Source organism: Trachemys scripta, chromosome 18 (genome assembly GCF_013100865.1).
Source record: "Trachemys scripta elegans isolate TJP31775 chromosome 18, CAS_Tse_1.0, whole genome shotgun sequence".
In the NCBI taxonomy this organism is placed as follows: Eukaryota; Metazoa; Chordata; order Testudines; family Emydidae; genus Trachemys; species Trachemys scripta.
The window spans coordinates 8,872,998-8,944,157 of NC_048315.1; the positions used below are offsets into that span (position 1 = coordinate 8,872,998).

Below are 71,160 nucleotides of genomic sequence, written 5' to 3' on the forward strand. Positions count from 1 at the left end.
CCTGTTTTCCAGGCTGTTAGCCTCCTTGACCAACAGGCATTGCTGTTGAAACAACTCACATTTTTTTCTTCTCACAGGAAGCTGAAAGCAGGGAGGCCTTGTCCAACTGGGAAAGTTGCCTTGGTTTCACAAAGGTGTCATTTTCAACTGATTTAATAAAACAAGTGCAAACTCCTGTGTGAACGTTCCTAGTCTGGATCTTCACTGCAGAAATAGGTGTGTTTTTTACATTAAGACAGCAGGCTCTGTAGTTTTTACCTTGATACAGCTAGTCCTTGCAACCCCCAGGTGCCGGGGGGTATGGCGTTACCTCGACTAGAGGCGTCGTGGTAAAAGCGATCTGTGCCTTGTCTCCAGTAGGATTTGGCTGTCTCAGAGTATAAACACACCTCTTCTGCAGAGAAGACAATGCCTTATTTGGTGGGAAAGTGGCTGTTTCTGTTCAGCTCAAACTGATTCCTAATCAACTTGAACTAAACCAAAATAAGCCTGGTTTAAATAGAAATAAGCATGTCCACATGGGGCCTTGCATTAGACCAGTGCAACTTTCTCATGACACACTCCTAACACCTTTCAGCTCAGCTGAGCGCTCAGATGTGGATCTCTGCTATACCAAAGAGGAAGCAAAATCTTTCATCGTGTTCGTAAGCTAGCAGCCCAGGGCCAAAAATCAACTTGTTGTCCCTTTACCACAATGATAACGGGGGGGAAGAAAACAAATGATATTTTATTTGCCCATCAAAAAAAGTAGCTCGCCCCAGGTGAAAAGGATTTTGCAAGGCTGGGGAAGTGCAAACGGCTGCTCAGGCTGGAGCAAACTGACCAACCACTCAGCAGATTTAGGTTTTTCAAATGGTAATTACTTCTTTTCAGCAGCGAGCAATGTGTCCGTTATGACCAAAAAATTTTTTGCTATTTTGACGTCGGGAAATCTACAAGTCAAAGGTGAGGGAATGACTGCACAAAGCAGCCAATATTAAAAAATCACAATCTGGCAAGCAGCAGCAGCCTGTGATTTCTGGAAGAGCTGGATTGCCAATCATTTTTATACCTCTGCGCTTTAAATAGCAATAATGTGTTGAATGTGAAATTGACTGTGCTGATGTGGTTTTGCTCCGCGCTATTAAAATACAAGCGTCGGGACACATATTACATATTTGTGATTCTTTGGAGACATTGTTGGGGGAAAATGTGAACTCAAATGGATATTTGGGGGGGGAGGGGGTAGGATTGAGAAGCCAGGAGAAAGGAAGAACTGGTCTCCGCACTATCAGAGCTATAAAACGCAACCAGGAGAGAATGTTGTTTTGTTGGACTGGATGCTTTCAGAAACACTTCAATAAATTCCAATGATTTTGAAATAATTGCGAGGGAAAATATTCATAACAATATTTTCCCCCATGTGTTTCCATTTTCTTGGCTCACGCTGGACCTGTCCAGACAGACATCATTAACCAAAGAACAGACTGAAGACAACCCAAGCCTCATCGCTAGTTAAATGGAAGAATTCACCCCCTCCCCCCACGACTGCATGCCATAATAAATAATAATAATAATGATAAGTATGCTGTGCTTTTATATCACACCTGTCATCCATGGATCTCAAAGCGCTTCACCAAAAAAACAACAAGGTCAGTATCATTATCCCCATTTTAGAGTTGGGCAACTGAAGCACACAGAGGTAAAATGACTTGTCCAAAGTCACACAGCAGGTCAGTGCCAGAGCGGAGACTAGAACCCAAGATCTCCTGACTCCCTGCCCAGTGCCTAGTCCATTGGACTGTGCTGCAGAGGCTGCCCACGGGTTTTTATGCCTTCTTTAGAAGCCTCCTGCCGTGACCACTATTAGCATCAGGATGGAGAACTAGATGAGTCACTGGCTTGTTTTGCGTGATAGCTCGTCTATTCCTGTCAATCTAGTTAAGAAAGATGTCTATGAACGTTCCAACACACACACACCCATACAGCCGGCTGATAGTCCTCACTGCGGCTGGATAGTCATCCATCCTTTCTCTACAACGGTACCGTCTCCATACCACGAGTCCTCCACTGGGAGAGCCCTGCACGCAACTTAGAAAAGGGAGCTGCATCCTCCCTTGCTCACCCGACGGCCAGTCTGGTTCCAAGTTAATACAGCTGAGCCTGTATTTACTTCTCTACGTCAGAGATTCAGGAGAGCAGCCGCGGGGGAGACAGTCAGTCAGCATGTCTCCGTCTGAGCTGAGCTGACAGGGGCACTGGGGAGACATGCAGGGCCTTTGTGCAGATGACCCTTGCTTCCACCAGAGATTGGGGCAATCCACCTCCACCATGTGTGTTCCACATGGGCAAACCCTCTGCCCACTAGGGAACAATCCAGGAAGGGAACCTTCTGGTGTTTTCTTCCCCCACTGGACCTCTCTGGTATATTTTTCTGCACTGGGGGCAACCCTGTGTTTAAATATTAGTGTCCCCTCCCCAACGCTCATTCTCTCCCTCTGCACAGAACACAGCAAACCCCATTCCCACCTGGCCTTTCCGCACTAATCTCAGTCATCATTCAGGCAAAACTCTCACTGGCTTAGGAACACAGGAGCTGCCAGACTGCTCAGAACCAAGATCCATCTACTCCAGTATCATGCCTGCCCAGGTACTTCTGTGGGGTTTTAATACCTGCCTCTGTAAGCAGACGTGGGGCAATCTCCTTCATCGGTCTCTCAGAGCTTTCAGTGAATCAACGCACATTCCCATAATGCACAACGTGCTGCCTTTGTTATTTTGTTCCCCATGCAGGTGCAAGTCAAAAGAGGAGCTGGTCAGCTCAACAGGGGGTTTCCAGGCCTATGGTAACTTCAGTGGGAGCTTTGCCTGCATGAGGACGTCGGGATGTGAGTGCTAAATCCTTAGCCCCATGTTGCTTTGTGCCTCTGAATCAGGCAGTCATTATGCACTCTGACAGACACAACTCTTTTTTGGATGAATAGATCCCTTAATCTATGATTTTACAGGTGTGTGTGTGTGTGTGTGTGTGTGTGTGTGACACACATGTATCCACATACATCTGTATAAAAATACCTGAGCCATTTCTGCATAAATATTATACTCCTGAGAGGGAAAAATATAATATATGTGGGGGGCCTTTTCTCCCATCTAAAAAATTATTGCATGATTCATTAATCCCCACCTCTATTCCCTACCAACAGCCACCCCTCTGTCTTGTCAACATATAAATAGACGTTTCTCAGTCACATGCTTCAGCTGCCAAACTTCTGCAAAGTCATTCAAGAACAGGACATTAATATCAAAACATAAAAACGGCCATACTGGGTCAGACCAATGGATCATCTAGCCCAGAATCCTCTCTCTGACAGTAGCTGGTGCCAGAGGCTTTAGCGTGAGTGAACAGAACAGAGCGACTATCGAGTGATCTATGCCGTCGTCCAGTTCCAGCTTCTGGCAGTCAGAGATTTAGGGACACCCAGAGCACGGGGCTGCATCCCTGACCATCTTGGCTAATAGCCAGCGGTGGACCCATCCTTCATGAACTTATCCAATTCTTTTTTTGAATCCAGTTATATTTTTGGCCTTAACAATATTCCCTGACTCTGCCGTGTGTGAAGAAGTACTTCCTTATGCTTGTTTTAAACCTGCTGCCTATTAATTTCATTTGGTGACCCCTAGCTCTTGTGTTATGTGAAGGAGTAAATAACACTTCTCTATTCACTTTCTCCACACCAGTCATGATTTTATAGACGTGTATCGTATCCTCCTCCAACCCCCCGTTGTCACTTTTCTGAGCTGAACAGTCCCACTCTTTTTAATCTCTCCTCAGATGGAAGTTGTTCCGTACTCCAATCAATTTTATTGCCCTTCTCTGTACTTCTTCCCCTTTTTTTGAGATGGGGAGACCAGAATGGCATGCAATATTCAAGGTATGGGTACACCACAGACATTTTCAGCTGTACGAAGATCATGGATTTAACGTGAATAAAAGTCTTTTACTTTCTGTTTATTAGTTTTATTTCAGTAGCATCTAAAGGTCTCAACCAGATCACAGCCGCATTGTGCTAGACATTGTATAAACGTAGAGTGAAAGACAACCCCTGTCACGGAGAGCTTACAGTCTAAATAGACAAGACAGACAAAGGGTAGGAGAATGGCAGTATCGTTATCCGTGTTTTGCAGCTGGGGAAGTAAGACACAGGTGTGAGGCCTACTCTACATTTGGAAGTTTAATTGATATAATTATTTTCGTGGGGGAGGGGGGGTGATTTTTTTTTTTTTAAACGAATAAAAGCCCTAGAGGCTGGGTGTAGTTATACCAGTATAAAGGTGCCGTATGGGAATAAGCACTTTTAGTACTAGTATAACTGTTTCCACACTAGGGGGATTACATTGATATAGTTAAAGCAGTAGAGTTAGCGTGCGTAGACGAGCCCTAAGTGACTTACCCAAGACCACAAAGGAAATCTGTGGCACATCCGGGATTTGAACCCCTATTTCTCTGAGCACCTTCCAGCAGTTTCCATCCAGTGCCCGAGCTGTAAGCCCAACTTTCATTTTGGAAACTATACTTTTTTAACTCTACTATAATGGGTTTGTTGATATCAGTCAGAGGCTAAAAATCTTGATGGTTGATTCCAGGAAAACTCTAGAAATGAAGGAGCCAAACAGCAAAGCAAACAGAAGCGATTTCACCTTGAATGCTAACTTTCTACACTTGCCCCAAAACACTGTATTGCCAGCAGAATATAGAAAGAGTCACAGGTTGGAGAGATCTAAATCGAAGGCTAGCAAAGAGTGCAACATAATCAAAATAAAAAGCCTCGGAAAATTAACTTAAAAATGTTAAATTAGAAGAACAAAGACTTCAGTCGTGAGCTGGAAAATGAATTCCGGCGACAAGAGAAAACAAGCTTGGCAGCTAGATGCAAAGCGAGTATGTTTACAGTGATTAGTGACACAGAGGAGGTGGCAGGCAAGATATTGATTTGATAAGCAGATGAGCGGAATTTTGAATGCATTGGAGCTGCTGATGGAAAAAGAAGTGGATGGCGAGAGATGGGAATGCGAGAGAAACAGCTGTGTACACGGAGATGCATGAGATGCTATGGAAAACAGAAGGTCAACATGATCCATGAAACTCTCAAAAGAAATAGGAGCTTTGGGGAGAAGTGGGCATCGCTGGGAGACAGCAGATGTTTTCATGCCAAGACAATGATAGACCAGTAATTACAGACAGACAGGACCTCCTGAACAGTGACAGCAAAACACAAACATACCAACATAACAAACAAAACAAACCCCCTAAGCCCAGACATGTTTGATTGACAGCTGTAAAAGGATATAAATATAGCAATAAGCACTTATCCCTTCTATTACACAGAAGATGGGCAAGCCGAGAGATGAGGGCACCTTTTTATAAGGGAAGAGGAAATACTAACCAAGAGGTCATATTACTAATAAAAACACGCATTTATACGCCACCTTCCCCACAAAATACAAATGGTGCCTCACAGCAGCCCTGCAAAGGCAGTTCCAAGTGGGTGATCTGAGGCGCAGAGAGATTAAAATGGATTTTCAAATTCGCAAAACCCCGCCTTAAAAGACTTGTCCAAGGTCACACAATGAGTTTGTGGCAGAACCAGGAGTAGAACAATCATATAACCCCTCTGTGGCCCTGATCGCATTAGGGAAATTTTCAGCTCAGCTGGTGTTAGCAACATTGGGACGCCTGGTATAAGTTGGCTGCCAGCTACCAGAAGCATGTTTAACACTGTCTCCCTTTACCTATTCAAAGGAAGTCTAATCAGCTTGATGTTTCAAACGCATCTGGCATCCTAGCTACGCTAACACTGGTGATGCTGAAAGTTTCAGAAAGTTTCCCCATTGTTATCATAGCAGCGTTAACCCACTTGAGTTACAGTAACAGTGAAGATCTATGGGCTTGAACTCAACCTGCTAACCCAAGTTAAAAGCGGAGTTGCTGTGTCTTCACTACAATTTTAACCCAAGTTAGCCAACATGGGTTAACTAACCTGAGTTAAGAACACACCTATTTTTGCAGTGTAAACATAAAATTCCTTACTGTTGAATTGTAGGCTTTTTTGTAAGTAATCTAAAATCCGTATTATCTTGAAAACTGCTGTACATCATAAGGGTATGGCTAGTGGTCTGAATTTTGGGTTGTTTGACTGGATAATGTTTTCCACATTTCTATTTATATCAAAACGGAAGAAGAGCCCCCAAAACAAAAACCTCAACATTGTAAAATCAAAGACTAAGGCCTGGTCTACACTGTGTGTGTGGGGGGAAAATCGATCTAAGTCACGCACCTTCAGCTATGTGAATAACGTAGCTGAAGTCGACGTACTTAGATTGACTTACCATGGTGTCTTCACTGCGGTGAGTCGACTGCTGCCGCTCCCCCATCGACTCCGCCTGAGCCTCTCGCGGAGATGGAGTCAACAGGAGAGCGCTCGGGGGTCGATTTATCGCGTCTAGACTAGACACGATAAATCGATCCCCGCTAGATTGATCGCTGCCCGCCGATCCAGCGGGGAGTGTAGACATACCCAAAGTGAGGACTAGAATAGGCCAGAATGGAAGTTGCAATTTTTTTTTTTCTGAATTAAAAAAAAAAAGTTACACTCGTAAGCAAAATACTGTAGTTAAATAGTTACATAACGTGTGTAGACCAGGCCTAAGAGCTCCTGCTGGGTCTCTGCCTAGTTGTCAATATTGACAAGAGGTTTCCCAGGGTGCAATTGCCCCCACCCCGCTGTCCCAATAAAGAGCGGGAAGGCACTTGGCCGCTGCAGGGTTTTTTGCACATTCTTGTCAGCTTTACGATTTACAGCGTATTTTTCAAACCTGAGCCGGCACGAGCCTGCTGCGAGGCAGCTCTGCTCATCCTCATTTCACACATGTGGAAACTGAGGCACAGGGCTGGTCAAGCAAACGTTTCCAAACCTGCGTGTGTGACGTTATGTGCCTAAATCTAGGGACTTAAACAATAGTGCCTGATTGACATCGGGGCGGGTATTCTGGGCATTTCTAGATTCAGGTGCTTCACGTTAGGCACCTGGGTTTGAAAATTATGGCCTACGTGACCCGACCCAGGCTGTAGAGGGAGTAAATGTCAGAGCTGGGGTTAGTCCCTTGTTCTCATGCCTTTGCATAGTTAATTAGATCGAGCTGCCTCTCACACCTGAGTAGCTGCCCTGGTGGGCAGAGGTCACGCTGGCAGCTCAGCAGAGAAGCTGGCTTAGCAGCAAGGTGGCTGGCTGGTCAGGCGCTTGTGCCAACAGCAGTAGGTTAGCAGCACTGTCCTCTACAAATGTGACATGAGCTGGGGACTTTCCAAAACTCCAGCCCCCACAGCTCAGTCCTGAGTGATGAGATGACAGCCCTAGCGATGTGTTTACATGAGGTAAAAGGCAAAAGCTTTCTAGGTGTTAGAAACCTAGAGTCAGAGCCATGTAAAGGAGCATTATCATGGACAGCGGGTGAAGCTCCCCCTGGGGGAGGCTAGCTCCCTGTCCCGCCTCTTCCACCCATGGCCCCGCCCACACTCCACCCCACCACTGCTCACTGTGTCCCTCCTCCCTCCCCCACCTGTCCACTGCAAGACCGAGACCCACCCTCGCTCGCCGCCTCACCTGCCGCTCACCACACCCCTCCTCACCCCCAAGGGTGAGAGGGGCTGAGGAGAAGGGATATGGCGAGAGATGGGGACCTCCGGAGAAGGGCAGGGTGGAGTGAAGGAGAGGAGGAAGACTCACCAGGCAGCAGTGGCAGGCCGTGGGGGCCGCAGAGAAGGGAAGGGAAGAGGGGGGGGCCACCACAGACCAGGTATCTGACTGCAGGTCCGTGGCAGCTGCACCATGGGAAGCTTAGCCTCCCCTGGCCTATTATACCTGCTGGCCCTGGGCATTAAAGCAATTGGGAATCAGGCCCCCCTCCTTTTTTTGGTAACAAAAGCTGAGATTCCCCTTTATATTTCTAGTCCCAACCCCTCCCCACCCCCCTACTAGGAGGATCATTATTTTCATTATTCACAGGATTGCATATACTCACAGGGCACCACTGCAGTAAACTGTTAACATAACATTAAAGGCCTGGTCTTCAGCTGGTGAGCCAGAAAATGAGCGTAGCTGCATTGGCTGCAGTAGAGTGATGCCCCTTTACACCAGAAGATCTGGCCCTGAGAACTAACAGTTTTCAGAGGTTTTATAACATGTTTCTGAACACAGACATGACCGTCTCAAGGGTAACTGAGGATCTGGCCCATAGCCCGGCAAAACCCTATGGACAGTTTCCTAGCTTTACCTCAGGCTAGATTGTCCCTTTGCTGCTCATCTAGAGTACCTTACTCTGAAAGGAGGTCCATGGATTTCAGTGGGGCTACTCGGAGAGCGAGGCATTACATTCCTCGTCATGATTCAGAGTGGCAGAATCTGGCTCTAAGTGACAGGTTTGGTGACATTATAAACTATGTACTCATATTGTTTCCCCCTTTTCTTTACGCAATTGATATTAATATTAAACTTTTAAGTTTTTCTTTCCCCTTCCGACCTGACAAAAACAAGTCAAACGAACCTGTGTCAGATCCTAAAAATACAAAATCAAGGGTACGAGACCTTGCACCTTTAAAGCAGAATCTGAACTTAAGAGTGGTAATGCAATTTTAATCCCCGCAAAGAACTCTGCCAGTCAAGGTATCCGATCCAGTCCCACAGATGGAAATTACTGGGCTCCTATAGTTCATGATTGTATTTCTTCACTCAAGTCCAGGCAACTTGAATCGCTGAGCTGCCGTTATACTCTGCAAGCTAAAGTGATGCCAACTTGCTACCATCTCGCTGAAACGACAGCAGTGGAGCGGCTTGGTAGCTTGTTCTACAGCGCCATCTACTGAAACTATCTGGCCATTTCAAGATAAGAAAGGGTCAGCTGTTGAAAGCAAGCGCGTGAGTCCAGTCCTTCAGGCAAAACACCACAACTTTTAGTTTGTATTATTGAGCTGAGCGCAATTGGTAGGCACAGCCCTTTGCAGGCTGTAAGAAGACAAAAAAGTCCTTACCCCTTCAGTTGAAGACGACAACCCACATAAGGGAGGGATTAGAACAGCAAGCCCATTGCACAGTGATGGGGAATACACCTGGTTAGTTCCAAGAGTTTTGTTTAGGCTTTTAAAACTATACAGGGTCTCTTCTTTCCACCCCATCCTTTGAGACAGGAATGGAATAGGATGTAGCTGTCGTAGGAGAAGGGTGTGTTAAAGAGGAAAAGGATGCTGGGGGTGGAAGACATAGCAGACTTGGTTTATTAACCATGCCTCTTTCTCCAGTCATTGTGGGGCTGTTGCCCTAACATTGCCCCAGTGCTTTTAGGGAAGATGCTGTGTTGACACAGAGGTCAACTGGCTGCTGCAGCATTTTAAACCCCAGAATCACCCGCATCTGAAAGCAGGAAGCACAGGACAGCGGTTCCAAGTACTTGAGGAGATACAGATATGGAAGTAGCCAGGTGTTCAGATGGGTTTGTGAGCAGAAAACCTTCCCGTCCACTGCACCAAACCGATCAACATCCGTTGCATAAGCTGAAAACTCACCCCTACATCCCTGTTATCTGAAATCCTTGTTGCTCACACTGCAGCTATTTCTCATCACCTGTGCATCAGTGTATGACTTACCTAGTTACCTCTCATTTGTGCTGACTGAGTTGCTAGTGTAACAGTCTACACTGAAATGGCTGTAGTTTTTTTAATATCAAGGTACTTACAGTGAGAATTAGAGACAAATCAGCTCCCTGAACAACATCTCTCCCCACCCTCCAAGGAAATAATTCTCCCACTAAGAGACGCAGGCCTTTGGGACAGGGATTGCCTTGGTATTGTGCATCTGGCACGAAGAGGCCAGGAGCCTATAGATGCTACTGTAATACCATGAAAATCAAGCCCTCAGGAAACACCTGAGTAAAGAAATGGAATTTGCAATGTGGCCGAAAGGTCAGCAAAGCAGGTGAAGCAAGTCTCAGAGTTGAAGTTTTTTTTGCTCAGAATGCTGAGCCCCCAGCCCTGGGGATTATTAAGCAAAGGGGGAAGAGAACATTTCCCTTTAAAATAAAAAACAAAAAACCCAATTTCTCCTTCGTAATCCACACCTGCAGGACAGTGGTGTGTGGGTGTGCGAGTCAGCCATAGGGCAACTGTAAGCTCTTTAGGAAAGGTCTAAATAGAGGGGAAAGAGGTACAGAGAAGTGCAGCCATTGGACCAAATTCACCCCACAGCTCCATGGCAGAACTGGGACGAGAACCCACTCACCTGGTGGTACCCTGGCCTATACTGCATCTGCTCTTAGTAGATGCACAGAGATCTGTTTGACACTAACCCACAGGAAGTGGCCAGTGTTTGGGGGGGGGGGGGGGAGGGGAAGAGATCATTTCACTCCTTTCCTCTGACCTGTTTTTTCTAATCTGGTTCCCTGGGTGACTGTTTCCAACAAAGTGTGAGAGGCCTGCACTGAACTCTACCTTCACCTACACCAGTACAAGCCAGAGCACCAGCATAACTACCGCCCACGTTTACACAACCGGCTGTGCCTGCACCTGAGATGAAAGAGGACATTTTGATAGGAGCAGGACAGTAAGTGGTTGTGGGGAAGTATTTAGGTGCCCCCATGGGTGTAGTTTAGGGGGGAGGGGTAGCAGGGGCATTTCCCCCCCAAACCGCAAGCCTCAGGCAGGTGTGGAATTTGCCCCCACCCACACATGCAGCCCCATTGACCTGATAGGAGCTGCCCCTCCCACACCATCCCCCCCAAATATAGAAGTCAAACTATACCTAAGGGTACACTTCAGAAAGCGGTTGGATTTCTAGCAGCCTCCTGCATCCAGACTCAAACAGCACATGGGGAAAAACACTTCAGGATCTACAAATTACGTTGAAAGCATGTTTTTTCCAGAAATGAGAGGACCTCAAAATCGGAACAGCATGAGACAGTAGTTCAAAGTCCTTAAATCAAGGAGACAGTTGAGCTGAGTATCAAAAATGAGCAGTATGACAAATACAGTTTTGTACTTAGGACATAAAAATTGCCATAACTGAACCGACCAACAATCCATTTAGTGCAACCTCCTCTCCCCTGATGGACGATTCAGGGGAAATCTTAAGTCTCCTGCAAAAGCACTAGATGGCTAGAAACATGAGGCGTAACAACCCTTGTCCTTTCACCCAAGTCTGTGTGATTGGAGAGACTATTGCTTTTCAATAAACATCTGATCCTTATTTTTGACACCAAGATATTTGCCTCAACCAACACCTGGACGAGTGAGTTCCACCCACAGATTCTACACTCAACAAAAGGAGGAAGCGTCATTAGGCATTTTAACTTTGTTTCCTTTTAACCTGTGTCAGTCTGAAAAACATCGCTGAGTCCCCCTTGTATTTGAACCACTGGGGCACGTAGCAGGATGTGTCTGAGTTAAAGCATATGGCTCCTTGTTTTCAGTGTTCTGTAAAATAGCGTGTTCATTGGGCCATCAAGCACTCCCATATTACAGCTGCCTTCCCTGTACTGCTCATTCCAAATACCTCTCAGACTTCCTTTTATTCTCCCTCTTCCCAAGCCAAACAATCCCAGCTTTCAAAACCCGTTCCACTTTTGCCCTTTTCTGCTTCTTAGAGAAGAGGCGATGGAAGCAGAACACAGTACTTGGGGAGATAAGGGCAGGACAGGGCTTTACTTATGTTCTTTTCAACATGATCGTTTGAAATGGCCTCACTCCCAACTGGTGCGTAGGTGAACACTCCAAGAGCCTCACCAGGGCTGGCTGTGGGGCAGATGTTTTGGTGACAGTGGCAGGACATGATGTGCTTGTATTGTGCCTCCTGGGGGCGGAATGGATTTTTTTTTTTTTTTTTTTAAAAGGCAAACACTGCCAATAAAGTTTCCATCTTCAACCAACGGTTCAGTTTCTTGCTGCTCTGTGAGACTGCTGTGAATGCAGCCACGGCAAGCCAAGGGGTCACATCCCAGGAAGCCAATACTAGACAGGGGTCTATTGTGTGCCACCCATTACATTAACACTCAAGATTTTACTTGATTTTTTCCTGCTCCAGGAGTCTGACTCTACCGTCCCTGCCCCTTTGGCTGAGAACTGGCTCCATTACACTGAGGATTTGTTGGAAAGAGCCAAATTCCTCCTTTTTGTAACTTCACAGGAGTCATGAGTTACACCTGGGCAGAATGAATGGAAACAGAAAGAGCTCTGGGGCCTAAGTCTGTCACAACAACTTACAGCAAGCGAGTCCGACAGGAGGCCTGGCAGAAAAACTGCCCCCTCTTAAAGAGCACTGTATTCTGGTCTCCTTGCACGCCAGCGGTCGCAGTCTGCAGAGAAAAGCCAGTGCCTGCCCTGTTTCACTTGCTGCGAGTATGAAGCTATCCAGACGGAAGTTATAAAATTAGGGCTCTCCAGAGGCCTCATTTTACCCATAATAAAAACACTGCTTCTCTTTAAAGGGGAAGCCCTTTGAAGGGACAGTCAAAGTAACCCTATTGGGACGGCTCAGCGGCCGAAGCCTCAGCTAAGGCACACATAACACTCAGACCCAGGTGCATAAGCCAAGACCTAGACAGTCGCTTGAATGCCCCCTTTAGTAGCCAAAAGATGGGATCCCTCACAAAGCCATTAGTTGGGCCCCTATTCACTTACCGCTCAAGGCTTAGCAGGATGTCTGCACAGCAGGAAACCCATTACTGCAATATGCAGCCATGCACTCCTGTAAAGAAAACCAACCAACTTACTCAGCTCTAGGTCCCTGAATGGTGCTCCTTTACTGTTCTTTTCCTCCCAGGCTCCTTCCTTCCAGGGCAGATCTTGGCCTGTTCATTCATTCGTTTGCAGTGTCTCTCTCAACCTAAATTGTCCACAATATTTAGTAACTGCTCCCTCTCCATCTCCCCTCCCTGTCCTTTAGTCTTTCCCTCTTCCCTTCTCAAGTCGCCTTTCTGGCTTGGGCTTGAGCTCTCCTGGTCTCAACCTCCTCCTGTTTGCCACATCTCCCACTGATTGCAGACAGCTGCCCCTGCTTACTGACACACTTCACAGCTGCCCCTACTTCCCCCCACAGCAAGGGGAGAGGACATTGCTACTCAATTGTATCAGTGCTGGGCTCAAGCAGCGCTTTCCATCTAGTAACGCTCCTGAATTCCAGGCTCACTTCAGGGGACCCAATGTTTCTCTTAGGCAATATTGAGCAGGCTGCCATTACATGTATTGTATTTGGGGCCTGGTACTGGCACTGGAATGCGGGTTGCTCAGGCAGGTGTCACTGCACAGAAAAAAGGGCTGCGTGCTAATCAGCTGGCACGCAAACAGCTCCGAAAGCAATTTCTAATCGGTATTCGTGCTGCAGAAGCCTTCACTGGGCCCATATGAGGTTAAAAGCAAAATATTGCCCCATCTTCCCCTCTGTGCTCCAATGACATTGAGATGTCTAGTTTTGTCCTCAGTGTCCCGGTTACTACAGATTGAAACGGTGGAAATTCCCCCCGCCCAAGTTCCAATGAAGGCAAAGGAGGATTCCCCTTACAGTTCTCTCTCCCAGAGAATGAGGGGCACAAAACAATATAGGAACTTCCCCCCCCCCCCATTAAGCTGCCAATAGCTGTGGGGGGCTGCAAACTTTTAAGCACATTATTGCAGCAGCCAGGGAAAACCCAGGCATTAAGATGAATGGCTAAGCTTCATAATGAACAATTACAGAGTAGAAAGAGTTCCTCCCCAGAGACGCGTGCTAGGAACTCCGGGATCTACCCTGAGCTTTTGGAACTAAAAATCACTGACTGGCTTGTTTGACGAGGCTCTGACGACTATTAACTAGATTTTGGGAAAGAGGAGAAAAAAAGCCCCCCCCCAGGAGGTAAGTTATTATTTTAAATAATTAAGCATCCAGCTTGTTTAAAGAATCAGCCCATGGGGAGACAGTAGAAAGGTTTCACCGCGCACAGACACAATGGAACATGTGGACAATTAAACTACTTACAGAGAAATACCAAACCAGCCACGGATTGTTTCAGTGCAGCGTAAGGTGCAAATTGCTGTTGGGAGTCAGAGTAGCCATACACAATAACTGCTATGGGAAGAGTAACTTGTAGAGCAGGAGGTTGCATTGTGTGTCTATTCTGAAGGGGTCTTAAGTGTAAGTAAGGAGAACTGGCACCTTCTCTACACTACAGAGTTAGGTCGGCTTAACTACATTGCCAGGGCTGTGAAAAATGTCATGCCCTGTGCAATGTCCTTAAGCGGACCTCAGCCCCAGGGTAGACATGGTGAGGGCAATGGAAGATTTCTTCCCTTGACCTAGCTACTGCCTCTTGCAGAGATGGATTTACTACCGCGATGGAAGAGCCCCTCCCTCGCTGTAGTAAGTGTCTACACTACGGCTGGGCCCCTGCCGCACTTCAAATGTAGACATACCCTCACTCAGTGGGTCTGTACCCGGGAAGATTAAGGCCGTAGGGCAGCTGCTTTCAGCTACTAGGTTTTTAAACCTAGCCTGAGTACGAAGCAAAGGGAAATTTGCAGACCTGAGAAAGCAAGCAGGATTCCTTCTTGTACATCAAAGATATTTATTAAATTAAAACCTGCTATCCTGGGCAGACTCACTGAAAGTTGATGAGAATCCTACGAATGGACAAGCTGCATAAACCCTCACACAGCCTTGTAACTCAAAGTGCTGGCGGCACTTTGAAGAGAAACAGTGTATGTGATCGTGAGGGCAGCAACCATAACTTCAGGTGCTGTAAAAATACCACCAGGCTGCATGCTAACTGGGACGGACGGTCAGTTGCTCAGCAAGGACAACACACCCTTGCCCTGCTGAGATGCAGAAGATCGGAAAGCTCTCCACAGGACAAAGATCTGTCTTGGAGAAGGAAAGGCTGGCCTAGAGGATAGGACACTAGGACTCAAGAGATCAGAGTTCAACTCCCAGCTTAGCCACAGACAAGTCACTTATTTACTCTGTGCTTCACTTGCACATCTGTAACATGGAGCTAACAGCATTGCCATACTCACTGGGGCATTGCAAGGATAAAATCCACTAATGAGTGTACAATGCTCAGACACTATGAGGGCCACGCAAACACCTAGACTGTAACGGGCAGGTGCCAATGCACATTATCGTACTGCTCAGAAACACAAGAGTACACCTGCTAGTTTCAGAAGAAACCACATAGCCTGCAAAACTAGAACCAGTATGCTTGAGACTTGAATCCTCACAAAACGGAAGATAAGGAACTCCTTTGCCGTGACATGAGGTCACCTCTTTCAAATTGTGGCGTAGCTCATATTTCATCTGCACGTAATATACTCTTCCCCCGATGCACCAGTGCTTACTAGACTGCACGGCAAGGTTTTTGTAAAGAATTTATTTTTGAAAAAGGAGAGAATAAATGCTGTGTCCAAGGTCTTTCACCAAACTTGATGTAGTGATCAGAGAATTCAATGAACAGGGGTTTTGAAGGTTCACCTTTTTGTGACCCATTTTAAATCCATCACTATTTGGTCTCACCTGCCACTCTATCAAGTAAAGATCCCTTCCCACCCACACCTATACCACAAGAGGCTGGAAATGAAGGCTCTTACTCATCACATTTTGATTAAGATGGCTTAAAATTTGAGCTTTAATTGAAATGGGAAACACATTCCAAGAGGATTTTTTGTTTTTTTTAGATTTAACCAAGCTATGAATTTCGTTTTCATTGGACATTATTGCTAACATTAAACCGTACGCCCCCGAATAGAGAGAATTCATAAAAAAGAGAATACAATCTGATCAAATCCTGGTGTAGGCAGCTACATTCATGTCTGCATGGTGGACCAGCACATCAGCTCACCGAAAGTAAAAAAAAGGAGTCTCTGGATTGGTCTGAAAGATTCTCATTTTCCAAGGCTTGATTATACCAGTGCTTTCCTGTCAAGTGTCTTCCCGGTCAGCAACAAATCTCAACTCAATACACATGTCTAAATGCAGGTACATTACAATATTTTTTTTAATAGTATTAAGTTATCTTAAATTATTTGAACAAAATTTTAAATTCCACATTTGATATCAATCTAAAAGGGACCAACATAAATCAAGAGAGAAAGAACACCACTGCAATATCAATTCCAAATTGTTACTTTTTTTTTTTTAAACAGATCTGTACAGCAAAGGAGTCAGTGATCACAAATCAGACCATACAGCAATCTAGAGCAACGCTAATCCTGTACACAGCAGAGCAGAAACACTCCCACATTCGGATGCTCCGAGTACGTCAGCTGTACTGATGGACTCCAAACCGTTTCTACTTACAGAGGATATTTTGGTGTGGGAAAAAAAAAAATCTTTTTAAGTTCCCTTTGTGATTTCCAGTGTTTCTCTTATACAAAATATTACAATGATTTTATATATATTTACACAGACTTGCACAGCTAGAAAATGGTTACAAATTACAATCGGGTTTGGCAATCTATTTTTTTTAAATACATGATCTGGAACATAGCAGATTTACAATCTATGGTTGTAGTGGTAATTCATCCTACATTTCAAAGGTCTGCACAGATGAAGTTTGCTTCCCATGCAGCTCCAGCCTAAAACATTTCTACCATGAGATGTGTGCCAGGGTAAGTGCCATGAATGCAATTCATTTGTCTCCCAGCATCAGTCACGGATCAGACTAACAAAACTTGTGCAAGTTGGTGGCACAACATGGAAAAGTCAATAGACAACTGAACTTTAAATCCTTTACGTATTTTGTGTTGACTTTCTAGGCAGCAAACCTATTTCTAAGGAACAGCCAACATCACTTTCAGAAAAAGCAGCCACTGAATCTCTGGGGCATCTGTGCTATAGACCTGCAGCCAGTTAACACATGGTAGGGGTGTTCTGTTAGCTTCAAGCAAACCCCACTTTTTTTTCCTTTTTAAATAACTCTTAGAACTAGGCCAGGGACAGGCTTTGTTTTAAAGCTACAGTATCTTTTTTATGGCTTTTAGTAACTCCCTGCCTTTCACTGAAATGAGGTATGTATTTCAAGTGAAATGGTAACAGTCAAGCAAACAAGTCTCAATGGACCACAGAGTTTTGCGCAGTGGTGTAAACAAACAGGTCTTCCTACAGGATTGCCAAACCCAATTCTAATACAGTGCAAAAAAAGGGATTTTTTAAATTTTATTTTTATTTTTTTTAGAAAAAAGGGTCGCTTGGGGCCTCTCAGAGTTTACTAGTAACTGTCAATCCACTGAGCAAATCCTCTTTCCACCAGAGCTCTGTTTATTGACACCACCTAAGGAAAAAGAGAGACAGATGAAGGAAATACCAGCCTGAAAACAACATTAAAAGAAATCCCCATAACTCAAGTAGAGTTTTTAAACCCACGTCTCTGTCTATACAAACCAGAGCACTACATTTCTGCAAATGTACGCACCTCATCTCCCATCATACTCCACAGCTGGATAAGAGGCAGGCCTGTTGCACTGTCATAGTTTGTGACCTGGAAACAGACAGACACGTTAGCATAGAGCACAGCAGACAAGCTGGTGTGTCAGTGAGCTGAGACACAGCTTTGCTGTTAAGCTTTCACTTCCTGAGGCTGAGCGGGAGAACAGTGGCACACAGTCTCCCCAGCTATAAAATAAAAGATCCTTGTCTCCTTTGACCCTTGCTTTAAGAACTACAGCTCAAAAGCGGCATAAGAGAGCTAGGTATTATTACTCAAGAACACTTGGTCCATTCTTGGGAGATGAGATTTCACTAGCATGAGTCCTATTACCAGGTAAGAGCGGAGTGTTTCACGTCTCCAGAGGGGTTTCATTTAACTTTTGATTCATCAGAGTACTACGGAATACTTTAGGATAAAAAGACTCTTGCCCAAGCATAAGCAGCACTGGCAGTTTTCTAGACATCTCTCATATTCCAGCATTATAATCTATGAAATACATAAAGGGACTATTGTGCTCATCTAGTCAGTCCTCATGTATACCACAGAGCCTAGAACTTCCCTGAATTCATTCAAATTTGAACTAGAGCACATCTTTTAGAAAAACGGCCAACCCTGATCTAACAATTGCCAGTGATGGAGAATCTACCACAACCATTAGTAAACTGGTCCAATGCTTTGCTACCCTCACCATTAAAAATGTAAGCCTTGTTTCTAGGCTGAATTTGTCTAGCTTCAACTTCCAGCCATTGGATCTTGTTATACCTTTGTCTGCTAGATTGAAGAGCCTGCTATCAAATCTCTGTTCCCTCATCTAGGTACTTATAGACCATGATCAAGTCACCCCTTACCCATCTCTTTGATGAGCGAAATAGATTGAGTTCCTTGAGTCTCAGAGTAGCAGCCATGTTAGTCTGTATCCGCAAAAAGAACAGGAGTACTTGTGGCACCTTAGAGACTAACAAATTATTGTTATTTGTTAGTCTCTAAGGTGCCACAAGTACTCCTGTTCTTTTTCCTTGAGTCTGTCACTCTAAGGCATAGTTTCCAATTCTCATGGCTCTTCTCTGAACCCTCTCCAATTTATCAACATCCTTCCTGAATTACTGACACCAGCACTGGACACAATATTCCAGTAGCTGTCGCACTAATGCCAAATGCAGAATAATATACATACCTGTGCAAGCAGAGGTGTACCTCTGGTCATTTCACTAACAGATGAGTCAGCTTCTGATGAAAAGTGATCCTCGTCTTTGGAAAGAAAAGGAGAAAACAAGTCAGACATTCACAGGCTCATAGGTTTTAAGTCCAGAAGAGACTATTACAATAATCTCCTGAATAACACAGACCAAAGAATCTCTCTCATCATTGCTACAGGCATCTACAGTCTACGAAGCCGAACAAGATCACACTGAAATGTGTGTCGCAGAGAGGAGATGAACAGTTCTCTTTAACAGGATCCTAGCTCAGTAGCTACAGGTGCATAAATGGATTCAAAGTAATTATTGAGGACTCTTGGTGTCTTCACATATGGTAGTTTACATTAACGTTTCAGTTTTTAATGAGGCATTCTTGAGCCTAGGAAGCTCAGGACTTCACTTGTCCTGCAGGAAGTTTAATATGTGAACAGGAACTCAGTGCTATTCAATGGAATTGAACTGACAGAATAAACAATCCCTTGAAGGATGGGTGGAATTTTACTTTTCATTGTCCAAGTTGAGGGATGTATCTACACTGAGGTGTTGATCTCTGGTTCCCACGCACCATGTGGCAAATGCACTGAGCTTTGAGGAAATGAAAACAAAATCTACCTTCTGGGCTTAGACTACCTGGGCCCTTTACACTTAAAGATCAAGATGTTTCAAAATAAACTTTGTTCTTGGTCCACCCTCGTGAGACATCTCCAGCATCATCAGCAACGACAGTCCCTATGCTGCTGCAGATGTTGCAAGAGTCCCTTATTGCAGAGCGCATGCAAACAGTGAACTCTGCTGCTGGCAACTTGGGATGGAATGACTTTCAACCTTTGCCATCTACAGCCTCGGCGAGGCAAACCTTGTGCCTACCGCCTATACAGGGTTTCCTCTCCTGATACCCAGAGTCTTGACATCAAAGGGTGCTATAAGTGGGTCGGGTTAACATCCTTAAATATCGAGAATTGAAAAGCCTTTTAGGCACTAGCAAAACATGGCTGGATTTCTATCGGCAACAACATAGGAGACGTTCACGGACATCACGAATTTCCCCTCCTCTTCCAGCACTGGGGCCATTTTTAAGAACACTCAAAACTGTACATACCATCAATTTCAGTATGGGAATGTCAGAGGTTTGTCTAGTAGATTAAGGAATTAATCTGCATGTGTTTATTCAGTTACCTTAAAGGGACAGTACACTTGCTGTCTAGTCCATTGGGAAAGAGGGGTTTAAAGAGTAGTTCTAGGTCCTCCTGCTGCCCTCTGGTAGTTCTGCCAATTTGTGGTTTTAAGTTACATTCTCGTATTTTTTCCCCTAACTGTTTCTCTTTCCATCCACAGCCGCGTGAAAAACCTGCACACTGACTAGACAGGAAAGATAGTGAAACTAATTCCACAGTGCTGGCAAAAGCAAAAACCAAGCAAGAAAAAATAATAATTTTCTAATCCACTTTCTAGTAACTTCAGAGATTGGACTCAAAATGGTATGGAGAAAGTCTTGACAACTCTGGCTTCTAAACGGATGGCATCCTGTTTAACCAAGCACCATGAGCGCCGATCATTAGTTTCTCTCCAGTGATTTATGTTACCTGAAAGCGGCACCACATTGTCTAATAAAACTTCTGCTCCTTGGAAGGGTAGAGTTACAAAATCAGACCTTAAAAGAGAAGAGAATTAACTTGAATAGAAGAACACACCTCTGCCCTAATTCCTTATTACTCTCTAAACAGATGATGGCTGATAGAGCAGGAATTCATTTGCTTCAGATTAGTTACAGCCAAAAGAATAGACACGGTATGCGTAACAAGGGTTTGAGCAAAATTCATATGCGAGGAGCGAGCATCTTGTGGCTAAGGCATGGGAATGAGAGATTGGGGTTCAAGCTCTGGGCTCCTCCACTTAGTCTCAGTTCTCCACGTACAAAATGAAGATGGAGTGCTCCTTTTCTCTCGTTCTTCGTCAGCTCTGACGAAGGGACAGCGCTTACTATGTGCTTGTAACGCTGAGTGCCTAGCACACTGTGGCCCTGACCTCACCCGGGTCCTCTAGGCACAACTATAATAATGAGATTGCTTCCTCATCTCGCCCACCGCTCCAGCCGGGTGTACAACGCCAGAGATCCCTCGTGCTTCTACCACCCATTCAAGCTCCTCCGCTGGGAGCAGGAGCACAGACCAGGCCAGTGGCAGGCACCCATGGTTTAAGCACTGTAAGTGTTAACAGTCACCGGTACCTGGTCTACCAGCAGCAAAGCAACGGCAGGAAATTTTAGAAGAACCTACAGCTTGCCAAGGTAGGAAGCTGGAAGTTAGACCCATGTGCAGGGATTACGCGTGCTGCTCCATTTGTTCTCCTCCCAAGTTGTCTTCCCCTGCCCTGGCTCTGCAAAATCTCATTTTCCATGCCACAAATGCAGCCGTGCAAATGGTGCACCACTGGGACTGGGGGGAACCCTCTCTGAAAGGGCAATGTCTCTCCCTGGTCCAGCTGGTGCTATGTATCTGTGCCTCATCGCTTCCCACCAGGAAGAGAACAACAAGTGCGTCATTCCCCAAACACACTCAGCATGTCACTACCCAGGGACAGAGTTTTCATGAGGCAGCCCAGCCCAGCGGATGGGGCATGTAGACCAAAGGTCTATTCCTGGTTTTGCTGCTGGATACCCTTAGGTAAGTCACCTTTTTGTTCCTCAGTTTATCCACTACTTAAGTGAGGATTACATTTGCTCTCCTCTGCGGAGCGCTTAGACACCTATGGATGAAAGCACTATGTACGAGGTAGGGGCCTCAGTGAGGAAGCCAGGGGTCCCACACGGTTGTAAGTTGCTGAGAGAACCACTCCCCCTTAATGCTTTCATTATACTGCGGAGACACCTATACCTATCAAGCCATTACACTTAGTTATGGACGTTCAACCATTTTTGTTCTGGTCAAGGAAGGAAAAAACGTAGTTCCTGACCTGATCTGCCTGAGTGTGTCGATTTTAACTCTCTCGTATCCTCCGTAGTCCACGTATCTGATCTCCACTTCGTTGTTATCTTTGAAGTAGTCGACAACCTGAGCCCGCCACCAAGCGCCATCCAAGCCCGGAGCAGCACAGATCACACCGACTGCAAAGCAGAAGAGGGAGGAGTGAGAAGACTCAGCATTAGTGCCTGTTTCTAGAAGAACCATTGGAGACACCAGAGACAGAGACACCAGGCTCCTGTGTCTGCTGAGGAAGAAGCGCAGCGTCGGGGAGGACACGCTGCTACCCGCCCACGCTGCTTTCAGACGAGACGCCTGGTGCCCCGCAGCAGGGAGGCAGCATGACCCAGAGCACTGGACCAGGATTTAGGAGTCCCGGGTTCTATTGCTGGCTCTGCCAACAACCTGCTGGATGACAAGTCAAGGCACCGCTTTGTGCCTCAGTTTCCCCTCCCACTTTCTGTCTTGTTTATTCTGATCAGGGAAGAGCTGTTTCTCACCGTATGAACGTACAGTGCCTAGCACAAGCATGGCCAGTGCCACTAGCAGCTGCAGTAATACACTTCTCTCTCCGCCTTGCCCTGTCCAGTGATATTAAGCAGACGTGGGACTAACCCTGCCTGAAGCAATAAGAGGCTTTTAAACGTACTTAAAAGAGGCTCTCTAAATGTACTTAGCATGCTCAATTTTGCACTTTTGTTTGTTTTAAAGTAGCTGCTCAACACGAGTAACTTGAGCAAGAGAAGTATTCAGAGCTTTCGTGAACCACTGACTAGTCCCCTCCGGGGGCCTGGCACGTCTGAGTGACGCTGTATGCAGCGGACAAACACGTGTCCTCCGGAAGGTGCCTTGAAAAGAAAAGATTCCGTTGAGCTGCCACCTTTCTGAACCACCAAGAAACAGCCACACACAGACCCACCCCCCTGTTTAAAGACGGGTACATCATGCTGGAACCATACACCATGCTGAACTGCTTCAGTGAGACACACACACACACACAGCAGAAACAGCCATGTCGGGAATGCTTCCCCCCCCCACCACAGCACACGCCAGCAATCTGGAGGCATTGCCAGAAATTATACCTCTATAAAGGAGAAAATGACAGGGTTTGATAGCAAAGAAAATAATCCTGATGTTATAATTAGGGTGCCGGCAGCAAACATCTTCAGGAACGTGCAGCAATGCTGCTCCCTGACTGACAAGGCTAGAGAGAGGAGATGAAAACACCGGCTATGGGAAAGGTAAATAAAAAACGCCTCTCCGCCCCCACCGAGAAACTGGTAACACATGCTTCTTGTAGTAATGCTGCTCATGAGAACATAAGAGCGGCCATACTAGGTCAGACCAAAGGTCCATCTAGCCCGGTATCCTGTCTTCCGACAGTAGCCAATGCCAGGTGCCCCAGAGGGAATGAACAGAACAGATAATCAAGTGATCCATCCTGTTGCCCATTCCCAGCTTCTGGCAAACAAAGGCCAGGGACACCATCCCTGTCCATCCTGGCTAATAGCCATTGATGAACCTATCCTCCGTGAACTCATCTAGTTCTTTTTTGACCCTGTTAGTCTTGGCCTTCACAGCATCCTCTGGCAAGGAGTTCCACAGGTGGACTGTGCGTTGTGTGAAAAAATACTCAAGTTCATGTTTATATTCATGCTAGCTCACACTGTGGCAAGATTTACATTTAAAGCTTTCAGAGTAGTTTATAATTGGCCAGAGTAGTTCTGGTTTGAATTTACCTTGGTAGGAAGATAGGAATTGCCAGACTGGATCAGAACCAAGCCCCGTCTAGTTCAATATCCCATCTCTGACACTGGCCTGCAGCAGAGGCTTCAGAGGAAAATGGAAGAACTCTGCAACAGCCAGATGTGGAGTAGTCTGCCGCCCATATTAGGGCCCATCCTGACCTCTAATGCTTTGACCTTTGCTGAAGACCTGAAGCGTGCGCTTTAATACCCCTTCCACAAGGGTTTTGCTAATAGTTTTAAACACAGCTTTTACACTCATCTTCCATTGCACCCTGCCCAATGTTTAGGAGCTGCAAACACCCACTTATTTCGCACCTTATTTTCCCAAGTAAGTCTCCTTAGAGGAAACTCACATAACATTATTTACAAATTAATTAAGCTATGTGAAGAATGATTGTGTCCCATTTTTATACAGGTTCTCTACTGTCTGACCTATGTCAAATTCTGTCATAGACCCTCATCTCTGGAGGGCGGAGCAAACTTGAGAAAATGGAAAGCTTGTAGTTTGATTTATCTGGGAGCGCAGGGCAGAGGCACTGAAAAAATACCTTTCAGTGAACTCTAGACTCAAGTTACTCTGAAGCACAGAGGAGAAAGTCTGCTAGATGCTACTAGGAAAGACCAGGGACAGATCCCAGGAGGAGACGTTCTGCTTGACAATTCCTGAGGAACAAAATGACTTGCCTTCTACTGGAGTGGGCAGAGTTGGAATTCCAGGCTGAGAATAGCAGACATACATCTGCTGGTCCAGACTGCGCAGCACATGGAACGTGGGGTGCGTGTGCTGCTGTACGAACATGTGTCCTGCGTCGATTTGGTTAACGACAATTACTTCTACGGTGACTCCATCCGGTAGCATGAGCTGCCACAAAGAGAAAGTGTTAGGTTTCCATTAACGTACTATTGCAACGTGAGCTTCACTCATTCCAAAGGTTAGTAATAAACTCAGTTTCACTGATACCTTATCTACTCTACTACACACACAAAAATGAGGGGTTTAGTGGTTCAGGAGTTCAGAAGTGGGCTCTTTAGATCTTCACCTCTAGGAGACTAGTTTGAACCTAGGACCAGCTGACGGAGAGTCATTGTTGACGTGTGTTCTCATGAAGGGGTGTGTGTGTGTGTGTGTGTGTGTGTGTCAGATTAGTGTAAATTCTTTGGGGCAGCAATTGTGCATGTTGTGCACCAGCAAGCATGCCGACAACGCTAAAGGATGCTGTTTATCAATAGGGCAGGGAGACTAGTATAGGCAACAACGATGCAAGCTCATTTTGTGCCATCCTGACAAAATACCCCAACACTGCTCTGGTAGAATCACTTGTTGGAGAAAATACTTTAATTCCAAGCTCATCTGAGCTCCTGGCCTCTCTGCTGAGGCTGCCAAATAAGTCACAGTTTGTGATGGCGGTTTCTGAGATGAAAACACTTTCACGGATTTCCCTGCCAAGTCATTTCACATAGGCCATTGCGCAGCCATCAGGCTTTTGAGGGTATGCTGTAACTTAGCAGAACCTAAAGGCACCTACCACAACCTGAGCTGTATTGGAGTTTCCCTTTAAGGTTATAAACAGAAATCTAAAGGAAAAGGCTCAAAGAATTAGAAACATGCAGCCCCCTTGCTACCCGTGGAGGCAGATATAAGTATATCTTCCGAAGCTATATTTAGCTATTTAACAGATGTTGGAGTTCATGGTGTACCCAGTAAGATCTATTACCAAATAGACTGTCATTTATAGACAACATCTGGAAAGGGAAACAGATGTGAAATATTGTGTGGAAAGCGCAGAGGTTGATTATGATGCCAGATCTGAATAATTGCAATAGACGCTTAAAGGGAATGTGATGCTACTGGAAAGTAACAATTCAGCATGATTCTACCAGTCACATGACAACCAATATATACAGAAACGGATTGTCTTTGACCATGGGGCAAATGGATTCTAAGAACAGAACCAGAATATCTCCTCACGCACAAACCAAAAACCCAAAGAGTTATTTTCTTGAGCAAACATGTCTAGTCTGTAGGCAAAAGCCCATTATGTCAGACGTGTAACTGCCAGAGATTAAGCAAGTTTGGGTTGAAGGTCTGGGTACATTTTCTGCAGTCTATCCAGGAATTAAACACAGGGTGTCATGACGACAGATGGAAACAGTCCGACATGCAACAACTGCATCTGTGCTGATCAAGAAAAGCAAAGGACAGTCTCGAAGGAATCTTTGTGGGACTGCCTGCTTGTACAGTGGCTGCAATGGATCAAAGAAGTGTTCTTTGTTCTGAGACAAGGAGCACAATTACTCAGTACACGCCCGGTCTTTCCAGCACACCCATCTATGGAACGGATTATGGTGCAGAGTCATTGAAGGATAGGCCATCCTTGATATTTGCTTAATGGAAAAACCTATCGGAAATAGGACAGTCAAAATGAAGGGAGAATGCAATGTGGCTCTCTGGATACATCTCCTAGGCGTGTCCATACAGTCTAACTATATACACACGGCTAGCGTGCTACCTTGGGGCTTACCCAGGAAGTCATGGGGAGGGAATGCAGCATCAGTGATGGGGCTGGAGGAGCGTAAATGTTGGTGAGGCTCAGCTCCTTGAACTTCTTACCAATCAGACTCAGCGCTTTGTCTACATGATGCTGAGAGCCTGGAAGACAAAAAGACGGAGTTAAATCACGTGGATGTGTTGGGCACACACCGGCAGCACAAGTGCTGGAACTAGGGGTGCTGCCGCTCTCCCCCCAGCTTGAAGTGGTTTCTAGCATAGACAGGGTTTACAGTTTGGTTCAATGACTCTCGGCACCCCCACTATACAAATTGTCCCAGCACTCCTGACCGGCAGTACCTTATAACTCCTCCTGAATGATACGATTACATACAGACCTTTCCTGTCTATACCAGCAAATATCTTTTTTGATGTGGGTAAAAGCCTGGATACACAGCTGTAAATAAAACTGAGCCAAGAGGTCTCCTGCCATGGGATCACTGTGCGCTGGTTTCAGCTTCACCGAAGAGGGCTATTCAATGCATGCTAAGCCCCACATTAGAAAGCTAAAACAAAATCCCCAGTGTGGCGTGGTTGTTTAAGTTTCAGTGATAGAGTCTTGACAGCTGATATTTTCAAAGCCAGGCAGCTACATCCCTGCTATTAACTTTAGATAACGGCCACACTGGGTCAGACCAAAGGTCCATCTAGCCCAGTGTCCTGTCTTCCAACAGCGGCCAATGCCAGGTGCTCCAGAGGGAATGAACAGAACAGGTAATCATCCAGTGATCCATCCCATTGCCCATTCCCTGCTTCTAGCAAATAGAGGCTAGGGACATCATCCCTGCCCATCCTGGCTAATAGCCATTGATGGACCTAGCCTCCATGAATTTATCTAGTTCTTTTTTGAACGCTGTTACAGAATCATAGAATATCAGGGTTGAAAGGGACCTCAGGAGGTTATCTAGTCCAAGCCCCTGCTCAAAGCAGGACCAATCCCCAGACAGATTTTTGCCCCAAATCCCTAAATGGCCCCCTCAAGAATTGAACTCACAACCCTGGGTTTAGCAGGCCAATGCTCTTGGCCTTCACAACATCCTCTGGCAAGGAGTTCCACAGGTTGGCTGTGCGTTGTGTGAAGCATAAAGGGCAACAAATACCTTTAAAACAATTCAGTTTTAATACAGCGTCTATAGTGTCTGAGTAACCAAGATAAATATTTTTTTAAGTGATATTTCTTTGTACAGTGGCCCTTTAAAGATTCTGGCAAATGGAATATTTTCCCAGCTCCCCTAATCATTTACAAAAATATTTTAGTACAAGTTTATTTTCAGTGACTTCTCTTGTCAAAATCTACAACAACGGATTTATGTTTATTACTGGGGTGATGAGGTTACAACCAAGATTGGGTCCCATTGTGCTGGTCAATGTTCAGGCACAGCATAAGGGTATGCCTCAACTATGGAGCCTATGCCAGCACAGAAGGGCCCTGGAGAGTAGACACAGGAACACCACATCCCGGAATGAAATTAACTATGTCACCAGAAGCCTTCTTCCACCAACACCTACACTGGGGGTTTTGTCAGAATGGCTGCGTCCGTCCGTCAGGGGCGTGGTGATTTTTGTTTTTAAATACATGCCTGACTGACGCAGCTATGCCAAGCCTGAGAGAGTCCCTGCCCTACGGAGCTTACAGTCTAAACCTACAAGGCAAAAGGGATCTAAAATACAGGTGACGTGAACAATCCAATGGCTGCAAACACGTTAGTTCCACTTTTTTTGTTTTTACCTAAATCCTGTCAGCGGGGTTGTTAGCAGGGGATTAGCTAGATGCTAACACATTATAGGCGACATACCTGCACTAGCCATGCTCTAGCTAATCTTGCTGAAAACAGCAGTGAGACCGTGGTGGCATGGGCAGCACAAGATGGTATGTATCCAGCCGGGGGGTAGGGAGGAGGGGCAGAGAGTCAGGCAGGCTCATGCAGCCAGCGCTGAAGCCCGCACCTCGGTGTCCTCACTGCTATTTCTTAGCGAACTAGCTAGCTTACAGCTGGTGTGGGCATGCCCATGGGCGCTGCAAATCACCCCAGCTCCAAGTCACTATGTGCAGACATATAGTTAGGGAAACAGATCTAGAACAACCTCTCACACACACATCTCTGGAAGAAGGGTTTGGGAAAATGGTACCCCATAAACCTTGTCTGCACTAGGGAAAGATGGACATTTTAAAATCCTAGTGTAGACAAGGCACTTGTGTGTTAACATCCATTATCTGGTTGAGGTAAGCCATATGCTCTCCCTCACGATTTTAATGCATTAAAAATTCACCTTCCTTCCCAGCATAGACAGGGCCTAGCATTGATGCTATTTGAAGCACAGGTGGTAGCATTTTGAGCACAGGACTCAAAGTTAAGTATCCAAGCTAGAGTCAGTTCTTCACACCTTTATCTAAGCGCCCAGAGGTCAGATTTTAGACACAGTCTAAAAAAACCCACAACCAGGAATCATCTCACTCACCTTCTATGTGACAAATCTGGACATCTTGGGTGTAAGGTAGCGTTGAAATATAAATTTTGGCACCAGAAGTTTGCTTCAGAAAACTCACATACCTCCCCTGCTTGCCAATCAGCCGGCCAACCAAGTGCTTGATGGAAAGATGGAGAATTCAGTTAGGAGTGAGAACAGCACCTGGGATCTTTAATTTTAAATGCTTAATTTCACCTACAAGAAATGCCACAGGTCTGACTGGGCCGTGAGGATCAATCGGAACTCAGCGCAGATTGGGCTTCTACCAAATGTAAAATGACATTGGCCCAGCAGAGTTTAGGGAGATTTTGTTTAGTAGCCCAAAGCAGTTTCTGATTTACCCACATTTTGTTAAGTCCATCTTTCTGGTCAGCAGAAACAGCAAGTGCAGCAAAGACACAAAGGCCTGGTGTAGGTTGGCATAACTCCTGAAATCAATGGAACTGCCCCATCTCTGAATCTGGCCCCATTTCTTATCATGCCATTGTGCTTTTCATTTAAAAAAACCCCTAAGTTATAGCTCTTTAACTAAAACCAATTACAAGTTTCTTTGGAGCAATACTAACAGCTTGTCCTCATTGGCCAAGGATATGGATTCTGCTACTGCAGGGCTGATTCCCTGTGCCTAGGTTATACTATCCCATAAAAAGAAACTTCTCACGTAGTGTCACCGAGCCCACTGCATCGCTATAGGAGGCAGCATGCTCAACCCATTTGGGAAAGTGATTCCTTATATTGCTGAACTGTGAACCTTCTGGATGACTCAGGAGCAACAAGGACCAGTTCTGGAAGGGATCTTGTGGAGTCATCCAGGGATCCAAGGTGCAAGGATGAATGTTATGAAGCAAAGCCTGGGCAATGGGGCAAGTGTAGAACGGGGATGGCGTGGGGAGAGGCTCTGGAGGGAACATGGAACATCCTTCCTAGACCCAGAGACAGTTGCTCTTTCTGGAGAGGAGTTCTCAGCACATTAATGGGCATTAGCCCCTTAGAGACATTCAGAATTTCAGCAGAGAATATAGAAAGCCCCTTGAACATCCTCTGTCCCCCATATGCAAGAAAAGCCAAAGCTATGGTATCATGGTATCTGTTTTTTGGGGTTTACTAATTTTGTGTGTGTGTGTGTTTTTAGCAATTTTTAGTTTTATGTACATCAGGGTTCAGGCGGTTGAATATCAAGGGTTTGGGGGGCTCTATATATACACACTGATAACTAATCTTTAGAATGCTCCCTAGTGTGCTGGAACGTGGTACTGTTCATTTGCACTAGGGAACGTTTAACGTGCCCCAGCATGGTCTACACAGACCAACAGATGTGCAACACATCAGTGCGCTTTAGAAATCACACCCGTGTAGTCTGCATTTCTGTGCTGAGATGCAAGTCACCATTTCCGGGGTTTCCTGGACAAACACCAATTTCAGGGTTTTTTGTGCCACGGATGTTTATCGCTTAAAACCGAAAATCAGCAGCCCTACAAGGATTCTTTGCATTTGGAGTCCTTCAGCAGGTATTTCAAGGAGTGTTAAGCCCCAACACCCTGAAGGGTAATAAAGCACAGCACCTGTTTTATAGACAGAGGGAGATACAGAAGGGCCATGTGCTTCGCTCAAGGTCACACTGTGGCAGAGCCAGGACTAGAACCCAGAAGTTGACTCCCAGTCCCCCACTAACCACTGGCCAACGCTCCCCAAGGTCAGTGCAGGGAGTTACGGATGCCGAGGATTTGGCTCGTTACCTTTGGCACCTCTATCTCCCAGATAGTGAGCTCAGACTTATTGGATTCTACTCCTGGCTTGGAGTTCTGGCAAGTCTCCGTCTTCCCAAGGGCACAGCCACTGTCCACAGAATCCATGCTATTTACATCTGAACCTACAAAAAACAAACAAAAAAAACCCCACACCACGGCATTCAGACAGTCTGCATAATCCAAGCTCTTAGACTCTGCATGAAGTCTGACAAAACTCCCATTTCACATACGTTGTGATTGTGGGCCCTACTGCACATACACACTTTACACTCTAGATTGTGAGTCTGTTATTCAATTCTCAGCTCCTCTAAGAAAAACATGTGTCGGGGCTGCTCTGTGCTACTTATGGAAACAGGCCACTAGAAACAGACTTTTGTCCCCTAAAACTGCCTGAAGAATTCCACATGTCTGATGATAAAAATCTGAATCTAATTAGGAACCGCCATGTTCACAAGCACACTCTGTAATGCAATGGGCAGAGTGTAAGACATCAAGAGTTTGTGCAGGTCAAATACAGAAGCCAGGTGCTATTACTAGCGGAATGCAAACGCCGTACAGTCGCAGTATCAGAAATATGTCCCCTTGGATTAAATAGGACTAGCAGCGGAATACTAGCCGTGAGACAGCTTCTTCATCTTTGAGACTCCAAACCTAGCTATGGGTTATTGGGGAAAAGGGAGATGGAGTCTTCTCCATTGGAAGCCTCCTGTCATCACATTACCACTGCCCTGGACCAAGGTAAAAGCAGTGGGAGGGATAAGCCACCACTGAAGATCTACGGCTTTGCAGCAGGCCACATGTGCCGTACTGAGAAGCACCTGCACATCATCGGCCTCTCCGGTCAGCAGGAGGGGCCCTGGTACTTCAATGAGAGAGGCCCTGCAAACATCAATAGAAGATAGATCGAAAGCTCTTTATGGAAGGTCATGGCTGCTTCAGTGCAAAGCACAGACTCTTCCCACAATTTGATTATAAGTGCTCCTGAGTGCTCCCACCCGTGGCTGGAAGGGGGAGGAAATCTTTGGAGCAATCGAGGGGACCGCCTTCAAAGCCTCCTGCAACATTCCAGCTGCAAAAAACACCAACCCACCTTAAAGGACTTCAGGATGCCATGAACCAGACATCCCCCAAGCAACTCAATGAGGCAGAGACCTGCTGAAGCTAATGTACGCTGCTCCCCATTCCAGCCATTAGGCTTGAAGAAGCCTCCGAGGGACAAGGTGATATTAAAGATCTCAGTCATTTTGGGATGGGGTGTGGGAAAGCCCAAGGAACTTAGAGACACGTGGCAAGCCAAAGATCAGGCTCTTGGCAAGAGAGGCATCTTGACACATGGGATGTGATCCAATCAAGTTTCCAAGAGTGAGAAACAGAGGCCCTTCGTTACGGAATTCCGTTTAGTTTCACTGAAACCTGGAAGGGGATCACTTCAAGGGTGCTGAAGTTCAGCGGAGCCGTTCCTTGAATGGGAATCAGATTCATGCCGCTGGAGTGTGAGTGAGCAGAGCTTCCCCTGTTACTCCTCAGTTGAGATTGGGGGTTATGATTCCCCCTGGTCAGGTAGCCTTGCTTCCCAAAGGCCCAAAGCTAAGACAGCATCTTCTACTTGGGAAGGGTATGAGAGATACAAGGTATATCAAGCAGTAATGTAAGAGACCTACAGGCCCAAGTCTGTAAGATATTAGCTTAAGCACTTTGCATGAGCTATGCGGCCTACAAGCTTTAGCATAAGTGAGGTCTAACTTAAGTCACACGATATCATAAGACTTTGTTCGGGTGAACAAATACACCGACACGCAACCACGAGAACGCAGTTGATGCCAGTTTGGATATTTTAGGATAGGAACATCAGCAGATGTTCAACTGCACCACTTGGTTGGGTTGGGTTGCAACCAACTGATGTATATGTTTGCAAGTCTGAGATAATTAATATACTAACCTATAGCATAAGGACACCCCAATGTTATTAGGGTGAGGAATTTATGGAAAAGGAGGCCGAACATTCTTATGAATATTCACAGCAGCCACCAGACCCTATAGCAGGGCTAACCACGGCCTAGACTGTTGAGACCTTGACCATTGGAACGTTTTGGCACACCAGAGACAGGGTAAGACTCTCGTGGATCACCTCCTGTCTCATCAGTCCTACGTCTCCACAAGGATGGTGTGACTATAGGTATGACACGACACCAGACAGGAAGTTAATACTGTATTACAGCTGCCTCCTTGGTTGGGTTGGATTGGATTGGATTGTTTGTGTGTTTACTAATTGTGTTAGCAAAACCATTGCAAATTCAGAAGCTTCTTCCCCAAGTCTGAGTGTTGCAACCCTGCACGTGGGAGTTCCCAAATTAACAGTACTTCTAACAACTCTGGGCCTGACCTGAAGACTAGAATTTACCAAACCTCAGAGGGTTAACAGGGAATTCTCAAGTAATCAGTATAATACATAATCAGTAGATCAGGCAATGGAAGGGTGAGAATCTGTTATGGGGAGCCACCGGTTTCTTAAATAGCATCTGAACATTTCAAATATGGTTGGGGGATAAAAGGATGATAAAAGTGATGAGCTTCCAGCAATCTGCTTGTTAGTACATTACTGGGATGAGGATCCGACAGTCCTCGCTTGCTCTTCTGTATTCTGGCCACCTGGCTCCAATACACCAAAAACCCAAGGGAGCATACGACCTGCTCTGTTTTTGCTACTTCCCAAGTCAGGCCACAGCTCTGACACAATCGGGTCCACTATCTGCCTGGCGGGTCTCGATTTAGACTTGCTGATCAAGATGCCGCTGTGACAAGTGGGGATTTCAGGGAGGTGACAAGGGAGAAGAAGGCGGCTTTTCCTGTTACACCCCCTTTCTTCCCTTTCAGCATTCAACTCGCACGTGCAAAGTAACCTACATCACCCTCTACATCAGTGGTTTTCCACCAGGGGTCCAAGGCCCCCTCGGGGGCCACGAGCAGGTTTCAGGGGGGTCCAGGGCAGAAAGCTGAAGCCCTGCCACATGGGGTTGAAGCCTGGGGCCCTGAGCAATGTAGTTTTGTGGGGGCCCCTATGGCATCAGGCCCCAGGCAAGTCCCCTGCTTGCTACCCCCTGATGCCGGCCCTGGCTTTTATATGCAGAATAGCCGTTGTGGTGGCACAGGCAGGCCATGGCGTTTTTATAGCATGTTGGGGAGGCCTCCAAAAGAAAAAGGTTCAGAATCCCTGCTCTACATCACCTTGGAGTTTGTCCTGGCGTGAGAGTTGTGTCGCTTTACTGTGTGGTCTCAGTTCAGCCCCTGTATTAGAGCATTTGTTCTCTTCGCTAGTCATTCCGAGAAGCGTATGCGACAGGGTAAGAGTAATTTCTTCCTTTAGTAAGAAGTGTTTCTTATAGAGGGGACATCTAGAAAATGGTTAATCCCGGTCTCCTATTAAAAGCTGCAGACCCTGCTATCTAGCAGCAGGCAGCACTCCTGTTACTCTGTAGTGACTATCGAATGCAGCCTGTCTTTAGGGGCTGTTTGCGCTGGAGGGTTGTATGAAGAGTGTTTACATACAGCTTTTAAGGCTGAAGTTTGTGTTTGTCCACACATGGTTAGCCTAATATAAAGCAGCTAGGAAAAGAACCCCGGCTTTAACACTACCCACCTACTAGCTAGAGATGCTACAGCAAAGAGATGGAGGAACCCTGGCAAGCCAAACACATTACACGTGGGCCACAGGCTGCTGAGATTTCTCATCTCGCACCCACTTTCCAAGCAAACAGACCATGTTAGTGCGGACACAGATGACGCTGTCTTAGGACATCAAGCAACTGCCCTGCTCCATCTGTTCGCATGTACAGTCCACGTCCGCCCTTCAGTGAACGGTCCACACCAAAGGCAAGAGCCTAATGCTTACAGCTGAGTGGATGCCGCCTGAGCTCAAGCGGTAACAAGCTTGCGCTTTTGGGGCTCATGCTTGCAAGGTGCTGAGCTCCCTGGCCCATATCCAACACACACTGATTTCATTGGGGTGGCTCACGTGCTTTAAGTTAATCATGCGCTTAAATGCTTTGCTGGATGGAGGCCAGCATGCTCAGTGTCTTGCTGAGTTTCCTGGACACCACATAGCTAGCTATGGTTTTTCCCCCATCGCTGTGGGATGTAGGAGCTGGCAGCCTAGGGTGGGTTCATTCTGTCTAACTGAGCATAAGACATCTATTTATAACTTGGTAGGATTTTTACCAACAAGCAGGCCCTCTGAATTGTGATGAGGGTTGGGGACTGAGGACTTTTCAGTGCTGTACTAATGCACCTTCCCTCATGTGTCTTATGTGAGGCTCTCAAAGAGATGTAAACCCTTACCTCCTGAGTGATCTGCATCTGTCTCCGCTGTCCAGTGCTTCTCATGTCTCAGATCTGCACTGTCCCCTTTCAGCACTCCATTGCTATATGGCACTTTGTCTTCCCCTAATATAGGGGTCTGAGGTTTCTCACTCCGTGCCACGTTTTGCTCTGTGGAAGCGTCCTGGATCACAGACATGCTCAGCAAGTCTGAACGCTGGCCTGATAGGAGAGACAGTGACGTGCTTTGCAAGGGATCCTCGACGTTTGTCCCATCTTCAGACGTACATGCGCTGCACCCAGAATCCTCCGTAACTGCATGCGACTCTTCAAACGACTCTCCATTGTTCGTAATCAAAGTCCGGTTATCTCCTTGTGTTTCACTGTGCACAGATTTCTTTGGCCGATGGTCTTTTGGATCTACCTGCACTGGGTTAGATAAGCGCCCGTATTTCAAACAGCTGGAATACGACACGTAACGATGGAGTTTCTCTTCCGATAGAGAAACAGGTATCGTTGCGACGTTCTCTGTGGAAACGGCTTCATTCCCTCTGCTAGATTCCACTGCAAGCATCTCATCGGATGAAATGCTCACTCTCTCCAGCGGTCTATCAACCCGGCTGACTGCGACTTCACAGATCCTACTGGACACATCGCTCACTGAACTAGACAGTACTTCCTCGGTAGCTGCTAAGATGACTTTGGAAATAATCTGTATGGCTGCTTGCTCAATTTTCTCAACTTCCTCTTTGTCCAAACTCACTCCTCCAATTCTCTCTCTTTCCAAACTATCTTCTTTCGACTGCGTATCCCTGTAACACTTCTCTTCCCTTCCATGACATTTAAGCACAGTACTGACGGTCATCTCAGACATCTCCTCTTCCCTGGACAGGTCCAAGCCAGCAGACTCTACACAATTATTCAGTAACTTCCCAACTACAGACTCTCTCTGCCCGGAGACAGTGCCCTCAACTTCCTTACTATCATCTTCATCTAAAATGGCAGGTTGGGCGGTGGCTGAATCCTCTGGTTCAGAGCCCAGGGCCGGCAGGCAGCCAGTGTCTGAGGACGTAGCCGCTAGACACTGGATTTCCTTAGATGGATTCTCCAAAGAATCGTGCGTCTTTTCTGCTTCACCACTTTCCCCAGTCTTTCCCAAAGACTCTTGTACTGACTCTACCACGGAACACACCAATGGCTGCTGCGCTGGGATTCCACTGAAAACTGACTCCTGCCTGGTAACAAGCACACCATTGTCACTGCACCCGACACTCTTCGGGGCTGAAGGGGGAGACACTTGTGCAAGGGACCCGGTTTCATCTCGAGACGCTGCTCTTTCCAGTTTTTCACTGTCGTCCTCAAACGTGCCCAATTCGACGGTCGTTACTGCGGTGGCAGGATGGTCCCTGGAGGAATCTAATCTCTGTTGAGCGTCACATGCCAGAGAGGGTGTCATTAACCCTACGGACAGCTGGGAAGTTAAGGTTTCATTCTCTGGGCAGTCCTCTTCCGAGGGCACAGGCAGTTCTTTAGTAGCATTTACTTCTTCTCTGGACAGAGGTTCCTTTATGGGAGGTTCAATCCTCTGATCTTCCACGCCTGCTAATGCTTGCCTGTCGTGATTGCTTGTACGCTCCTTTTTACGAGAAAAAAACCACCACCAACCAATAAGTGCCAGCACTCCAGGTAAGGCGTACGGGAAGAAAGTGCGGAAGCGTAAAGCCATTTTAAGGAGCCTCAGCAATTATACCTGGAGAGGGGAGAAAGAGAGATGTAACTAGTATTAAAAAAATAATAATATGCTTCCTAAGAAAAAGAGAAAAGTTATATTGGGGACTTGCATGGGGCTCGGAAGGGATCAAGGTTTCACAGATTCCTCGAATAATTTATTTTTTTTTTGGCCAAATCTAGCTAGTTGTACTGACTGCTTTCAGTGTAGCTTAAACCTCTCTCTTTTCCCAAATCACTGGCTACGTTGCTTAAAAGCAAAGCACTTCTGTCTAGCTAAAAGGAACACCTCTGCTACGTCAGCATGGTCCAGCGCAGAGGGCCCTGGACTGGCAGTCAGGAAATCCGGGCTCTATTTCAGCTTCGACCACTGGCTGGCTTCATTACCTCGAACAAATCACTTCACACCTTTGTGCCTCTGCCTCCCCTCCCCTCCTTCGCCTGGTTTGTCTAATTAAACCACAAGCCCGTCAGGGCAGGGACTGTCTTGCTATGAGCATCCACTGCACTTAGCACAACAGGGTCCGTAATCTCAGACCGGGCCTCCAGGAACAGCTGTAATGCAAATAAAAATGAGAAAGCAGGACAGCTCAAGTGGGTGCCAGCTATTTAATACTAAAAGCCAGTATGTACTAGACTCTGCCCTGCCTAGTCTAGTACGTTTTCCCACTCTGCCTTCTCTTGGATCCATTTCCCGCTCCCCCGCAAGCACATCTGGGGTTTGCCATCTGCTTAGGAGCTGCTGTCAAAAAGGAGCAGAGTGCTGAAATTTTGAAGCCACAATGTCCGAGTAGGTTCACAACGAAGATGCCCATCCATAAATATACCACTGCAATATTAATTCAAGGAAACCTGGGTACACAAATGTACCATCAAAACACTCAGCTGCTTTGATGCACAAGATTTAGTTCTGCAGCTCAGCAAGAAGAAAACGGGACATTTAAGAAAACTGTTTATCTCTAAATTAAAAATGGCAGAAAGTGTCTGTGCTTAACGGATCTCAAGAGTGCGGCCCAACCAGAAGTCTCATCTAAACATTCCTCTGAAAAGCTTAGCTCTCTGAAGCGAAAGCCAGGTGGTCTAAAAAACACAACACAGCTACCAAGAGCAGGGACCCCAGCCCCTCACCTAGGACCTTACTGCCATTACTTATGATACAGTTAGATTCATTGGAGGTGGAAGTACTACACTTGCTCATGTACCCGAAGCTACAAATGCTTTAAGAGACTGTTTCTCAAACTGGGGTCGCTGGTTGTGTAGGGAAAGCCCCTGGCAGGCCGAGCTGTTTACCTGCACCGTCCGCAGGTCCGGCCGATCCCGGCTCCCACTGGCCGGGGTTCGCTGCTCCGGGCCAATGGGAGCTGCTGGAAGCCGAGAGCCGTACTGGCTGCCGCTTCCAGCGGCTCCCATTGGCCTGGAGCAGCGAACCGCGGCCAGTGGGAGCCGCGATCGGCCGGACCTGCGGATGGGGCAGGTAAACAAACTGGCCCGGCCCGCCAGGGGCTTTCCCTACACAACCAGCGACCCCAGTTTGAGAAACACTGCTCTAAGACACCCAACTCCCCAACCTGCCACCGTACGTGGGATATCACAACACATGGGATACAGACACCTGGCATTCCGCACACCAAGCACTGCCAGAAACCTATCAGTCCTTCTACCCCTTGTGCTAATCAGCTGATTTGCAAGATAAAGACACATGTGGACACCCCCTCTTCCCTACTCTTCTCTGTCTATAGCTGAGTCTTTCCCTGAAGGATGCAGCTACATAATGCAAGTACTGAAACAAGTCAATCAGCTCACAGTTTTAATTACGGCAAATTAGTTTTAGAGAAACCCACCCACAAGAGAATGAGTAGGACCTACAATATTAGATGAGCATGACTATGGGAGGATAGCGGAGTAGTCTAAATGGACCAGGGTACGTTACACTGCCTTGTAGCAAATGATATCTCTGACATTGTTCAGTTATAGGCTGCATGGGACTGGCTCCAAACATGTAAGAGTCATTTGGGCTTAGAAACCCAACCTTAATGTTTGACTGACTTAGACAGACGGAAAGAACAGTTTTAAGTTTTGCGGATACGTGCACTAAAGGATTACAACAGCCTGCAGATAACCCCCCAAGAGATCTGTGTTACAGCATGCCCTGGGGGAGGGGGGAATATTGGAAATAGTTTTACTGGTTCTAGAAACCAGTTTCCAGAATGCCAGTCCATTATAGCAATTGGTATTCAGGCAGCCCCCTGGAAGCAAAGGGTTTCAGGAATATAGGGCTTCTTGAAGGAGGTGGAGTCATCCAGATTCCCCGGCTGGATAATTTAACACTGCCATATTGTAGATATTCAGTCAACAAGCCTTTCTAACCACTGGATTTCAAAATGTGGCAAAGGCCATTAACAAAGTCCATGCTGTAAGAGGAGAAGCCCTGCTTTATCACTGAGGCCAACAGCTTGGTCCTACCAGAAGATCAGCATGGCTAACAGGAACCGCCAGAGGTATGTTAGCAAGGATTAAAGCCACAGTTTTAAAAACAAGAGTTCCACAACAGATATAAACTCTCATGTTTTAGGATTCAAACCAATCTCTAATGGAGTTCAGGGCAGGTTATTTCCTAACCTGGGTTTCATGCACCTTTGTCTGGAGCATTGGGTACTGGCCACTATCAGAGACAGGATAGCTAACTGGAGTATTGGTCTGATCCAGCATGGAAATCCCTATGTATTTTCCCCAGGAAGTTAACATCTACTTAACATTTTCAGACTGGTAGTTCATTGACATTCAAACACAAAGCAAGTTATTTAACTAGAGAAGGAAAAAACCCTTACATCCTAGAATAGCTTTATTTTAGCTATACGTATCCCCCCCCGCCTCCCATCAGATGTAGGAATAGATCACTTTAGGAATAAATGTACAGCAGGAATCAATCTCTTTCAGACTGGGTTCTCCTTGCTGACATCTTTAAAAAAAACAACAACCCCAAACAAGATGCCCTAGGGCTCCCGTGAGGCTGGCCTGCTTGGTGATGAGTCAGCGCTCGGATACTACAGCGAAAGGGCCTACTGAAAAAGACAAAGGAGATTTCCTTGGCGTCACTAGGAAACGCTCCTCTGCAAGTCTGGTTACAGCATGGTTTATGAATAAATTAGCAGGAAATAGTATCACTCCGTGCCCCTGAAGGAGAATAGATGCTTTGGAGGTTAACATTTGAAGACACTGAATGGGGGGAACAGGGGAGTGTAAAAGTTTCATCATCCTGTCTCAACAGGGACTGAGATTAGGTTGGGGACAGTACTGTGAGCTTTTTCTTTTTTTAAATTACCGGCTATATTTAGTTACTTTAGTGTCATGAGACTGATTTAAAGGGACAAAAATCAAGGCAACTCCAAGCGTCCCTAATTCACCCCCTGAGCCTCAGAGCAGGCATAAGCCACCTCCTGGAAGCATGGATTTCTTGTCACAGCAAAGTGTGCGGAGGCCAAACAGTAGTACAATCTCCACGCTTCCTGGTTTGTGTGTAAGTTACAGCCTTTCTATCATTAACAAGGGGGCCAGGAAGGAGAAAAATTTAGTTGGGATGTCTCCAGCAAGAGACGCCTCCAAGACCTCCACTCTGCAAAGCGGCTGGCTCTGAGTTTTGGCAATGGGATACACAGTCTCTTGCCTCTGGGTCACTGGTTTAAACCAGTAGTAGCCAAGAGCAGTTGCTAGCTGGTAGCTGTTTGGTGGCCCCAAGTGTCATGAATTGGTGGTCTCGGCCTGCTTCCAGAACACAAGCATCCACCCCACCAACAGAGAGACACCCCGGTTACTGACTGAGGCAGCATCCTCATTGGAAGCGTCAGCAACAAGGCCAGTACCTGGGAAAGCAGCACCCCTTTAGCCATAGAGGTATAGTGCCTCCAGGTCAAGTTTAAAGCACAATGTGGGCAGGAGTGAAAGTCACTCTGCTCTTTCTGAGAAAGGACCCAGGACATCAACCTCCCGGGCTACAGTCTTTCACCAGCACCGCATTCAGCTATTTGCAGAATGCATTGTTTGGATGTGGTGCACAGACACCAGGACTGGAATCCAGGACATGGTAACATTTTCTGCTGAGACAGATACAGCATCCGTTAATTGCAGTTTGTTTTTTTTATTAAAGAGTTACTTTTGAGAGTAGGAGCAGCTTAGGCGTGTGCTTCCACGTCTATAAAGAGAAACCAGTAAGCAAGAAGGCACGTGGAGGGTTGCCTCCTATTCCCTGCATCAGAATGCTCCTTGGAGAAAGGCAGACTCCGCTCTGGATTCATTTCAGCACATTAACAAATTTCAAGGTCATGTGAGTTACTAATCCACTCTGCTGCATTCACAGCATGGCGTTCCCCTCCCCGCCGGCTGCTAAGGCAGAGAGGCTGCCGAGCTGGAATCACAACCTGGGTATCTAGGGAGACACTGAACAGCCCTTTCAGCTAGTCAGTCCCTCAGCTGCGGCGCTGCAGAGCCCCGTCAGATATGCTCGCTAAAGGAGTTCCCTTCCTTGCACGTTCTAGACTGAACCGCTCCCTCCAGCGCCATTATTTACCTTAATCGGTGCGGCCAATTTAAGTTGACACAAGCAGCTTTGACATTCCAAGCCACTCACCGCATTAGGCCTGCAAAAAAAACCCAACCCCCCCACAAGCAACATGTATGCCCTGCCCTCTCCCGACAGGTTGCTCAGTTATAAAAGGATACGACAGAGATCAGGGCAATTCTTCCTGACCTGAGCAGGGTGCAGTTTGTTTGTTTGTTTGTTTGTTTTAAAACGATCCCTTCTTTCTTCAATTCCTTTAGCAGCTTGGACAGGGAGACAGTTTCCTCCCCCTGTAATACTGCTGGGTAGCCTGCCAACCGGGGACACTAGACAACGATTCAGACAATCTGCTCCCTTTCTAGCTACTTTACACTGCCAGGGTCTGGCGAGCCAGACCTGGACTTGAACGTGAAGCCCATGATGCTTCCTAACCCCTCCTTCCAAACACCCCTCTGTAATGCAGTTCTATTACTGGAGGTGTGTGCTTAACTCAAGTCAATGAAGACAAGGCGGCTTGCAGTTCTCACACAAGTTAGCGAGTCAAGTTAAAGACCACAGTGTTTGCTCATCAAGTGAAAGTTACCAACTGCCTTTACTTAGCTAACAGGATAAAACCCTAGTGAACACCTTTCCCCCATTCCCAGTGAAGACAGGGCTTTAGTGTTTCAAACTCAGACTACATAACCACAGTCTTGCACTGTCCCTATAAAACCTTAGGGTACAATGATCTTCATATTCCCTAAGATCTCTTTAAAAAGCTTTCAGCCCATGGAGATCGTGCTGCCTCTTATTCCTCTGACTTTTCGGAAAGCTGAGCCTCCACTTTCTGATTCGAGGCCTCGTGACTTCATGCCAGACACTTACAATCCAAAGAGAGACTCCTGCCACATGCTTTAGGCTATCACGCTGTTCCTTTGCCAATGTTGTTTGAGTTATAAAAAGGCAGGGGGGACATGCCTTTCCTTAACAGACAAAAATCTACACAGCTGGAAGGTGGGGCTGGCTAAACCATTGTCCATTACAACAATACTGCCTAGCTGCAGCGCATTCTCACACTTTACCTTTGCACTGAGCAGGATTAAAGCCCGACAGGGCGTCTTTGGCTACAACTTTTATCTAGCCAGATCCCAGAAGTCTCCGCCAATGAGTGACAGAAGTAAACACTGTTTTTACAGGGACTGTAAACTTCACTACAGTGGGAATGACTCGCTGGAGAAGAGTTTGGTGTTGCTTAATAGCTGGCGTTATACTTCAAGGCACATACTTTCTTGAACTAGAGAAGAAGAAAACACCGTGGCAGTCTCTACCGGCCATGCTCATTCTCACTCTGAACTGGAAAAGAGTTGGGTGTTAATGTAAGCACAAGGAACAGATTTGTCAAAAGCGACTAGTGATTTAAAGGGGCCCGTTTTAAAAAACAAAAAAAAACCACAGAGCGCCTCAAAGGGGGGCTAAGAAGGTAAGTTGTGAGGTCCTCAGATACTCTGATAATCAGGCCCCTTTGAAGTGGCAAGTCAGGCAAAAAAATCACCAGTCACTTCAAAAAAAATCTGATCCAGGATTTCCAAAACACTTTCCATCCCTGAAGTTATACCGAGAACTTCTTTATCTCAACTCACAACTGGAGACTGGTTAGGATTTCAGTTGGATTTTCCTACTGTACAATCCCTGCCTTTGCCTCCACAGTTAGGACACTATAATCAGGACTAAGTGACACTCAGGAGACAAGGACAATGAAGTCTACAATGCCTTTTTTTATTCCAAACCACTGAAGCACAAGTGACCATAGCCATCAATTAAGTAGCACAGTAACATCTCCACTCTATCAAGCCGCTGTGGTAAGTGCTTCCTTCAATGACATAAGGGATTCTTTCGTAGGACTAGCTGCACGCACTGTACCTGCCTGATTTAAGCTACAAACCTCATGGGAGATGGGGGGGGGGGCGCGGAGAAGCCACAGTGGCTTCCGGGTTGCCCAGCACAGCTTGATTAGCAGGACTTACCCTGCTGAAGATAAGATGTTCCAACTAACGAACATCACATCTTTTCAAGCTATAGACTCACGTTCTGCAGGCTCAAATAACCTCAACTCGCTAAAAATAATAAAGTTTTAAGGCTTTTAGTTTTTCCATGCACTTTTTAAGTGGAAAGGATAAAACCTCCATACCCTTAAGAAGAAAAGTTCAAGCCTCCACTGTACAGCACAATAGTGCATTGTAATCAGTGCCTGAAGTTCGTTCGCTGTATGCTGAAGTTATGCATTATAATTAATGCAGAACCACCACACAAGCTGCCTCCTGGGTGTACCACGAGCCTAAATTAAAGCGCTGTTACATATGCTTGCATAAGTACATCCCCAGTGAGCCTTCCTGATTAAACTGACTGCCCTATTAGCCCATTCCCTGTGAAGTGGCACCAACTGCACAAGCACAAAACAGTGCTCTGCAATTCTGCACGGCTTTGTGACAGCAGCAACAGCTGCAGGGAAAACACCCTGAGCCCACGGCTTGGTAAATAAGACCCCTAAAAATGTAAGTGTTGTGGGTACAGAACATTGGTATTTTCATCATTTCAGTGACTTGGGAACTTAACTCATCAGTGATTTTTCATTCACAGTGGGACTACTGCTTTAGCAAATGTTCCCTGTGAAGATGTGCGGTTTCGTTGTTACGCCTTTAGTTTCAGTGAGAGCCGTCGGCTGGCACTAGGGTTAAACCACAGTAACGATGGACCTGAGTTTTCCTAGTCTAGAGAATTATATAAAAGCCACTGGCTCGACACAAAATAGAAACAGGCATTTAAACACCAAGTTGGCCAGGTTACAGTATAACACCAACAGATGTCACCTTAAATAGACAGTGAAGGAAGAATTTGCTGCCCTGAGTTTTATATACCAGCTGTGATGCACAAGCAATCCACTTTTAACCGCTCAGCAGAAGAGTGGGTTTGCTGGACCATGGGGGCTGGGCATGGCATTTGCAAACAAACATTGTCCTATCTTAAAGAACAAGTAGATGACCACAAACTCATTCCACTTGCTTATGTCAGGGTCTCAGACATGATTAACGTTTTAAGTTGCGCTGCTCCCTAGCCAGAACAAACAATCCTCCATATACACATCCTTATATGGCTTGAAATGTTAACAGTATGAGGTTTACAGGCAGGCCAGAGAATTCAGTCTTAAGGTTTCAGAAGGAAAAACCCAGCAAAAGTTTACTCCAACTGATTTTCAAAGCTTCCCTTAACCAGCCTCCTTCAACTTTACAAATCACGGTTTGTTTTTAAACGTGTCACTCAAGAGACTCAATAGCTGCAGACTTCAGAATAAGATTCTGGAGATCTGCTACTGTGGTCATTCTCTGCCTCACAAGACGTACTTGGAGCTCTTTCCGTCACAGCATTTTATGGACATTAATGTTCCATAACACGGGGGGCAAGGAAACTGAGGCACAGACAGATTAAGCGACTGGGCTAGGTCACAAAGCAAGTCAGCCACAGGGCTGGAAACAGAATCCAAATCTCCTGAGTCCCACGTTTCACTGGCAAGGTGACACTCCTCCCTATAAAATGCTATGGCCTAGTACTGCAGCGTTGGAGATGTGGAATACAGCACTGAAGAAACAGTACTGCCCGGGTGAAGGAGTGCTGGACAGGACTGGCACAGATACGCTAAACTGGCTCACATGGACTCTTGAAATTTTCCACGCTAAAAATAGCCAATAGCACATGCTCTGCCTTATAAGCCACACAGGAACAGCAGATGACAAAATCGGATGGAGGGGCCTTCAGTCCTCACAGTTGCTAAGAGTAAATTAAGACAACAAGATTGACTAGTACAAAGAAGTAGCCATCATAAAAACTTCAGCCCAGCCCCACTTCAGTGTCAGCCAGTTACAGTTCCCCTGGAAGATCAACGCATGAGATGGAGCTAGGCATTTGTACCAACCCTTTCGCTGGGTACCAAGGATAGACGTATGACTTACAGCAGGGGTAATCAATAGGCGGATCACAGGCCAAATCTGGATCTCCAGATGCTTTTGAATGGACCGTGAAGTCTTTTTATTTAATTATCATTATTGTTACTTTTGTATTATTTTCTCTGGAGTCTGGACCTTGACAAAAAATTAAGTGATTACCCCTGGCTTACAGGGACCACCTGTATATTCAAATTCTCACAGGAAGTACTGCCTAACTTCTGCTTTCAGAGGCACATAACCACAGCATTGCTAAGGCAGGCTAAACACTGAGGGGCAAGCAGTCCCACAAAGGCAGGCAGCACAAGAAACTGGCCAGAGGACAACCAAGGGAAGGAGGAGGCGCTAACACAGGGATCTGTAGCATCCTTAATTCAAGGTGCTGTTGCAACCTGAATCCAAGTCTTCCCTCTGAACCCAAACTACAGAATCAGTTGCGGAATGCCCATCCCTGTCAGGACTTCTCTTCCCATCCTGCCTGTCCCTGTTGTTCTAGTACATCCTCTTACGTACACTTAAAGTGAAAAGACACCCACAGTTGTGAGCTCATAAAACACAAGTTGACTATCAAGCTATCAAAATTCAGGGGGAGGAAAGGTCTGGTCAGACAAAACCTCAGACTGGGGGATTTAAAAAAGAAGTTAAATTGCAATCAGATAAACCTCTCAATTACCTGAATATAAGAGAGTTAGAATCAGAATTCAAATCTCTGTAAAGCACCAAGGATTCCTGCTTCACATACACTTGAATCCCCAAATCTAAGTACTAGCAGAAGAGGGCTGCAAGAGACATTCCCTCACCATTCCTTTGCCAAAACCTCGTTAACATGAAGCGCGTGGCTTGCTATAGAACAGAGCGTTCAGCACGTGAAGAATAATCAACACCTCACAGCACCTTTCATCCAACAATCAGCATGCTCTGCGAAGAAGAAACCCCCAAGCTCTTGAAGTCAGTAAGAATTAGCAGACCTATTTTTCAGTGGAAGAAACTGAGGCACAGAGAAGCATCCCAGGGCGGGAATTGGACCCTACGGGTACCAGTGCAGTCCTGTGTTTAGCAATAAAACTGATCCAGCTGAAAGCCCTTCTTATCTCATTTGACGCCACGTGCTCCACGGGCTGATCATACTGCTCCCCACTCCCTTCATCTGCATTTATATCCGCTACACGGGTATATCCGGCTGTATTAAAATTTAATTTCACAGCCTTTATCGTGTAGGCATAGCTGCAAGGCGTCGCAGTGCTGTTATAGCACCCATAGTGTAGACACGGCCCTAGGTCTCAGAGCAGTGGCACTTCTGCATTAGGACTGCGTGCACCACTTTCAGGCCAGAGCAGATGGGCTCAGAGCAGTTACTTTATAGACATCTGAAAGAAGTGATGGTTTAAAGTGAAGTGTCAGCGTAGCCCTACTGCAGCTTTGCTGCAAGTGTCTTTACCAGCCGCAAAGCTTACACATATGCAAATGGCACCCCACAAACATTAACCCTTTCACCACTTACTTGCTACAGCACGCCCTGCTACTATGTGGATGTAACCACATCAATGAGTGGACTCCTCCCACTATGCAATAACTTCATAGTTCCCATGCTCGTTAACATTAACCCCATCATACTGCCAGGCTCCCTCCTGCTCTACCGATTGTATTACCTTCCGACCCCCTATATCGAGGTCCCTATTTCATCCGATCTCAACAGATTGCTTCATTATTTACAACTCCCTCATTCCCTCAACTCAGCTGGTGACTCAGAGCCACTCTGGTAGTCACATGAGAGGGCAGTACAGATAATTCTTCAATGCTTTAGCCAGAGCTATTGGGGCTGTTTTTTTAGGATCATGAGCTCCTTTAACAGAAGTGAATCTGAAAGACACACACCCCTCCACTATTCCCAACACATGTGGGCATTAATTTGCCAGCTACTTTGTTCAGAAACTATGCAGAGCATACCTAAAACAAAAGCCTTGCAGTGGGTTAGCCAGAATTTTCTCCACTGTTTCCAGTTGGTGAAGCCCAGGTCTACAATGCACACTTACTTTGATATAACTAGGTCGCTCAGGGATGTGAAAAATCCACATCCCTAAGCGACGGTTATACTGACCCTAAACCCCATGTAGACAGTGCTATGTCTGCAGGAGAGCTATATTGACAGAAGCTACCGCCTTTCATGGAGTAACTAAGCCCATGGGGTCCATCAGCTTAGAGCAGGGGTCGGCAACCTTTCAGAAGTGGGGTGCCGAGTCTTCATTTATTCACTCTCATTTAAGGGTTCACGTACCAGTAATACATTTTAACGTTTTTAGAAGGTCTCTTTCTAGAAGTCTATAATATATAACTAAACTATTGTTGTATGTAAAGTAAATAAGGTTTTTAAAATGTTTAAGATGCTTCATTTAAAAATTAAATTAAAATGAAGCGCCCGGACCGGTGGCCAGGACCTGGGCAGTGTGAGTGCCACTGAAAATCAGCTCGCGTGCCGCCTTTGGCACACGCGCCGTAAGTTGCCTACCCCTGGCTTAGAACATCTTCATCAAAGCACTACAGCGGTGCAGATGCTGCATTTGTAGCGTAGACCTGCCTTAAGAAAGCTGAGCCCAGACAAACGCAAACCATCTTATCTTTGGAGTTATGCATTTCCTGCAACTTCATTGGGGGAAAAACTCGGGGAAACTCTTGAATCCAGAGTACTCCAGTTTTAGGCAGGTGCCTTGACTAGGGAATGAAAGTCACCCCCAGCCCAGCACTGTATCCTCCAACGGCCTTACTCGGCCTGTGAGCCGGTTCCCACCCCTCTGCTCGGATTCCTGACCACTGGATCCAAGTCAAAAGGGCTCCCTCCCCAGCCACTCTTCTGTACCAGCCTAGCTTTGGAATGAAGCCATCGCAGAGGCTTCAGACATGGCTGTTCCACCTGTGTCCCTACACAAGACTATTGCGGGCCTTCTGCTGCCTGAAAGGCCTCGGGTTTCTTTGTGGAGATGTCAGTGCTGTGACGTAGTCTGGTGTTCAGCTAGCTAGTTTGGTAAGAGATCCCCTGCTTGGGACTGGATGCCATGACCTCCGCAGTCCATGACCAACGAAGAGAGACGTTAGATGTCCCACGTTTGGGGGCACAGACCTAAACGGTTACGGCCGAGTGGACACTGCAGAGGATTTGCACAAAGCCAGCTCCCGATGCTGGGCTGGTGTGAGGGCAATGAGAAAGACGAAGACTGTCTGAGTGACATTAAATACACATTTCCATACTTTACAAGGTTTTAAACGAACCCAACCAAATCACAGCAAGACAGAATTTCCTGGCTTGTTTGTTTTGTAACTGCAGTTCTCTTTTAAGGTCCGTCTCCAGCAACAGCCACTAACAGATAAGGCTGTAATTAGGGGCGTGTCTTCACTGCGCCACTGTAGCTTCTCCTGTTGGCGTACTTAATCCATCTCCCTGAGAGGCAGTACTTGCGTCCCGTCGACATAGCGCGGCCTACACGGATTTTCCACACCCCAGAGCCATGGAGTTATACCGAGACAAGCATAGGCCTGGCCTACATATCATAATTTAACTCCATGTTAAAGTGCTTTGCAAGAGATTAAGGAGGCAGCATTGTGCTTGGCGCTAGCAGCTTACACAGGTTAAAAATAGTTGCTTTACCAGTATTGCTAACAACTCTTTAAGACCGAAACTATTTCTAAAACCCACCACTCACGGCGTTTCTTTCTGGCGCTTCCATTCAGCTTGGAGAAGAGTCAGTTTCCAGGACTGATATACTTGGCTTGCCCCACCTAAGCTCTACCATGGACTGTGATGGATGCTGGTTCAGGCAGGCACTCAAGAGGTTTCGTTTACAAACAGGAGAATGGTTTCAACAAATAACTTCTCAGCTTCCACAAATAGAATGTGGGTCTGCATGGGTACATACACGCTACACCTAAATGTGGAGACCACACCGTCTCTGCAGTGCACTTTGCACCTACTGTGCAAATAAAGCCCGAAGAATAAAAGCAAAATAGGCAGAGAAAAGCATACAGCACAACATTCAGGGAGCAGAGCACCAGCAGAAGATGTCCCCCTCCCCCCCACTCCACGCACTCCAATGTTGGGAAAGGATGTTACAGGCCTTGATCACAAGTGGCCACCTTGCCAGGTGAACAGGTATCTGCAAAGAGCAACATCAAGAGCTACTTAGCATACAGCACTGCACAGCAACAAGTCCTTGACAAACAGCTATTTGAAACAAGCACTCAACTAAGCCCCTTCAGAAGAGAAAAGACTAAAAGCAGCACTTCGCTCTCTGAAAGCTGCACTGCAGGGAAGTGTGAAGGGGACATCAACGATGTCAAGTGCTTGTGGAAAGGAAAGCGAGCCTATTCGTGCAGGCCAGGAAGAGGAAGCAAAACGTCACAGTATCTAACAAAGAGACTGAACAATGGAGAGGATGATAACTTGTAGAGGGAACGGGTTCCTTGCAAGAAGTCACATTCCATGCTTCAGAGATTTAATCAGCAGGGGACGGGCTCTGCCCTTATTACTTGTATTATGGTAGCATGTACAGGCCCCGCCCCAGATTGGGGTCCCACTGTCCTAGATGCTGTACAGACACAGAGTAAGACACTGCCTACTTTGAGAAGCTTGCAATCTACATGGGTAAGATGAAGGCAAGGAGAAAAAGTATTATCAGACCCATTTTACAAACAGAGAAATGGAGGCATGAAGCAATTATGCAATTGCCTACGGTCACACAGGAAGTTTGTGGCAGCACCAGATCTCTTGAATCCCAGGCCCGCGTGTTAACCATAAGGCCATGCTTTCACCCTGCAGAGTGCTGGACAGCCTCACCTCCTGTGAAAGATCACTGGTTACGTTCCAACAAAACACCTGCATCTCAGATGTTGAGGACAAGGTGCTAAAGAGGATTGAAAGCCCCAGTGAAGTCCATAGCAGAACTTCCATTTACGTCAATGGGATCCAGAATTCCAAAGCAAGTATACCACATTAAAAACGTCATCCCTTTAAGAGAAGGTTTCACAGACACGGTACTGATGGGAATACGTTTTCAACCATTTTTAAGGGGTTCCAGGGACATGCCAAGTTGCTAATTTACAAACAGCACCTATGGAACGCTAGGGACACGCACAAGCAACCCATGTGGATCACAAGACTACTGCTTTTTATACACTAGAAATCACCTATTCAGTTCTACTAGATGTTATGTTTCTCAGCCGTACAGCCAGGAAGGAGTGGTGGTAGCAGAGGTTAAAGGTAGTCTCATGTCTCACCTGTTCAGATCTGTTCTTTGAGGAACTGTTCGGATCAGTCACCAAAAGGCAAGTTCTAACCTTGCTAATGGTGATGCATGGCCCCATAAAGGAGTACCCATCTTCTATGCATAGCAGGAAATTTTGCTGTGGCAGTGAAAAATTAAACAGAACCTACATAATGGAACGTAATAAGGCCTAGGGGTTGTTTTTTTTAATCATTGTCAAAAACATATATGAAAAAGAGCATAAACGTTTTCAGAAGCAACTAGTGATTTGGGGCTTCTCAATTTCCAGGCTCCCCACATGAGACAAGTTAAAAGGGCTTCATTCGTAGTAAGTGCCGAGCACCCACACTGAAAATCCGGATCCTGTAAGGTGTCTCAAAATGGGCATCTAACATCACTAGTCACTTTTGAAATTGTAATTGGCTGTATTACTGAGAAGTGTCATAGAATGCTTACAATTAGACCAGCAGTTATTAATAGCAAGTCTAAAAGGTAGTGCTTCAAGTCTAATTATTTCATTACTAGTGGAGATTGTTAAGAGTCCTTCATGGTACACACTACAAGCCTATTTATCCATGAGTTTTAGAGATGTCAAAAATACCTTGATAATTAAATGGGTCATGCTAGAGAAAAACACAAGGATGAGAGCTGCAGATAAATTCAGATGTGTTATTTAAAAATAATGTTTTTAAGACAAAAGTCCATTGAAATCACTTTTCACATGAAAGAAGCACCTTAGGGGTAACGTTTTCAAAAGTAACAGCCACTTAGGCACTTCTGAAAGTTTTATCCTAAATAAACTGGAGAAATGGTCTGAAGTAAATAGGATGAAATTCAATAAAGACAAATGCGAAGTACTCCACTTAGGAAGGACCAATCAGTTGCAAACCTACAAAATGGGAAATGACTGCCCAAGAAGGAGTACTGAGGAAAGGGATCTGGGGGTCATAGTGGACCACAAGCTAAATATGAGTCAGTGTAACACGGTTGCCCCAAAAAAAAAAAAAAACCCACACACTAGAACATCATTCTGGGATGTTTTAGGAGTGTTATAAGCAAGACATGAGAAGTAATTCTTCTGGTCTACTCTGTGCTGGTTAGGCCTCAACATTGCAGGTATTCACCCACGAAAGCTTATGCTCCAATACGTCTGTTAGTCTATAAGGTGCCACGGGACTCTGTCACTTTTTACAGATCCAGACTAACACGGCTACCCCTCTGATACTTAACTCGAGTACGGTGTCCAGTTCTGGGCACCACATTTCAGGAAAGATGTGGACAAATTGGAGAAAGTCCAGAGAAAAGCAACAAAAATGATTAAAGGTCTAGAAAACATGACCTACGAGGGAAGATTGAAAAAAACTGGGTTTTACTTTGGAGAAGAGAAGACTGAGGGGAGACATGATAACAGTTTTCAAGTACATAAAAGTTTTTACAAGGAGAAGGGAGAAAAATTGTTCTCCTTAACCTCTGAGGATAGGACAAGAAGCAATGGGGTTAAATTGCAGCAAGGGAGGCTTAAGTTGGACATTAGTAGAAACTTCCTAACTGTCAGGGTGGTTAAGTAGTGGAATAAATTGCCTAGGCAGGTTGCAGAATCTCAGTCATTGGAGATTTTTAAGAACAGGTTAGACAAACACCTGCCAGGCATCATCTAGATCAGTGGTTCTAAATCTGTTTATCATTGTGGGCCACAGGTCGTGAATCACAACGCCTCGCTAAACCCTGTGACAAACCCCTATGTCCAGTAATCCCTGCCAAGAGACACGTTCAGAGAGAGGGGCCAGGAGCGAAGCCCCGGGCCCGGCATCCTGCCACGCGCAGGGCCAGGCACCAGGACCCGGATTTTTATGTTTTTTAAAGTACACAGCTGGACCACATCTGTGCGCTAATTGGACCACACATGGCCTGCAGGTTGAGAAGCACTGGTCTAGATAATACTTAATCCTGCCTTGAGCGCAGGAGACTGGACTAGACCACCTATCGAGGTCCCTTCCAGTCCTATGATTCCATAAGAAGAAACCATTACAGAGTTGAAATCTTTGTGATGCACCAAATAACTACAGAATCAAAATGCTGAAGAAAAAAGGGTGTCCAGAAAGGTTTGGGACTGATTCCTTTATATGCTTGCTCAGAACCCAGCACAATAGAGCTCTGGTTTTCCCTGGGACAATAGCTACACAGTAACTCCCCACTTAACAGGGTAATTATGTTCCTGAAAAATGCAACTTTAAGCGAAACAACTTTAAGTGAATCCAATTTCCCCAAAGAATTAATGTAAACAGGGGGGGGGGGTTAGGTTCCAGGGAAATTTTTTTCACCAAAGATTTTATATTTATATATAATGTGTGTGTGTGTGTCTATACACAAACACACAGACAGTATAAGTTTTAAACAAAATTTAATACTGTACACAGCAATGGTGATTGCGAAGCTTGGTTGAGGTGAAGTCAGAGGGTGGGATATTTCCCAGGGAATGCCTTACTGCTAAATGATGAAGTAGCACTCGGCTGAGCACTCAAGGATTAACACATTGTTGTTAATGTAGCCTCACACTCTACAAGGCAGAATGGAGGGAGGGGAGACAGCATGGCAGACAGAGACACGCACCCTTTGTGTGTGTGTGTGTGTGTGTGTGTGTGTGTGTGTGTGTGTGTGTGTGTGAGAGAGAGAGAGAGATGCACATTGCCCCTTTAAGTACGCTGACCCCATTCTAAGTACATTGCCTTTTTAAATAGATCAGCAAGTTGAGACAGCAGCTGCTGCTAGGAAGCTTCCTCTGTCCTGAGCCCTGTCATGTTCGTCTCCCCCCCCCCCCCCCCCCCGGCAAAAGGGGGGGGGGGAGGGGGGGGGGGGGGGGGGGCGCCCCCCCTCACCCCCCCCCCCCCCCCCCCAGCAAGAAGCAGGACGCTCCCGGGAACAGCTCCAAGGAAGACAGCAGGAGCAGCACATGGCAGTGTGGGGAGGGACAGCTGAACTGCCGGCAACTGATAGCCTGCTGGGCGACTGCCGCACAGGAAACTTAGGGGAGCAGGGAGCTGATGGGGGGCTGCCGGTCCACCCTGGTTCCAAGCCCCCACCAGCTAGCTCCAACAGGCTGCTCTTCCTGCAAGCAGTCGACAAAGCAGGTGGCTGCCAAACAGCGTTATAAGGGAGCATTGCGCAACTTTAAACGAGCATGTTCCCTAATTGATCGGCAACATAACAAGGAAACACCTTTAACTGGGACAACATTAAGGGAGGAGTTACTGTATTGTAGTAGAGCCAACAGGCCACAGACTTACTGTGCTAGGTTCTGTACAAACACAGTCAATATTTCCCAGCCCCCAGAAGCTTATCCAATCGAACCGGCCATCTGGAGCAAACACCAGAAACTGAATGGACATGGAGTCTGAGATCTCCTTCAACTCGTAAAAGCCAAAGGAGAGGCATAGCATTGGCAATGGTGATTGGTTAGGAGGAAGCCAGCCCTGAGGCTGCCTGTGCTGAGATTACAGATTTCAGTCTCTAGGGCTGTCATCTTGACCCATTCACAAGCTTCAGAATCATGTGAGGATTTTTAAAAGCATGATGAAGAAAAGCATCAACAGTGCTCAATAACACAACACAGGAAATGGAAACTGCTCTTCACCTATCTAGAGTCTGAGAGGGTTGGTGCCGGGATAGGAAGTGGTACCTGGAGTAGAGGATAATGAGACAGATGCAGCAATTTCCTGCAATATCTTTGGAAGCTCTCGCTGTAATACATTTAGGTATCATTGTGGGCCAGGGTCTGTATGGAATTCCCTGGGGGAGGGTGACCAGAGCCCTCCAGGAATTAAGAAAATTGGGGGTTGATTAGACAAATTCACTCAGGGTTGTAACACCTCCAGAGAAGCACCACTCACTGGAAAGGCTCACATACACTAGGGTCCAATTAGATTCTCCAGAGACAGGACTCTTGATAAATAGCCTAAATTTAATCTGCTTCAGGGCCTCTCTTCTGATCCAGCCAACAAGGAGAACCTTCTTTGGGGTGGCCCCCCCCCATCCGCAGGGAAGGATTGGAAGAACCAATGCCTGCCAGAGCCCAAGGCTGGAACGGGGGTGACAAGGATCATAGTAACCCAGTTACAGAGCCACAAACAGAACAAAGGCCTGGTCTACACTTAAAAGCTATGCCAACCTCAACCCAGATGATGTAGACCAATGGTTCTCAAACTGTGGGTCAGGACCCCAAAGTGAGTTGCGACCCCATTTTAATGGGGTCACCAGGGCTGACAAATTGCTGGGGTCTGGGGCCAGAGCCAATGCCCGAGCCCCACCACCCAGGGCCAAAGCCCAAGGGCTTCAGGTGGATTACCTACAGCGATGGAAAAACCCTTTCCTTTGCAATAGGAAACATATACATTACGGGCGCTACAGAGACATAGCTGCAGCGTCCATCATGTAGATATGTCCCTGGAACGCCCAGCTCTAAATCCCTTGCTCTAACTGCCAAGACCCGTTCTCTACGGAGGAAAAGGCAGACTGTCCTGGAGCAACCGTGCCATGCTCCAGCAGGTCATACGCTTTCCTTTCCCATTTCGCTCTGCAGGCTTGCATGGCAGTAACTCTGTAGATCATTCACAGACACAAAACAAACAGGAGAAATGTGAAGTTAGCTCTCTTGCTACCACCTTCCTCAGCAGCAAGTCCTTTCCTTTCCCCTGAGACAAAGTTCACAGCATTCTGATAACACCTAGCAGGTGTTAGTAAGGCAGCATAAAGTCAGCCGAGCCCTAGAAACATTGAAAGTCAACGCATGTAAGTTACTTTAATTCTGCTGTCCTTGACTCTTCCTTAACAATATAGCCTATGGTACAGCGCACATTTATCCTGTGCTATTTCATATTACTATGGATTGGTTGGTGTGAAGCTTTCCAGTGGAGGGAAGAGACTCCCCAGTTACACATCCCTACAGATACGCTGTCTTCTCTACTGAGAAGGGGAGCTGCTTCCTACACTTTGCAGAACTGCCATGAATGTTTACCATGCCAGGTACAAATCTACTTGTTCAAAGCTCATGACGCCACTGGAAAAAACTCCAGTTCATATTTTTACTTGCGAGTTGAAAGAAACACGGCAAGCAGGCTAATAAAATACTGCTGGATTATGCTACAATATAATTCCTCTCTTGCTCACTGCATCCTCTAGCTACATATTGGCCTTATAAGCAGGTAAAGGTTGTAGAAGTGTGAGAAGAGTCAGGTAATTATAGTTTCTGTTTACTCTCTGGTAGTGCCTAGAGGGCCCCATTATGCTGGGTGCTGTACAAACAAAAGAGACAGGCTAGTCAGCACTAGTAAACCCACACCTAACACTTCTGTCAACCCTCACTTTCGTTTTTAAGTTGTTGCAACAGGGCTCCCAACCGACATGAAATCACATCATGCACTGACTCTCACAGGACTCTCAGTCTGTACAACAATGCGTTTCTGAGAGTCTACAACAAAACATGGAGAGCTGGGACTTGAGTGGCGTTAACTACGGTCTTTAACTGGCTTAACGCACGCAGCTACTGAAAAATGAAAGATTCCCTCTTATATTACAGAAACAGCTCTACATATTGGTAGGAAACTCTGAATCCAGCATCTAAGACTGCTATGGCATGTTGCACCTCAACTGATTCTCATCTACCTACCCACCAATTTTACAGATTGGAGACTAAAGTAGTTTACACCACAGCGTTCCAGCTGCCTTTTAACAAATCGTAATAGCTCTGCAATGATTTAAAACAAAAACCCCACACTATATTTACTCACATATGAATCAGTTCTCAAGCAGACCAGAGGGTAAATCCTGACTAATGAATCGAATGGAAATTTTACCATCGACTTCAATGGGATCAGGATTTCACCCCCGATTTCTTTTGGCCGTGCACAGTTTAAAGGAGGTTGCTTTTTGGCTTTCAGTGGGAAGTCTCTCCATGTGCTCTGGGCTAGTGCACTTCTCCTTTGATTTGTGCACACTGCAACTCTTAGCAGGGAAGACTTGCTTCTTTTTCTTAAAGGAGCAAACCCAAAAGCTACTGGTCAACAGCCATGGATGAAGCCATGCTAAGCAAGACCTGCCTGGGATTGCACACGGATTCGTTCGCCTAATTTAGGCGCCAGCAAGCCAGACGGCGTGGGTTAGAAAGCTGTGTAACATCTACAACAGCAGCAGGTACATGCTTGCCCCGTCACTCATCTTCCCTAAATAAGGCTGTGCCGGAGACCCAGAAGCACTCCTTTTCAGGTTGAAACAAGTACAGGGAGCTGATCTGGGATCAAAGGAGCTCAAGCCAAGTGCACAGACTTGGCAACGAGAAGATGAGTGACATTCCTAAAGTTACCATTTAACACCAGCCCCTGCTCAGGAGCAGAATGGGGCGACCTACACCAGTTGTTCAGAACAAGGGAACAAACTACTGTCCTGAGCCCTCTGCTAGCTAGGCCTGCTGTGGTGCGCAGGTTGCTTCCTGCAGCACGCTACCTGTTCAGTCTGGGTAGACATGACCTTTGAAAGAGTAAACCTGTATGAGGGTGAGTGACCTTGGGAAAAAGGAGTTCGGGTCATTTCTTTGCAAATCCCAACAGGCTAGGGGTCAAGAAAGCATCCTGATGCCCTCTAGCTCCCAGAGAGAAAGGCAGGGACTGTAAGGGGAGGCTCTCTCATCCTAACCTTGTAAAGCAGCACTGCCAGCCCCTTTCACTGTCACAGGTATGCAATCCCACAGAGATAGTGCATAAATAGCACGGGTCAGGGGGTCACTATACACATGCCTGTTATGGGGACCGGGGGGAGGGGGGGGGGGTTTCAAACCTGACACCAATCTCACCCTCTTCGGATGAAATAAAGACAGTTAATAGATAATGTTTTCACCCCTCAGCCACCCTGGGTACAACAATGCCAGACTCACTGACAACCCAGCTGCCTGGGTGGGAAACTTACACCATGCAATCAACTCTCAGACCAGTACACCATGCAATCGGGCTACCTCCTGCCCCATTTACAATAGCAACGCCAAAACCTGCTACCAATAGTCCAGAAAAGGAAAAGCCAAACAAGCCACACCCGGACCGAGGGGAATGGGAACCACCATGCAACACCCATTTCCCCCCTTACAATATGTATGTGGGGGAGAGGTTAGGAACAGGGATACAATGGGGAAGAAGAGCCATTTAATGCCCCCTTATAAGCACCATGCTGGCCAATAAGGGCTGATTGCACCCCAGACCAGGAGCAGCTGGGGACACATTAGCAACAAGCCAGAGAGCCTGGAGCTCCAGGGGGCTGCACTCCCAGGAGTGGGGAGATATGCAATAGAATCGGACAGTGTATCAGGGAGAGGGGCCCCAAGTGGGCAGCGGGGAAGGGGTGACCCCGAGCGGGGGGGAGGGGCTAGCAGCACACGTGGCAGCGGGGAAGGGGAGACCCCGGGCAACACACGGGGGGGGGGGGGGCGGAGGCTCCCTCTCGAGAGCTGACAGCTGCCTACCACGCCGGCGCCTGCCCATCACCGCTCAGCGGAAAGCCCAAACAATTCGGCGGCTCGGCCCCCGCAGCTCGGAGCCCGGCCCGCTGGGCTCTCCGGGGACGGGGGGCCCGGCCCGGCCCACTCCCACCCCATCCTCTCCCGGGGAACGCGGCCGCCCGGCCCGATACTCACGATCCGTCCGGTGCTCGCCGCCCCCGGTGCAGAGCCCTAGTGCGTACCGTGCCCAGCCCCCCCCCGGCCGCTCCCCGCGCTGTCCCCACGTGCTGCCCGACCGGGCCCTTCTCGAACACTGAGACATTCAACCGATACACTACGGCCTGCACGCCCCGCCCCCTGCGCGAGACGGCCACATCTCGCGAGACCTGCCCGCCGGCGAGCTCCTCTCCTGCCCCGACTCCGCGGCCAGGAGAGGCAGCTGCGCATGCGCCTTTCGAACCCACCGCCCTCCTCCACACAAGGGTACAGCAGAGGGGAGAGAGCACGTGGCGGAAGCCTAAGATCCTGCCCCTCCCCACCGCCCCTGATCCTGCCCCTCTACACCCTCCGCCCCTCCCCACAGCGCCTGCCTCTCTGCCCCCCACAGCCCCTCCCCCACAGCCCCTGATCCTGCCCCCCACAGCCCCTGCCTCTCTGCCCCCCACAGCCCCCCCCCCACAGCCCCTGATTCTGCCCCCCCCACAGCCCCTCCCCAACAGCCCTCCCCACAGCCCCTGATCCTGCCCTCCCACAGCCCCTCCCCAACAGCCCTCCCCACAACCCGTGATCCTGCCGCCCCACCCCAACAGCCCCTAATCCTGCCCCTCTGCACCCTCCGCTCCTCCCCACAGCCCCTGCCTCTCTGCCCCCACAACAGCCTCTGATCCTGCCCCCCCGAACCCCTCCCCACAGCCCCTGATCCTGCCCCTCCAGCCCCAACAGCCCCTGGTCCTTCCCCTCCCCCACAGCCCCTGATCCTGCCCCTCTGCATCCCCCACCCTGGTGCCCCGATCACCCCCTGCCCCCACCACACGGGTGATGGAATAATTTGTACAGTGGGGGGTGCTGAGAGCCATTGAACCAAACTGTAAACCCTGTATAGGATAGAAACCAAGCCAGGGGTGCAAGAATACCCTGAGTTCAAGCATCAATGCCCCACCCAGGGCACCTGATCCTGGCCCTGTACACTGGCCTGCCCTGACCCTAAGCTCCGGATCCTGGCCCTATGCACACCCCCGCATCGCCCACCCTGGGCCCCTGGGCTGAGCTCCTTAGCCTGCCTCGAAGATGTGCCCATTGGAGACCCTAGACCAGAGGTTCTCAAACTGGGGGTTGGGACCCCTCAGTGGGTTGCAAGGTTATCACATGGGGGGTCGTGAGCTGTCAGCCTCCACCCCAAACCCCGCTTTGCCTCCAGCATTTATAATGGTGTTAAATATATAAAAAAGTGTTTTTAATTTATGGGGGGGGGAGTCACATTTAGAGGCTTGCTATGTGAAAGGGGTCACCGGTACACAAGTTTGAGAACCACTGCCCTAGACTGTCCCACAGCTCACGCTGCCAAGGGCAAGGCTACCTTCTATTTTTAGTGCATTCGCTGGATGACAGCACCACTGTCTCTCCTTGAGCTGGGCATTACACCCCCAGCTTGAAGTCCAGCCACACGCTAAGTGTGCACTCTGACACTGCGGCGTTGGAGAGGTTACTGTGATAACTCACTTCACCCTAATGCTTTTGACACCCTGGATAACAGGAATATTCAAGGGATATGAAAAGAAAGAAGTTCCCATCTCCTCTCTTTGGCTCGGGGGGGGGGAAGGGAGGGGAATGCTCCCCTTCATGTCTTCTTTTTGGCTGGTGCAATGGTTATTTTAATCTCCTTTTAACAACTGGGCATATGCTGCTTGTTTTAGATCTTTATGCCAGAGGCACCTCCTAATAGTAGCAATTTCTGTGCAACCCCCAATTGCCGCCTTCTTTAGCAGCCACTGGTATCTGAATCACTTCCTTGGAAGAGCTAAAAATGGCTCTGTCATTGTCTGCTTGTGTTTCCCTTCATGTTAATTTATTTGTTTGTTTATCTGTATTCTAACTAATACCCTAATCTACGCAGACTGCACAACTCAATCACCTAAAGAAGTCAAACAATTACTGTGCTCTTCAAACAAGCAATCAGTGGCAAATCAAGGCTGTTATACAAAGCTTTCAACAAGAACTGTAAAAGTAAAGAAACTTTAACAAAGTATGTTAGCCAGCAACTACAGCCACTGAAGATGGCAGGCTATGGCAGAATCGGTATGTGGATGGGAAATCTCAAAGGAAAATCTATTTTAAACAAAGTTACTGTTTGGATGTCAAATTCCAGTTTGGCAGTCCCTCTGTAGTTTCAATGGGATGTGATATACTTCATTTCCTTTCTTAAACTGTTGGATAGTGTTATGATGCATTGTTAACCAGGTGCCCTGTTTCACCCCAGAGCTGGTTGCATTTGAATGTGTAAGTATAAGGCAATGTGGTCCAATGGCTAGGCCATGACTGGGACTCAGGAGAGATGGGTTCTTATCTTAGCTCTGTCACTAGCCTGTGGCATGACCTTGGCAAGTCACTTCACCTGTCTGTGCTTCAGTTTCCTTAATTGTAAAAGGAGAACATAGATCCCACTCTCTGAGCTCTACAGCTAAAAAGTGCTACATACGAATTAAGTATTATTAATGTTGTCACGTGCATTTATTTTGTAAATCTAAGGTATGTTTCCATTGGTTCATATCAGTAACAAGTGGGAAATACTGGCCTTTTACTCTCTGAGACTTTTTCATTGGGAGGAAAACAACCTTGGAGCTAGGAAGGCAGGAAAGCTAAACCATCCATAGGGCTGAAGCACCCATGGAAAAAAATTAGTGGGTGCTTAGCACCCTCTGGCAGCCAGCCCCTGCACCCTCTCCCCAGTGCCTCCCACCCACCAGTAACCCTTCCAATCAACTTCTCCCCCTCCCTCCCAGTGCCTCCTGCACGCCCTGGAACAGCTGTTCAGCGGTGTGCTGGGAGGAGGAGAGAGGGGACAGGGTGTGATTGGGGAAGAGGTGGGGCGGGGTGGGGGCTTGGAAGAAGTGGTGGAGTTGGGACGGGCCTGGAGAGGAGGGGAGGTCAAGCACCTCCCAGGTAGAGAGGAAGTCGGCACCTATGGCACCATCAATAACTCCCCACGGCGGTGGTAAATTCTTTGACACTTGAAGTCTTTCAGTCAAGACTGGATCTTTTTTTACAATACAAGCTCTAGTTCAAACAGAAGTTACGGGCTTGATGCACCAATTCCTGGGTGAGGTTCTTTGGCGTGTGCTATCTGCAAGAGGTCAGACTAGAATATCAGCATTTCTCAAATGCTGCCACCAGGGGCTTTTCATGAGGCCACAGCCTCCTGGGTGGTGATGGGTGGGTTGGGGTGGGGAGAGTAAAGCAATGGCCCCTCCCCCAGGGCTGCCAGCAGGGTTTGGGCCCTGTCCCCTTCTGGAGCCACAAACGCTGTAGGAGCAGGCAGGTGGTGGGGCTTGGGCTTCAGACTGGGGTGGCGGGCGGCTCCATCCCCTGTCCATGGGCTTTGGACCCTGACTCCGACCCCAGGCTCACATCCCACCCCCCACCTGCTGCCGCCTCTGGCCCTGGGCTCCAGTGGTGCAGCAGTGAGCTCTGACCTCTGGCCACAGGGTTTCAGACTCTTGCTGTTGAGACACGTGATCCAGCCCCAGCCGTACAGCACTGACTGCCAGCCCCAAGCTCACCTCCCCTGCCACATCACCCCTGGACCCCACTGCATCCTCCGGCCCCCGTTCCCAGCTGTGCAGCTGCAGGGTTCCGGTCCCCAGTCTCACACACACACCCATCCCGCCTGGTCCCCAGCTGCCTCCCTCCCCACTTCCCCATCCAGGGCTTAATTTGTCCCCCAGCTTGCCAGGGCTGATGAAGTCTGTTGTGAAAAGTGATATTTGTATGTTTGTTAATATCATTTTTCACTGCCTCCCTGCGAGCTAGCAAGTCTGCTGCTGTGAAAAGTGATATTAACAAAATACAAATATCACTTTTCACAGAAACAGTCTTAAAAAAGTAAGCAACCAAAAAAAAAAAAAAAGAAAAAAGAAAAAGACACTACAATAAAAAGGGACTAGAACATGCAAAACACATTATTTGTTTTTCTTTTCTGTTTAGGTCCAGTAAAGAACAGAGAAAACTGTACATCATTTTTATTACTGAGTTTGTGAAAAAAATGACAAATAAATTACAATGATATGTGTAGATTTATTTGTTTTTCCTAAAGTTAATTAAGTATTTTAGGAAAAATTGTCAGAGCGGCCACCAGCAATAGCTGGTGGCTGCACTCTGGGGCCACCAAAACATTTCTTATGAGAACCCTTGGACTAGATGACCACAATGAACCTTTATGGCCTTAAAAACTATGAATGAAGCTATTAATCCCTCTGCAGCCTAAGACACTGACTCCACATCTCGGTTCTCCTATCTATAAAATGGAAATAACAATACCAGTAATAATAATAATGCCTTATGGGTTATTGAGGGGATTAATCAGCTATTTGTTAGCGTCAGCACTGTCACAACGGCACTAGTGCCTGATTAAATGTTGCCTGCAGCTATGCTCTTAGTTGTGTCATACTCATAAGGGCTGTCAAGAAGTGCAGGAAAACCAGAGCAATGTTTATACAGCAAAGCTGGCCCCACGGTTTAGATTGCCTTCATTTTAAAGGAGCATATTGGATCAAGCCTTATAATACAGGAAGCATCCGCTCTGAGGGTCATATTTAAACACAGACAAGTGCAAAGCCAGAAATGCCAGGAGTGGAGGGAAAAGATGTAAAGATCTAAGTAGTTCAGAAATTTGCACAGCATGCTGGTGTGAGAGGGAAAGAGACTATAGGGTGTGAGCTAAGCAACCCTAGGAACAGACATACATAGGGTGACCAGATAGCAACTGTGAAAAAACGGGACAGAGGTGGGGGGTAATAGGCGCCTATATAAGAAAAAGTCCCCAAAAATGGGACATCTGGTTACCCTAGCCATACATATGAACTGAACGTTGGATCGCTGTTCATTCCTCTATTGATAAAACTGTATAGCAGGCAGGGGACGAGTTTGGACTCAACCCAGTGTGTGGACTGCGTTTGAGGAGCGGGTTGGGAATGGCCCGTGCTCATACATCTCTCCAAACAACACAGGAAGTGGGAAGAGCCACATTAATGACAGTCACTCTTTCAGAGACAATCTGTTTAAGGTGCAGCCTCCCAATCTAGTCTCCACTACTGCACAAGAGCACAGGACTGGGAGCCAGGAAGACCAGTAACAGGGAATTTGAGTTAATTGAGCGATGGGAATGATGGAGCAGCAGGCAATAAAGTAAAATATCTTGCTGTGATGCAAGGGCCTCTTTTGAAATAGGAGCAGAGATGCAGTTGCCAGCTGGTCAAAGGGAATCATTTTATGACCCGGAAGGTCTCCAGCTGGGAATGGACAGCACGGGGCTGGTCAGCACAAGCATTTTTTCCCTCACGTGTCCCAGCATTGCACAAACACTGATGCAGCTTCACGGGGGGGCAGCAATTGTGGAAGAACTAGTGTAAGGTGCCCACTTGGCAACCGATGGCATTTTAACTGCCCTGTTGCCTCTCGACAGGCTCTGAACAGGGAGAGAGGACATTGTAGCTAGTCCTCCTCTCAGCTCCGGCTGTGTCTGCAGTGAGACTTGTCCTGCTTTGCTTTCTCTGTTTCAACATTTGCTGCTACTTTGGGAGCAACAGACGGGGAAATACTTGTAGCCTGTCGTTGGGCCGCTCCGCTGGATGAAAGAGATTGGCTGCAGCCTTTCCAAGAAAGCTACTTAGACAACTCCTAGCTTGTTCTGATGCCCAGAGGGAGGAAAGAACTAGGAAGGGCAGGGGTGGAGCACTGTTGCAGTTGAGGGCAGAGTTTAATGGGGCACAAAATGGGAGAGAGCGCATGGATAGCACATGAAGCTCAGCAGGACTGACTTGCCTAGAGAGAGAAATGAAACCTGAAACTTTCAGGGAGCTTCACAGCTAACGTAGATGAGCAGTGTCAGTATCAGGTTTGACAGGCTTAGGTAGGCTGGGGCTACAGGTCTGAATCCCAGCATGGTTGTTTTATCCTGCCAAGATAGATAAGCATCAGTTCAGTGCACTTTCCCTGTGTGGCTCTTTCAGCTGAGACCTGAACCACCTTGATCTTGTCTGCTGGATGTTACAGAGGCTACAGCACTTTTTAATAAGATTAGGGGCCTGTTTGTGGTGGTATCCTTGTCAAAATTTCCACTGCCCCTCACTTCTCCTGCAACATGTTGTGTGCTGATTACCACTCTCTAGCCAAGAGGTGGCTGAATTGCAAGAAACAATTAAGGGGAAATACTTTAAGACAGAGTACCCTGAAGCAGGATAACATGGACTCCAGAGCCTAAGCACTCGTGGGATATTAAACCAAGTGCCAGATTTTCAATAGTAATTGGCCATCTAAAAATGCAGATAGACAACTAGTGGGATTAACAAAGTCCAGGCAGGTTAGATACCGAACTCCCACTGAAAGTCAATAAGAGTTCAGCTTCTGTAAGTTATACGAGGCCTTTATCTGCATCTTTAGGCATCTAACTACCTTTAAAAATCTGGCCCAAATCTCCATTAATTAGCAACTAGGATCTCCACTATACTTCCTTCGGATTGGCAATTGTTCTTTTATACCTGCAGCAATTCTCAAATGCAGCCACTTTTCTTGGGGGCACAGCCTCCAGGGTGGTTATTGGTGTAGGGGAAGGCGGAAGGGGAAAACAGTGGCCACTCTCTGGAGTAACAAAAGGCAGCCAGTGAGTTCCTCACCTTCTCAGGGGCTGTGGGGTTGGGCGTTAGCTCTGAGGTGGCAGAGGGCAGGCTCTAGCCATGGGACTTTGGGCTCTGTTGCCTGAGCTCACCACCCCTTTTATCACCTCTGGCCCCTGCTGCCTCTCCTAGTGCCCGATTGCCCCTGGCTCCCACTGCCTCCCTACCCACCACTCCATCCAGAGCTCAATTTGTCCCAGGATTGCCAGGGCTGAGTAAGTCTGCTGTGAAAAGTGATATTTGTGTGTTTGTTAGTAGCTAGCAAGTCTTAATACAAAAGAAAAAAAAGCAACTGAAAAAAGCAAAAGAAACAATAAGAAAAAAGATAAGAATGGGCAAAGCACCGTATTTGTGTTTCTGTTCTGTTTAGGTCCAGTAAAGAATAGAGAACTGTACATTATTTTTATTACTGAGTCTGCAAAAAAAAATCCTACATCAATAAATTACTATGATTTGGACATGTCTATGTGCATATTCCTTTGTTTCTCCTAAAGTTAATTAAGTATTTTAGGAAAAATTGTCAGAGTGGCCACGAAGAGCTGGTAGCTGCACCCTGAGGCCACCAAAAATTTGTTGCGAGAACCACTACCTGAGAGAGACTTCCTAGTCTGCCTAACTCTTAAAGGCATAGTCCTATTCAAGGGCATAAGAAATGTTTCATTGTAACGACAATACCATATGTTAGATCTAATTTAAGATTTGGTTATTGAGGTTTATAACTATGCACCTATTTTTTAAGTAACACATTTGTATTGCTGTAACATAGCAAACCCAAATCATGTTTGTCAATGGCAATGAGTAGCATGGAAGATTCACAGTACAGTGTCCGAGTAGGATCACATACCTAGTGGGACACGGGAAGATTACTCTCGTTAGGTCAGCCAGACTGGATTTATTTTGCTCACTTGCTTCAGTATTTTTCTATGTTTTTTGTTAATGTGAGTAAAAAGGGGCAGGATTCAAAATGCGCAGTTTTGTCTCAGTCCTGGTGTTTTGCCCACAGTACCCAGAGATGCATAGTGAGAATTCAGGCAACTGGATCACATTTCTTTCATACTTTAAAGCTACGAAACACACAAATTTACACTGCGTATACTGGGACATACAACAATGCTAATACTTTCCCGTTCCAGCATCTTTCATGTGAAGATCTCAGAGAGCTTTAAAAAGTATAAAGCAAACCCGCCAATACTCCAGATGTAATATCTTGTGTTCTTTGAAACCTCCAGTGATTGGGATTCCACAACCTCCCTTGGATGCCTATTCTAGTATTTCACTATCCTTAGAGTTAGAAAGTTCCTAATGTCTAACCTAAATCTCCCATGCTGCAGATTAAGTCAATTACTTCCTGTCCTACCTTCAGTGGACATAGAGAACAATTGGTCACTGTCCTCTTTACAACAGCCCTTGACCTATTTGAAAACTTGTCAGGTTTCCCCTCAGTCTTTTCTCAAGACTAAACATGCCCAGTTTTTTTAACCTTCCCTCACAGGTCAGGTTTTCTAAACCTTTTTATCATTTTTATTGCTTTCCTCAAATCAAATCATGCGAATAAAGTGAATAACTGCATCCCTGACAAATTACATTTTTCTCACAGAACTAATGCATGCCTCTGAGATCTTGTGTGAGTGAGGAAAAAGGGCCTCTGATTGCTAGTTCAATTATAGTAATGATTTAAAAAAACAAGCCCAGATTCCTGGGTAAAACAAGCCAGCATGGAACTAAAGAATGGGATAATCGAAAACAAATAAAGTGATAGATTAACTCACGTCAGTACCCCTGAGACCAATTAATTATTGATTTTTTCACGAGTCTTTGTATAAAGCACCGATTTCTCTATTAACATCTCAGAAGCATCAGAGCAATAATTTCCTGAGTTGCCTTGCAGAGCACGTGATTCCAAGCTGGAGTTGACACAGCAAGTTCCCTTCTTTCAGTGTGAGATTAGTTTCATTTGCCTGCAGGTACCGCTCTCTGCTGCTTTTCAGATGGGTCTGGGCAGGTCATTACTTAGAATGCTGAACAATATCTTCTAACTTCAGCAAGGGCTCCTGTCTCAGAACACTTAATGGTACCTAGGGAATAGCCATGGCTGGATTGAGATCAGATGGGATGATTGTGTCACTTCCAACAGCTGTATCTGCAGCTGGGAGGATTTTCCTTATAGCTGCACAGTTCTGTGTGTGCTGCGATTGCAGGAGAGCTGGCAGATCACATGGTGCTGGCTCTCCTTGTTTCAGGAAGCAAAGGAGACCATGGAGACCATGTGGCAGAGAGGGGAAGGGAGAGCAAAGAGGAGGTGTGAATGACTTTTCCAAAAGGACACAGTGTCAGACTGTGGCCCCTTTACTCACACTGGTGAGCAGTTGCTCACAGGAGCAATCCAATCAATTTACTTGTATGAGTAACTGCTCAGTAGCGTAAAAAAGGAGTCCACCATTTGGCCGACACGTTAAATACACTTCACTGAAGCTGAGGTTGGCCCAGGGATGTAAGTGACATCAAACAGCTGGGGAGATGACCCATGAGATGAGCCATCTGCTAAGATGCGGTACCCACGACAAAAAAGAGTCTGAGAACTGGTGCTTTTTAGCATCGGAGAACACCTGGGGGCAGCTGCGCTAACCCTCAGAACACACATACTGAGCATACCTACACGTTGCGCTGGACAGCTAGCCTCTGGCAGCAGGGATCACAGCTCTGCTTGCACATAGTGGGCAAACAAATTCTCCTGTGCAGAGCAGAGATGGTCACAAAACGGCACCAAACACGATACTGAAAAAAGAGACAGCCTTCTGTGAACATTGTTTGCACCTTTTCCAAGGAGATCTGCTCTCGAGTCCCTATGGCTTTCTACAGGGCACTGCACATAGAACAATTCAACCTCCCTCTAGAGAGGAAATACTTCCCCTTTCTGAGAGAGAGAGAGAGAGAGACTGAGGCACCAAAGCACTAGGGCCCACATTTTTCAATGTGATCTCTAATTTGGGGATCTCCCAAGTGGCTGCTTTGCAGAGGGTCTGAGTGAACCCTGAGGCTTCAGATGGAGTCACAGGTGCACACCTAGCTGTCTCAAGTCACACTCTCAAAGTTAGTAGATACTTTTGAAAATGTCGCGCACGTGGGTCCCGCTGGTGGCAAAATTAATCATAGATCCTAACAGTCCTAGTGTCCAGTACCCTTCTTGCTCATCCTACTTAATCCTTCTTTCCTGCAATTGCTCGCTCCCTCCCGCCAAAGCATGCTTCTCTTCTTCCCACTGTTGGGGTTAGAGTGGCCAGATGTCCTGATTTTATAGGGACAGTCCTGATATTTGGGGCTTTGTCTTATGTAGGCGCCTATTACTCCCCACCTCCATCCCGATTTTTCACACTTGCTGTCTGGTCACTATAGTTGGGGAGAACATGCAACCTCTAGGATGTCCTTTATATGTGCATATGGTTAAATAGGGACCACGTTACCTTATTGGGCCTTGATTCTGCAGTGTGTTTTCTGTGGTTGCAGGGGTCCAACCAGGCAGGTGCACTTGCAGAATTGGAGTCTTAGAAATTAAGTTTCTCCCGGTCACTCCAACGCATGTGTTTTAATTTTCTGTCCCAATTTTGCGGATATGCTCCTACTCCTTTCAGTGGCCTAGCTCTATGCAGACAGCATTTTGGCTACCTTCTGTACAGAGATGACTTTTGGGGCCATTCATTTTTTTTTATTGCTACAGAGCACTGTGAACTAGTCTCCTCTTTTGACACAACGCTGCTGCACCCGATCCGTCTTCTTTCCGTGTGCCATCATAGACGTTTATCTAAGGGTGGGTGGGTCTCTCTTACATGTACTACCCAGAGCTCTTCCCATGGGCTTTCCTTGCATACACATCCCTGTGCAAGACAGCTTAGAAACCACTCTCCCCTTGCTGTCTACTGCTGCATGAAGCTCTGCATCTTCCTATCTATGCCTCAGCAGACCTGTTACTTAGATCAATGAGCTTCACAATGTGGAGTCCCACTGGCTTCCTGAGGACGGGCAGGGGAATGCTAGTGCAGAGCTCATTGCAGGATTGGGGCATGGCGCGTTATAATCCTCTACTGCCCCTTCGTTATTTGTATTGCAGCAGCACCCAAAGGCTCCTGGGTGGAGGTAGACACGGTCCCCGCTCTGAGGAGCTTACAAAGCTGAATACACAAGGGGGAAGGGGCTGGCAAGGCCTAATGGCTTATTAGGGTCCTGTATTTAAATTATGTGGGCAGCGGTTAGCTCAGGAATGGCAGGAGGCAGCGAGTAATGAGGGGGGTGAGCAAGGGAGTAGCACAGGAAAGGGGAAGAGGGATGAAGGAAACACTTGGATGGGAGCAAGAAAGGCAGCAAGAGGGAGACGGGTCACAGCAAACAGCCAGCCAGCAGGCAGGGAACGATGCCCAGTGTTAAATGGGACAAGGCAGTCCTACTCCCGTCACTAGCATTTGGAGCTGTCACTGTTGCCATTACCGGGATTACCTAGAATCTGGTACCCCTCAAAAGGTAAGTGTCCTTGAGAGAGGGTTGACGCAGCCATAGCCTGGTACAGGGAGTCCCAGCTGGGCCGGCCCCTGCCTCGCCTCTTCTGCACCTGGCTGTTGTATTGATATGGGGTTTTTGAAGCTCAATTCCCATTAATTTTAATCAGTCAGTTATAATGGGCATCCACATTCCTTAGACAGACTTAACCCTCTGCAGACTGTAAAGCACTTGAACAAAGGAGGTGAAGTAGCACCCTTCCTCCTTTTATAGATGAGGAAATGGAGGCCCAGCAAAGTTAAATGACTTGAGCTCACGAAGCAATCGATGGAACCACGGTCCCCAGGGAACCAGCCTGGGGAGAACATTCAGAGGAGTTTGTTAGGGTGATAGCAGGAGGAAGAGGGCGGACATTAAGGAGAAGAACGTGCTGCTAGTGAGCTCACTTACACCCAAGGCATGTGGCAAGGACAATTGCTTGAGACATTTAAAACCATACTGCACAAAGCCAGAAGGAAACATAGGGCTAGATTTTCATTAGCATTCAGTATTGGCCTAACCGTGCTCCCACTGAAGTTGGTGGCAAAGTTAGACTAACATTAAGTGATTATGAAAACCTCACCCTTATTGTTATATGGAACCAATTTTCCAGTGGCTCTTCCCCTAACCTGACAGGTCTCTCTCGTTTCTTTGAGACTCTCTGTTTTGGACTGTATCCAAGACAGCTATTTAAAATACAATGTTATATTTCAGATGAGGTGCACCCAGAGTTACTCTTGGCCATTAATAGCCCACACCATTTCAGGATCCTTAAGGCTGCAGTTGTGAGACTTCTTTCTTCCTTACAGCTTTGAAGCATAAACCTTTACTTGTTCTAACAAGTCTCATAAAAAGAAACATTATTCTAAACTCTCCAAACCGCCCTTCTTTCCCTGGGCTTTATTTTCATTGGTGAGCCTCTAAAACATACTGACAGCCAGCTGAAGAAACAAATCTTGCAACACTTATGGGAGACACCACCTATAAATCAGGAACTTTACCTGGGAGAAAGGAACACAGTTGCTTTGAAACAGAGCTGTCACTACTGCCCTGCGTATCAGAGTACTGGTTGACTGTAGCTTTTCTGAAAGCCTAATGATGAATAAAAACAAACACTATATTCCTATCTATGTACTTTACGGCTCTCATCACTGTAGTATCCGAGCAACTCAGAACCATTATCCTTAGCACACCTGTGAGCTGGGAAAGCATAACCCCCACTTCACAGATGAGGACTATGACAGTGCAGATTAAGTGACTTGGCCTAGGTCTCACTGAAAGTCTGTGGCTGAGGCAGGATTTGAACCCAGGTGTCCTGAATCCCAGCCTGATCCATTACACCTGTGGTTTCCAAACTTTATTGGTTCACATAACACCTTCTTACAAAAATGTTTGATGTACCACAATACAAATGTCTCCTTTTTGTGCATGTTTATTTTAGGCCTTAATAGGCTTGATGTAGGGATTGCCAGATGCTATAGTAATATAAATACCCAAGAAAACCTAAGACGTCGATTATAAAGCACATTTTTAAACACAGCAGGTTTTTAGACAACACATCAAAAAGAAACCCAGTGAAGCAGCCATTAGTATGATTGTCTTTCAAACTGTATGTTTGTGTGTGTGTACAAGGGCAGGGGCACTCTGGTAGGGTTTGTGGGTGTGTACAGGGGCGGCAGGGGGAGTCCATGTACAGAGAGAGAGAGAGAGAGATAGTGTGTGTGTGTACATGTGCGTACACAGGTGCAGGGAGTCTCCAGTGATAGGGTGCATATGTACAGGTCCCGGGGGGCTCTGGTGATGTGTACATGGGAAGGGGGGGCCCTGGAGGGATGCATGTGTACAGGGGCAAGTCCATGTGCAGGGGAGCTCCCATGATGGAGGGTCATACACAGGAGCAGGGGGCTCGGTGAGGGAACTGTACACGGAAAGGAGACTGGTAGGGGAGGTGTGTGTAACAGGGGCAGGGGGCACTGGTGGGGGGGGGCTGTACAGGGGCAGGGGGTTCTGGTGGCGGGGAGCTGTGCGTACCAGGTCAGGGGAACTGGGGGGGGGAGCTGTGGAGGAAGGAGGTGTGTGTACAGGGGCAGGGGGCTCTGGTAGGGGGCTGTGTGCAGGGGCAGAGGGCTCTGGTAAAGGGGCTGTATCAGAGCAGAGGGACTGCGGGGCGGGGAGAGAATCTGTGGGGGCAGAGGTGTGTATACAGGGGCAGGGGGCTCTGGTGAGGGGGGGGGGCTGTGTACAGGGGCAGGGGGTTCTGATGGCGGGGAGCTGTGTGTACCAGGGCAGGGGAACTGGGGGG

General features: G+C 46.9%; 1 protein-coding gene across 1 annotated transcript; it reads right to left on the reverse strand.

Moving 5' to 3' along the window:
- Positions 1-16,174: 16,174 nt before the first annotated feature.
- Positions 16,175-57,780, reverse strand: AKAP1 (A-kinase anchoring protein 1). Its single transcript, XM_034752485.1, has 11 exons — positions 57,640-57,780; positions 34,480-36,208; positions 30,133-30,266; positions 28,388-28,514; positions 25,902-26,029; positions 24,064-24,241; positions 21,624-21,774; positions 20,255-20,322; positions 18,650-18,723; positions 17,461-17,526; positions 16,175-17,319 (listed from the first exon to the last, which is right to left on the reverse strand). Exons 2-11 carry the CDS (start codon positions 36,182-36,184, stop codon positions 17,257-17,259), a joined length of 2,694 nt encoding a protein of 897 aa, XP_034608376.1. The 5' UTR covers positions 36,185-36,208; positions 57,640-57,780; the 3' UTR covers positions 16,175-17,256.
- Positions 57,781-71,160: the final 13,380 nt, after the last annotated feature.

Bases quoted from the DNA above. Each gene is read 5' to 3' on its own strand.
- AKAP1 (XM_034752485.1), bottom strand. From the start codon at position 36,184: ATGGCTTTACGCTTCCGCACTTTCTTCCCGTACGCCTTACCTGGAGTG. The intron at 20,323-21,623 runs GTCAGGAACTAC...TTCTCTTTTAAG, and splicing joins GACACACTCAGGCAGATCAG to GTCTGATTTTGTAACTCTAC. The intron at 17,320-17,460 runs GTGCGTACATTT...CTTTTTCCTTAG, and splicing joins GGAGTATGATGGGAGATGAG to GTGGTGTCAATAAACAGAGC.